This window comes from Enhydra lutris, unplaced genomic scaffold (genome assembly GCF_002288905.1).
Source record: "Enhydra lutris kenyoni isolate GAN:26980312 unplaced genomic scaffold, ASM228890v2 scaffoldscaffold65, whole genome shotgun sequence".
Taxonomy (NCBI): domain Eukaryota; kingdom Metazoa; phylum Chordata; class Mammalia; order Carnivora; family Mustelidae; genus Enhydra; species Enhydra lutris.
The window spans coordinates 2,319,198-2,391,286 of NW_019154149.1; the positions used below are offsets into that span (position 1 = coordinate 2,319,198).

The following is a 72,089-nucleotide window of genomic DNA, read 5'->3' on the forward strand; positions in this document are numbered from 1 at the left end:
TATGTACATAATTCAAAAAGTGCTTAAAAGATATTGGAAATACCAGACGGGATTGCTAAAAGTTTCATAAGAAGGAACAATAAGTCTCAGTGTTTCCAAATCATCAATACTTACTCCCAACAATATAATATTTTAAAAACCATGTCATAAGTCATAAGGAAAAAAACAAATATAGTTGACTAGATAAAAGGCAGTTTTGTGTAATATAGTATGAACTTTATGCAGTTGAAGATAATTTCTTTATACATAAAGAAATTAAGGACAAAATGCCAAAAGACATGATTAACACTTTAAAGAAATTCTAATGGCTTACTGACATGCATAAATATGTGAGTATTACTGTTAATTAAATAAATGTTTAAACAAAATGAGAAGATAATTCTCAATAATTACAGATGACTAAGTGAAAGTGCTTCAGAATAAAGGTACTGTCACTGACTATAAACTGCCTATACATGAATTCATGCATCTATGTAGTCATTCATTTATTCATTCAAGCATTTACTGAGTTCCTGTTATATGTCCACTGCTTGAATAAAGAACAAAGCCATGTACTTTGTGTTCATTAAAAACTTCCATAATAATAATAAAGATGTGAAAGATCTAAAGGAACTGTGGTTAAAAATTTCCCAGCTAGAGGAAGTCTTGGGCGTTTCATTTCCATTCCCCAAAAGTACAAATGTAGGGGGACTTTTGTACCTAATAAGGCTCCAGGGATCTACATCCTTTCGTAATGCTTATAGATATTCCAGGTATTTGCAGAGAAGGTTCTTCCTAGAAGGTTCAGATGGAGATATGGCAAAGTCTTTAGGCTCAGACATGTGTCCCACTAAATAATCAGTCAGTAAGGTGCTGAATGCTAACAAAGTGAGGCCCCCATCGGAAGTATAGTGGATGAAAATGAAAGTATGTACATAGTTATGCTAGGCAACTAGAAATCAAAAGAAGAAGGGCCAAGGTCGGCGGGGGGGCAGAGAAAGAGGATATGAATAATACAATCAATAAGCACAATGGAGTTTTTTGGTTATTTTTTTAATTGTGTTATGTCAGTCACCATACAGTATGTCATTAGTTTTTGATGTAGTGTTCCATGATTTATGTTGGCATATAACACCCAGTGCTCCATACAATCCATGCCCTCCTTAATACACACCACCTGGCTCACCCACAATGTTTATAGCAGCAATGTGCACAAGAGCCAAACTATGGAAAGAGCACAGATGTCCACCGGCAGATGAATGGATAAGAAGAGATGGTATATATCTACAATGGAATTTATGCAGCCATCAAAAAACCTGAAATCTTGCCTTTTGCAATGACATGGATGGAACTAGAGGGTATTATGCTGAGTGAAATAAGTCAATCAGAGAAAGACAATTATCATACAATCTCACTGATACGAGGAATTTGAGAAACAAGACAGAGGATCATAGGGGAAGGGAGGGAAAAATGAAACAAGATGAAACCAGAGAGGGGGACAAAGCATAAGAGACTCTTAATCTCAGGAAACAAACTGAGGGTTGCTGGAGGGGAGGTGGGGGGGATGGGGTAATTGGGTGATGAGCATTAAGGAAGGTACATGATGTAATGAACAGTGTGTGTCATACACAACTGATGAATTATTGAACACTACATCTGAAACTAATGATGTACTATATGTTGGTTAATTGAATTTAAACAAAAAAGAATCAATAAGCACAAACTAGTATAGAGAAAATTTACCTTCAACAAATAGAAATACACATTATTTTCAAATGATTAAGGAATAGTCTCAAGATTGACAATACAAGTTCACAAAAAAAGCCTTAACAAGGGGCACCTGGGTGGCTCAGTGGATTAAAGCCTCTGCCTTCGGCTTGGGTCATGATCCCAGGATCCTCGGATCGAACCCGGCATCGGGCTCTCTGCTCAGTGGGGACCCTGATTCCTCCTCTCTCTCTCTCTCTTCCTGCCTCTCAACCTACTTGAGATCTCTGTCTGTCAAATAAATAAATAAAATCTTTTAAAAAAAAGTCTTAACAAACTTTAATGAATCATTATCCTACAGACTATGTCCTTTAATTATAATAAAATTAAAAATAAATTTTTAAAGGATGGCTTAAAATCCAATATGCTTAGAAACTAAAATCATACTAAATGATTAGATTAAAGAGGTAATAGTTTTAAATACCTGTGATATATTCCTAACACTACTTAACACTAAAAGATTTGTGACATATAAGTATCATAGAGTGTTAGGAGAAATTTACTGCTTAAATACTTTGATCAGAAATCAAAAATTACTGAGGACAGACAAACTATGAGTACAGCTCAACAAGCTGGAAGAAAGGGCAACAGAGTAAATGCAAAAGAAACCAGAAAGGAGGAAATAGAAATATAGACCAAAAGAACAATTATAACATCAAGAAATGATTACTTAAAAAGATTAGTAAGATAAACCATAAGTGAGACATGAAGAAAAAAATAAGACTCAAAATATGAACAAGGAAAAATACTGTAGCATCTTAAAAAGGAATGAAATAGTATGAGTAAGTACTTGCCAATATACTGGAAGCTTAAAAAGAAATGAACATATTGTTGGGGTAAACAGTACAAATGGCTAAATTTTGCAGAGGAAACCCATAAGGCCAACTGTTTCAGAGACTCTTATTTGTTCTGGTGTAATTTTTTATACATTTAGCCTCTCTCCACCACCTCACTCATTTCTGCCCAGGAAGAGGCAGGGATTTCGTTGGTAAATTTCTAAGAAGCAGTGGGGCATGCTTCACTCACCCCCTTCTCATCCACTTTCTTTTCACAGGATCAGCCCTACCAGCTGAAAGGTGAATTCTGATCTGCCATGTGGTAAGGGATTTGGTGAATTCAAGGGTGAACTATTAGTAAGTCCACTTGGCTAGAGATCTAAAGTCACAACTTGCAGTCACCTTTTCTGGATCTCTCTCTGACACAAATGTATGCATCAATAGGTTCTAAACTCTGAAAGGGAATGAATCGGTATTATTAAGTAGTCCCTGTCACAAATTCAAATGCAGACAACTATTAAATAAAAATGGTAATCAGGGGTGCCTGGGTGGCTCAGTGGGTTAAAGCCTCTGCCTTCGGCTCAGGTCATGATCTCAGGGTCCTGGGATCGAGCCCCACATTGGGCTCTCTGCTCTGCAGGGAGCCTGCTTCCTCCTCTCTCTCTGGTTGCCTCTCTGCCTACTTGTGATCTCTCTCTCTCTTTGTCAAATAAATAAATTAAATATTTAAAAAAAAATTTTTTTTAAATGGTAATCAGACTCTCCTCATCCATTGCCCCACATACAGTGAAGCCCTAGATCTAGATGGCTTTATAAATTTTACAAAATGTTCAAGGAACAGACAATTCTCTCTCATACATGTGTATCAGAAAACTGAAAATGAGAGAAAGCTTACCAAGCCATTTTATAAGACTAGCATAATTTCAATTTCAAAACTGAGGAAAAAAAGATGCCCGTCAATGGACGAATGGATAAGGAAGATATACTCCATATACACTATGGAGTATTATGCCTCCACCAGAAAGGATGAATACCCAACTTTTGTAGCAACATGGACGGGACTGGAAGAGATTATGCTGAGTGAAATAAGTCAAGCAGAGAGAGTCAATTATCATATGGTTTCACTTATTTGTGGAGCATAACAAATAGCATGGAGGACAAGGGGAGATGGAGAGGAGAAAGGAGTTGAGGGAAATTGGAAGGGGAGGTGAACCATGAGAGACTATGGACTCTGAAAAACAATCTGAGGGTTTTGAAGGGGTGGGGGGTAGGAGGTTGGGCGAACCAGGTGGTGGGTATTAGAGAGGGCACGGATTTGCACTGGGTGAGGTGCAAAAACAATGAATACTGTTATGCTGAAAAGAAATTTAAAAAAAAAAAACTGAGAAAAGAAAAGATCATGAAATGAAATTTAAAGGATAATTTGGATCACAGGGGAAGGGAGGGAAAACTGAATGGGAAGAAACCCAAGAGGCAGATGAACCATAAGAGTCTGGACTCCAGGAAACAAACTGAGGGTTACAGAAGGGTGGAGGGTAGAAGGATGGGGTTATCAGGTGGTGGGTATCAAGGAGAACACGTGTTGGTATGAGCACTGGGGGTTATATGCAACTAATGAATTGCTGAACATTACAATAAAAATTTATGATATGTTGGCTAACTGAATATAATGACAAAATAAATAGAATAATTTAAAAAGGACAATTTCCCTTATAAGCAGATATTAAATTATAAAATAAGGTGACAATAATAATGCAGCATAATCGAATAGTTGCCTTAGGAATGTGAGACTGATTTAAGATAGGAAAATGTCTGCATGATTCTCTACCCTAATAAAATAAGGAAAATATTTCATTTAATAATTATCTCAATAGGTATAGCAAAACCACTTTATAAAGACTTATTTTTTAAGTATTCATTAGTTTCAGGTGTATAGTGTAATACAATGTACAACTTGTGTATTTCAAGTGTACAACATTTCCATACATCACCTTAGGCTCATTAGGACAAGTATGTTCCTTACTCCCCATCACCTATTTCATCCATCTCCCCACCCACCTCCCCTATAGTAACCATCGGTTTGTTCTCTATAATTAAAAGTCTGTTTCTTGTGTTGTCCCTCTTTCTTTTTTCCCTTTTCCTCCTTTGTTTTGTTTCTTTAATTACACATGAGTAAAATCATATAAATACCATATGATATGGTCTTTCTCTGACTTATTTTGCTTAGCATTATACTCTCTAGCTCCATCCATGTCACTGCAAATGGCAAAATCTCATTCTTTTTATGACTAAATAATATTCCATTATATACATATACCACATCTTTTTTATCCACTCATCAATAGATAGGCACTTGAGTTGCTTCCATTATTTGGCTATTGTAAATAATGTTGCTATAAACACAGGGATGCACGTATCCCTTTGAATTACTGTTTTTGTATATTCTTTGGATATGCACAGTAGTGTGATTGCTGGATCATATGATAGTTCTATTTTTAACTTTTTGAGGAATCTCCTGTAGTTTTCCATAGTGACTGCACCAGTTTGCATTCCCACCAACAGTGCATGAGGGTTTCTTTTTCTCAACATCCTCACCCAAACATGTTGTTTCTTGTTGATTTTAGCCATTCCTACATTTATGAGTGGTTATTTCATTGTACTCTTGATTTGTATTTCCCTTATGGTTAGTGATGATAAACGTCTTTTCAGACATATGATTATTTTAAATTATTATTATATATATTATAGTTATTATAATATATATTTATCTTATTTATTTTATTTTTATATATTTTATATTTATTTTATATATATAATTATTATATGTATTACATATGTTACATATAAAATAATTATAATTATTTTAAATTCAATTTATCTGGGCTACCTGGGTGGCTCAGTCAGTTAAGTGTCTGCCTTCAGCTCAGGTCATGATCCCAGGGTCCTGGCATCAAGTCCTGCATCAGGCTCCCTGCTCAGTGGAAAGCATGCTTCTCCCTCTCCCTCTGCTGTTCCCCCTACTTGTGTTCGCTTTCTCTCTGTCAAGTAAATAAAAATCTTTAAAAATAAATAAATAAATTCAGTTTAGTTAACATATACCATATTAGTAATTTCAGGGGTAGAATTTAGTAATTCATCAGTTGCATATAACACCCAGTGCTCATTCCATCAAGGGCCCTCCTTAAATCCCATCACCCAATTACCCATCCCCTCACCCACCTCCCCTACAGCAACCCTCAGTTTGTTTCCTAGAGTTAATAATCTCTTGTTTGTTTGTTTTTTTAAAAAGCTTTTACCAAAAAATGAGAACAGTTAGAAACTTCTTTAACATGATTAAGTCTTCATAGCAAAAACAAATAAAACCTCTCCTACTTACTGTTAACACCTTAGGCACATGACCTTCAGGATATAAATATCTGATGTTGCCTCTACATTCAGCCTAGCACTGGAGGCCATGATCAATGAATACTCCCTAAAAATAAAAGGTATATGATAAAGATATCACCACATATCAGATGGTGAAGGAAAAGTATGTTGAGAATAACAAAATCAGATAAATATTAAGGATTTATATTTAAAGTATATCAAAGATAAAGCTCACTAACAAGGAATATCCAAAAATTACAAAGTAATGATGGAATCAACATGAAAAAGAAAAGAAATCCAATAATGAAAAATATTAATAACCAAAAAAATTTTTAAAGATAGAAAATCTGAAGAGCTTCATCACTAGTAATCACAGAAGTAAAAAAGAGATTGTGTTATCAAATTTCTTTAAAAATTAAAAGTTGGGGGCTCCTAGGTGACTCAGTGGGTTAAAGCCTCTGCCTTCAGCTCAGGTCATGATCTCAGAGTCCTGGGATCGAGCCCCACATCGGGCTCTCTGCTCAGTGGGGAGCCTGCTTCCCTCTCTCTCTCTCTGCCTGCCTCTCCGTCCACTTGTGATCTCTCTCTGTCAAATAAATAAAATCTTTAAAAAAATTAAAAGTTGGATAATACTAAGTATTAGTTATCATTTGCTATGTAAAAATATTACCCCAGGGGCGCCTGGTTGGCTCAGTGTGTTAAGCCGCTGCCTTCAGCTCAGGTCATGATCTCAGGGTCCTGGGATTGAGTCCCACATCGGGCTTTCTGCTCAGCAGGGAGCCTGCTTCCCTCTCTCTCTCTCTCTCTCTCTGCCTGCCTCTCTGTCTACTTGTGATCTCTCTCTGTCAAATAAATAAATAAAATCTTTTAAAAAAATATTACCCCAAAATTTACTGGCTTAAAACGCCAAAATCTATTATCTCAGAGTTTCTGTGGGTCAAGAACCTGGGAGTAGCTTATCTGGGTCCTCTGGCCCTGGGTCTCTTGCAAGGCTACATCATCTCAAGTCTCATTTGGAAAGCACCAACTTCCCAGTCCGCTAGTGTGCTTGTTAATAGGATTCAGTTCCTTGTGGTTTGTTGTGCAGAGGGCTCAGCTCCTCGTGGGATGTTCCTTAAGAGACTTTTCACTGATTATCTCACAATATGTTTTCATCAGAATGAGAAAATAAGAAGGCAAGAGAGACTGTCAGCAAAAGAGTTATTGTAAGAGGAAACCTCATTATGTTAACTAATGATCAATAACACCCCACTACTTTTACCAGTTTCTATGGATTCCATTCATTAGAAGCAAGTCACTGTATATATCCTATACTCAAGGGTAGTGGATTTCACAAAAGTGTGAACTGGGAGCCATATCAGAAGTTGCCTTCCATACCAAGTATTAGTTTATGTGTAGGGAAACAGGTAACAATATAATTCTATTGGTAGATTTTGGAAAGTAATCTGGTAATAATTAGCAAAATTATTCCTTATATACACTGAATGTCTGTGTCCCTCTAAAATTCTTATGTTGAAGCTCTAATCCCCAATGTGACAGTATTTGGAGGTGTGGCTTTTGGGAGGTTATTAGGGTTAGAATGGGTCATGAGAATGGGGCCTAATAATGCAATTAGTGCCCTATTTATTTTTATTAACATATAATGTATTACTTGTTTCAGGGGTACAGATCTGTGATTCATCAGTCTTATACAACTCACAGCACTAATGCCCTATTTAAAAAAAAGAGGAGATAGCTCTCTCTTTCTCACCCATCAAGGAAGGCCATGTAAGGACATAAGAAGAGGGTCTTTATCAAGAACCCAACCATGCTGGCATCTTAATCTTGGACTTCCAGCCTCCAAAACTATGAGAAATAAATGTTTGTTGTTTAAGCCAGCCAGTCTATGGTATTCTGTTATAGTAGCTCAAATGGACTAAGAATTACGTGTATGTAGGAACTAGAAATTCTATCCTTGAGTGTATATCCCAGAGAAATATATGCAGAAGTCCATAAGGGAACATGATTGAGGATGTTCATCACAGCATTGTTTGTAGGAATGGAATGGAGAGCCAACACAGGTGTTCCACAAAAGGGGAAATAATGGAAAAGCAAAACTTGGTGCATGATGCTAATGGACTATGATGAAGCATTAGAGACAGTGAACTAGATGCATATAGCCATATAAGTTAAACTTAAAAGCATAGGGTTGAGTGCATAAGTTAAGAAACAAGATCTACAGCACGATAAAATGCATTCAAACACTGCATATTTAAGAAAGCCACATATTTCAGAAGAGTACAAACATATGCAAGGACATAATTGGAACACATCAGAGTAGATGCCTAATGGTGGGAAAGAAATGAGTGTTGGGATCTAGGAAGAAGAAAAACAGATAAAATATAAAGATAAAATATTAATAAAATATAAGAGAGAGAACCTTGCAAAACTCAATGACAATAACATGGTCAGAGTCCAAAAATATAATAAAAGATAAAAGCAACCTTCATGGGTGGTCAGTTAATTCTAATCCCTGCCTGTAAGTCACAGAGCTGGCAGAAACAATCTAATCAAATCAGTAGCCTTTAACACCAAATGCTATAGGTAGAGAGCTTATTCATGGGAGCTTTTTGTTAGTTTATAAGATGAGCCATAGTTCCACTGATATTTAAATTCAGTCATATTGCTCTTGGAGGGATTTTAGGTAAAATGTCCCAAACACTAGCTAACAACTAAGGGTGGGATACAGCAAAATAAATCACTGAATAGGGGTGGCCTTAGGGAACAGATGGCAGGAAAGGTGCTTTCTCTACCATGAGTACCACCACAGTTGGACATGGGGATATGAGGAACCGTGGTAGTTCAGTTTGGGAAAACTTTTGGGGGGAATGTTAAAGAAAAGCCTCCTTTCTCTAACCAAACCATTTTCACCTTCTAATCATTTCCCCTCCCATCTAGAAGGGTCAGGGATGGTACTTTGAAATGTCAGAGCCACATTTTGGCCTCCCTAGCAACCTTCCCAAAGCCACATTTTGGCCTCCCCAGCAACCTTCCCCAAAACAGAGTAGTGTCATAAGGAGGGCTTTGTGATGCCTGAGCCCCACCTTAACCACCATTGGCTGGCAAGAGCCTAGCTGACCAATCACAGCTGAAGGGTATGGTCTTTTGTTGTCCTGGGAAGAGTTATATGCAGTAAAACAGTTAGGAGGCCTAGGGTAGACCACTGGGAAGCTTCAATATGTCTAAGGTACCCAGGAAACTACCACAGCCCAACAAGGATATGGAGCAACCAACCTCAAGTTCTGAACAGAGGAAAAAGACAAAGAGTCCCTATCAACCCAGGTCAAAAGGTGGTGGCAAGGTAAGATGACCCTACCCAAGATACTCTTTTCTTCACTGATTCCCCTCCCCAAGAATCTTACCATTTGCTCACCTGGCACAAACTCCTTCCTCAGCCCTGACATCTGCTCATGATGCCCCCTTTTCTATCAATATCCTGTCTTCTTCCCCTAAGCCAATGCCCTTTTGGCCTCTGTTGTTGTTCCAGGTGCTGAAGACAACCCTGAAGGTAAAAAGACCCGTTCAAAGGAGTTTGAATAAAAAAGTCTCAGTGAAAACTACCAACCCTATAAGAAAGCCTAAAAAAGCTGGAACACCAGTCTTCGGTCACTATCACAGCCTGAATGAGAGACTGAACCAAAATGAGCCAGAGCAAGCCCAAGAGAAGGTGGAGGAGTCTGCCACATCAAATGATGACCCGGGCAGCCAGTAACTCCAGAGTGAGGCCAGAGACTTCAGTAAAACCTGCTAAGTCTCCAGCGGTCTGGTGGCTGAGAAATGGCCCATTGTGTAGACATTGAATTTTACAGCATCAAGGTATTCTGATGATACCTGAAATAAAGCCAACCTGTTGTGGAAGTTCATGTGTGTTTCTATGAGTTCTCTCATGGTGGGATCAGGGAGGGAAAGGAAGAGGCAGTAGTCCAAAAAGGAAGAAACACAGGGTACTGTAGGGTTGGGGGCCAGACTGGCAGAATTACAGTTAACCAGATTGTGGGGATAAAGACTGGGTCAGGACTGAGCACTGAAGACAAATTTCCTCCTGAACACTTGACCTAGCGGGCAAGAAGAAAAGGGGCTTGGTGTTTCTGTCTTTGGGAGGTGGGGGGGGGGCAGGGAGGGAGAATGACGTCAAAGTATAGATTGCCAGAGCCTATATGGGGTGAGGTGTGTGGGTGGCAGTACCATCCCCAAAGCTGAACAAGGAAATAACTTCCAGGCCACTGACCTCACAGTGGTGTTTGTTACATCTTACCCTATAATGGTCAACAACTAAAAGTCCTCAGAAGGGCCAAAAGCCTTTAGTAGCTTTAATAAAAGCTACTAAAAGCAACCTAAAGATGAAAATAATGGTGATTGGAAGCCACAAACCCAACACTGATTAGCCCACTTTAAAGACTTTATTTATTTATTTGTTAGAGAGAGAGAGAGCATGAGCACAGGCAGACAGAGTGGTAGGCAGAGGCAGAGGGAGAAGCAGGCTCCCCACCAAGCAAGGTGCCCGATGTGGGACTCGATCCCAGGACGCCGGGATCATGACCTGAGCCGAAGGCAGCCGCTTAACCAACTGAGCCACCCAGGTGTCCCTGATTAGCCCACTTTCTTAAGAAACAGAGTGGAGCCGTGACCTTCCAAGGGCAGGGCAGTGGGAAGAGAGTCTGCCTTCAGTGCAGGCAATAGAGGAAAGCATTGTCTACAGAGAATTCTAAACGTATTTGGAGGGGAGACTATCTTTTATTCTTGTTCTCTCAAAGTTGGTTTTTTTCTGAAGAGACTATCACTGTAAATTAGTTTATTAAAGTGTAATGGACATATAATAATTGCACATGCTTAAAGTGACAGTTTGAGGAGGTTGGTCCTATGTATACACTGTTAAACCATCATCACAATTTTGAAAGGGAACATATCCATCACCCCCAAGTTTACTCCTTGCCCTTGGCCATAGTACTCCCATCCTCAGATAACTACTGATTTCCTTGCTAACTCTACGGATTGTACTGATCCCAGTAGTATACAATGCTACTAAATATAAACTATACTCATTTTTATCCAGCTTCTTTCACTCAATATACTTATTGAGAGAACCAGCAATGTTCTTGTGTACATCAATATTGTCTTTTTAGGTTATGATCGTCTAGTTGAGAATTTAAGTAACATTTAAAGGTCCTCCAAAGTTGCTTTAGTTTCATTTTATGTTTTAATTTTGAGATTATAAATTTATATGCAGTTGTAATAAATAGAAAGATGCCTTATAACTGCATGTAAATTTATAATCTCAAAATAAAAACATAAAATGAAACTAAAGCACCTTTAGAGCACCTTTAAATGCTACTAAATTCTCAACTAAACAATCATAACCATGAGAGACTGTGGACTCTGAGAAGCAAACCGAGGGTTTTGGAGGGGAGAAGGGTGGTGGATGGGTGAGCCTGGTGGTGGGTATTAAGGAGGGCACATACTACATGGAGCACTGGGTGTGGTGCATAAACAATAAATCTTGGAACACTGAAATTAAAAAAAAGAAGATGCCTTATACCCTTAACCTTGCCCCCCCCATTGGTAACATCTTGCATGTCTATAGCACAATATCAAAATCAGGAAGGTAAGATTGTTATGATTTATTTACATTATTCATATTTCACTAGTTACACATGAACTAGTTTGTATGTATATGTTTATTTCTGTGCAATTTTATCAACTTTGTAGTTTCCTGTGTCTACCACTGTAGTCAAGATACAGAAAAGTCCCATCATAAGGATTCCTCTTGCTACTTATTTACAACCACAGCCACATCCTCCCTCACCCCCTGGAAGCCAGTAATTTGCTCATCTCCATAATTTTGTCATTACAAGAATGTTACATAAATAGAATCATTCAGTATGTAACTTTTTTGTGATCGGCTTTTACATTCAGCATAAATCCCTTGAGATCCATTCAAATTGTTGTACCAATTTTTTTTCTTTATTGCTGAGTAATATTGCATAGTGTTAATGTACCACAGTTTGTTAAACCACTTATTTACTGAAGGACATTTTGGTTTTGATTTCCGAAATTACAAATAAAGCTGACATAATCATTCCTGGATAGGGTTTTCTGTGAACTTAAAGTTTTCATTTCTCAGGGATAAACGTCCAAGAGCAACTGCTGGGTCACATGGCAATGGCACGCTTAGTTTTATAAGAAACTACTATGTTCCCCCCACCCAGAGTGTCTGTATCATTTTATATTTACCAGCAATCTCTGAAGATGGTTTCTCTGCATTCTTACCAGCATTTGGTGTTATCATTAAACAAAAAATTTTTAAGTCATTCTAGTGCCTGTATAGTGATACCTCATTGAAGTTTTTGTTTGCATTTCACTGATGGTTAATGTTGAGCATCTTTTTATGTGTTCATTTGCCATCTGTATATCTTCTTCATTGAAATTTCTATTCATGTCTGTAGCCCATTTTCTTTCTTTCTTGACATCTGCATAATCAAGCTTTCAGGAATTTGAACACAAGGCACAGTTTCCAGGTGTACATAAATATATCTCCATTTTACAATTTTTTTGTTTCTTCTTCTTCAATCTTTTTGGAAACTGATAAGAAAATTCTTAAATCTTACTTAAGCAAAAAGAACTTCCTTAATGGGACTTTATTACTTCAAGAACTGATCATCTGAATTTCTAGGACTTTTTACAGTAAACATTTTGTTTATATTTCCTTTCTACGACTATTGCCTCCCAGATCTTGGCAAGTTGTCTATAGTTAAATAATGCTTTTAATTTCCATCTTTGGTCTTGCAAATATCCTTTAGGGTACTGCAACACAGTCCAGTACTTGCAGAATACAATACAACGTGTGAATCTTAACACTACTTTTAGCTTATATTGTTAGAGGTGGGTGACATTGAACTCTTGACCCTCCCAGTAATAAAGCCACTTAATATTTTCAAACTTCAAGTCATATAAGACTAGAGAAAATTCTACATCCACACTGTATTGAGGTTTCTGGGGATTTTTCATCCATGTTCATTCAGTTCATCAATAATCTCTGGCTTCTCCATTCCTTGGCCAATCAGAAAGAAGATAACCAGCATACAACAGGATTAATGATAAAGGAATCTCTGATCAATCACTACAAACTGAAATAACTAGAAAAGCTCTTGCAGTTTAGTTCTGTCTCTCCTCACCCAGGTTCTGACCTAATAGTTGTATTTGGGCAGAGGGAAAAGTCCACTGAAAATTAATCATTCCATTGGCTACATCCATTTTACACAAGTTTTTGAAATTATATGTGCCAACATACCTTTGAGCCACATAATTCATGGTTACAACATCTAAATCAGCATAAAGGGAAAAATAGCAGTAAGTCTTCTCAAGACAGCTGAACCTAGTACTGAAACTGGGTTTGACAAAAGCCCAGACCAATATATGGATGTCTGGAGGGAACATCTGATGGAAAACGCAGCTATGATGGATTTTTTTTTTTTTTTTAGCCGCACTGTGGACTTCTTTTAAAATCATCTGACTTCGTTCCCTTGGAAAGTGAGAACAAAGGTCAAGAGAAATCAGTTGTCCAAAGGCACTTAACACCCTTGTCTGCTGACCCTCATTGGTGAGAGTTGAATGTCTGCTTTCTCCTGGTCAAGTCTTAGAGCCTCAAACAGCTTCTTTTTCAGTAATATTGTTTGCGTTTTCCTGACTGGCAAAGCCCTAGTATCTCTAGCCCAGATAGACTATCCTTAGGGCTACATGGCTTCGACCACTGGCACTAAAATCAAATGTACACTTAGTTTTTCCAGTTTCTGAAGAATTTTCTCTAATGTTTGAGTTCTTATTGTTGTTGACCTGCTCTTATTTAAGTCATTACATCTCCTTCTCTAGTTCTTGTACTTTTTTTTTTTTTAAGGAGTTCCTCAGTTTACTTTCTCACTATGTCTTTTTCAACAATGATAGGACAACCCCAGAAATAAAGGAATCATACAGGTCCATCCTACTTGTTGATCAGAGCCACACTTAAAGCTACTTTTTCTGAGTTTTTTTTTTTTTCTATTCTGTTGAATGTTAAGAGTTCTTTATATATTTTAGGCACAAGTCCTTCATCAGATATATGATTTACATCTTCTCTCAGTCTGTAGCTTGCCTTTTGTCATCCTTATAAGATCACCCAGCAGAAGTTGTTAATTTTGATGAGGACAATTTTATGGATCAAGTTTTGGTGTCAGGTCTAAGAAATTTTCACCTGGCCTTCACTGCTAAACATCTTCTCTAAAATGTTATAGTTTTACATTTCAACCTGTGATCCATTTAAAATTCATTTTTGTATAAGGTATGTAATTTAGGCCAAGATTTAGTTGTTTTACTATGGAGATCTAATTACTCCAGGACCATTTGTTAAAAAGGCCAATTGTTTTTCTTCCTCCACTCAAGTGCATTTTCATAGTCTGTTTCTGGGTTCTTTATGCTATTGCATTGATCTTTGTCCATCTCTCAACAAACTGCCTTCATTATGGTGGCTACAATGTAAGCCTTAATACCAAGTAGGATGATTCTATCCACTTTATTCTTGTAATCTGTGGTTTTGTTATCAGGCAATACTGCCTTCATAAAATGAGATATAAAATGCCCCATCCTCTTGGATTTTATGGTATAGATTATAAATTGACCCTTTAAATGTTGGTAGAATTTTCCAGTGAAATCACATGGGCCTGGATACTTTTCTTCAGGACTTTCTTGAACTAAAATTCAATCCCTTTATTAGTTATAAGATTGATTATATTGCCCATATAACTTTGTTGGGGGGTTGCAGTAATTGGTGGTTTCTAAGGAACAGATTCATTTCTTCTAAATTTTCAAATTTAGGAGCATTCAGTTCTTACCAGTATTCCCTTATTATCCATTTAATAATTACAGGATTTGTAGTGATATTGGTCCTTGTCTCATCTAATTTTATCTTTGCCAGTCCTGCATATAGTCTCTCTTGGTATACGTTCTGTAGACACATGAAACAAGTGTATATTGTGTTATTGAGTAGAATGTTCTATGTTCACATAAATAAGATTCTATTGGTCATTGTATAGTTCAGTTATTCTATTCTTGCTGATTTTGTCTAGTAGTTCTATCAGTTACTGAGTATTGCGTGTGTGAAGTCCAATGCTAACTATGGCTTAGTCTAGGTCTCCTTTCAACTGCCAGTTTTTGCTTTATTTGGAAACTCTCTTGTTTGACACACAGAGTAGATATATCTTTGATACTTTTATAATCATGTAATGGCTATCCTTGCCTTTAGAAATTTTATTTTTGCTATGACATCTACTTTATCTGATAAGAATATAGTCATTCCTGCTTTTTATTTTTGTGGTAAAATATACCTGACATGAAATTTTCCTTCTTAACCATTTCTGAGCACACATTTCAGTAATATTAACCACATTTATGTCAGTAATCTGAAAACTTTCTATGCTGCAAAACAAACTCTATACCCACTGAAGAACAATTCCTCATTTCCTCTCTACCACAGCTCCTGACAAATGCCATTCTACTTTGTCTCTATGCATTTAGCAAATCTAGGTACCTCATATAAATGGAATCACACAGTATTTTTGTACTGACTTATTTCACATAGCATAATGACCTCAAGATTCACAATACTGTAGCATCTGTCAGAATTCCTTTCCATTTAAAAGGTTGAATGACGAGATCAGGCGCATTCAGGGTGGTATGGGGAAATTGGAAGGGGAGGTAAACAATGAGAGACTATGGACTCTGAAAAACAATCTGAAGGGTTTGAAGAGGTGGGGGGGTGGGAGGTTGGGGGAACCAGGTGGTGGGTATTAGAGAGGGCACGGATTGCATGGAGCACTGGGTGTGGTACAAAAACAATGAATACTGTTATGCTGAAAATAAATTTTAAAAAATGATTAAAAATTTTAAAAAAATTAAAAAAAAGGTTGAATGACACCCATTGTACACATACACATTTTATTTATCCATTCATCCATCAGTGGACACTTAGATTACTCCTACCATTTGCCTATTGTGAATAATGCTGCTATAAACATGGGTATACAAATATGTCTTCAACCCTGCTTATAATTCTTTTGTGTATATATCCAGAGTTGCTGGATCACACAATAATTCTATTTTTAATTTTTAGAAATTTTAATGCCATTATAGTTAACTTACAGTGTTACATAATTTCAGGTGTATAGTATAGTGATTCAACAATTCTATACATTACTCAGTGCTCATGAAGATAATTGTACTCTTAATCCCCTTGTTCTATTTCACCCATCCCCCACCAATCTCCCCTCTGGTAAACACAGTGTGTTCTCTATATTTAAGAGTGTTAAAAAAAAAAAGAGTACTGTCTTCTTCTTTGTTTTGTTTCTTACATTCCACATAGGTGAAATGCTATGGCATTTGTCTTTTTCTGACTTAGCATTATACCTCTTATACCCTCTAGATCCATTTATGTTGTTGCAAATGACAGGATCTTATCCTTTTTATGGCTGAGTAATATTCCATTGTATATATACATCACATCTCTATCCATTCATATATCAGTAGACACTTGGTTTGTTTCCATATCTTGGTTACTGTAAATAATGCTGCAATGGACATAGAGGTGCATATATCTTTTCAAATTAGTGTTTTCACTGTTTTGGAGAAATACCCAGATGTGGAACTGCTGGATCATATAGCAGTTATATTTTTAATTTTTTGAGGAACCTCCGCACTCTTTCCCATAGTGACTGTATCAATTTACATTGCCACGAACAGTGGACAAAGATTCCCTTTAGTCCACATTATTGAGTACTTGAGGTTGCTGAAGAGTTTTTCCTCCATGATTGTGCTCTGTCTCAGCTTTCAGTTGTCCCTGTACATCGGTTCCATACAGAGAGTCTCTCTCTCCATGATTTTGCCAGTTACCTAGTGGTAAATGTTGTTGTTATTCATTGATAAGTTAGCAGTATGGAGAGAGGGTTTCTATTCTAATCCAACCTCAGTCTTAGGTAGACCCCTTGAGGCTGACCTTCAGGGGTGGGTTCTTTGGTGTTTATAGCCATATTCCCCATGATAGTAGACTATCTTGTTATGTGTCTTCAGTGGGAGATAGATTCCACCTCATCTCCCAGCAGTAGGTGCTTCCCACATAATTGTATCACCTAGAAATACACATTTTTATTTTGGGCAGGAAATAATGGCCACTAATCTTTTGAGTAGGCAAGGTTACAGGCTTGAATGCACATGTAATTGTGTGCTATTAGTGGAAATAGCAGTATACCCTGCAAAGTCTTTATATGTCACACACAAATTCAAATTGCTATTTTGGATCCTGTAGATACACTAGTAACTGAGTTATTAGTGCTAAAGTTATTCCTCCCTAGAACTTTCCAGGAGGATGGTGCTTGGCTCCAGTTGCTACAGCCAGAGTCTTCTCTGACAGAATGTATTTGATAAATAAAGTTCTATTCAATTACAGATGAGTGTTTGCACACACATGCCTGGAAAATATCACCAAGGGCAAAAGACCAGTGCATGCTGGGAACAGGCATATTTAATGGACTGAGTAGAGCAACCTTGCTAAAAAGCAACAGAAACATGGAAACCACCTTCTCTCATTTCTCCCATAAGTTTCTCCACTACAGGACCATTAACAGGGTAAGATAGAAGAATCACCTCATCTGCCTATATAAAAATGGCCTCAATCATTTAACAATCATGTATTCAGCACTTACCATGTGGCATGCACTCTTCTGGGTGCTGGAAACTAGAAAAATGACTACCAAATAATTGCCCAATTGAAAGGAAAAAGTCCTTCACAGCCCCCTGAATTTCACCAAAACCCTTAGAATTCTTTAAAACTGCCATCATATCCAGGGGAACCTGTCTGACTGGGCAACTCTTGGTCTTGGGGTTATGGGTTCAAGCCCCATGATGTGTATAGATATTAGTTAAAAACAAAATCTAAAAAAAAACAAAAAACACCTTCATCATATCCAGTTTCAGAAGTGTAATACCGCCCCTCTATGTCTCTGTCCTAACCCTATTCCTTTCATTTCCATAACCTAGCCAAGCCAGGCTGGCATTCTGAAATATTTTTTCAGAATTAAGGGAGGACACAGAAATACATAAGAATAAATCAGAAAGAAAAACCTTGCCAAGATTGCCAAGTCCAAGTTTCTATTCCAAATACAGACACATTCCTAAGGACTGCAACAATTTCCCAGCACCTGACCTTTGCTCCCTACCCTCACCTACCTGCCATCTCACTCACCACTCTCCAAGCACCAACCAGCTATTCATGCTGTTATTCAGTCAAATACAAGGAAACCATGTCTCAACTGCTATTTTGGCTATGACTTGGTTTTAGTCTCCAGATGAAGAACCTAATTTTTCCAGAGGCAAATTATAAGACTGTGATGATTGATAACAAAAAATTCACCATTATTAAAAATAATTTTATTTCCTTTCAAATTTTGACAGCTTATCTGATGTTTTCTCTGATTTATAATTAGATTTTACCAAGTTGTCTATTTTTATTCTTTTTGATGTGCCAATGCCTGGATTAATTTTAATCTCTATTTTTGATGCAATAATTCATGTTGCTAAATTTAATAATTCATTTCTCATGGTTCCTTTTGTTTTTTAACTTTTTGAATTGCATTTTCAGCTCATTTGTTTTCATTATTGATAATAATACTAATACTTATTAAGTGCTTTCTTTGTGCCATTTTTACGAATATTTTGCATACATTTGTTTAATTCTCCTAATAACATTATTGAGTAAGATACTTTACAGAGGTGTTAGGTTGTTTTTTTTTTTATAGTTACCAAAACTATGTAAGTAGTAGATGACAGAACCAGGATTGGAATTCAGGCGATCTGTCTGCAGATCCTGTCTTCCAAACCATCATAATTTTAAAAGTAATCTATAGCATTTCCTGTGTTTGCATTTGTCTCATGGAGAATTCTGATGAAGCCTTGTTGCTTAGTTATGTCATTCTGGTACAAATCAAGATAAATAGCAATACTCTCAAGTCCTCAAACTTAACATCAATCATTTGGAAACTATTTAAAGGACTTGCTTTTAAAGTATCATAAGTAACTATTTTGTGGAAATCTTAAATTGAAAGCAAAATAGTGAATTGTTGAACTAGTTTTAAAATTTTCATTTCTCTTCTTTTCATTTTCATTTCTCACTTCAGACTAGGAACTCTGAAACCTTTCCTGAATACCCCCAATACCAACGCTGTCTTTAGGTGGCTTTACCAGCTTCTAGAAAAATTTTTGTTCCATGGGCTCTCATAAATATTTTAAGTGAATATATAATTGAATTTCCAAAAGCAGCCTGTCAGTGATCGGAAATGGGAAGATATTTTCAGTCTTAAAATAATTACAAATGGCAAAATGTCCAAATTAATTTCCTATCAAATCTCCATCTTGGATAATTATGAAACTCATGATCCAAATTTACACTGATACTACACCCTTCAAAAATTAACCACTTTCCAAAGAAGCTAAATGAAGATTTTTGTGACCAATGGCATCTAAAACATTTTTCTCCTGTAAGTGGAAAAGAAACTACAGTGGAATATACAAATTTGTAATCAGTTTATGTGCAATTCAGTTGAATACTCATAACAACTCAGCAAACATTAACACTTATCTTTACATGTGTATGCCAAGATATGGTGAGGTTCAACACTGTATAATTTGTTCCTTTCACTTCATCCTTATTCTTTTAGGGAGCTTGTATTTATACATTATATGGAGAATCTGACTCTTCAGCACCCTTTTAGGATACTACAGCTGAGACCAACTTGTTCTACCATTACTACCCAAAACTTATACCTTCTCCACATGTCATCAAAATAAATAATATTAAAACTACACATGGTATTGCCTAAAAACCAGTATTTATAAAAGAAGATGTTTTATCTAATTATCTGAATGGGGAGAACTAGAGACTAACACTCCAATCACTTAAGTACATTGTGAGAGTTCCTTCCTACTACTTCCTTAGTTCTGTATCAGGAAATCCCTCTGCTATCATCTAGAAAAACATCTGCTACCCTTCTTGTCTTTACTGTTATTGTTTCACTATTTGCTTTATTCCAAGCCAATACTGAGCAGAAATTGAAAGTAAGTGTACTCAAAATTAGTCCTTCAACTCATCCTCTTTTTTTAATATCAGAGAGTGGACAGAACTAAAACATCAATCAATGCTAAGTCAATAACACTGGAAGAAAATGTTCTGTTTCTTGCTTCCCTAATCGTCCTTCTTCTAATTACTTCCTGAACAAAATCAGACTTTGAGGACAGTGATGTGACCTTCATTTTGACTATCTTGAGTCAAATCATTTGGTATGTCAGGTCCTACTACTTAAAAACGTAATTTTGAAAGTGGCAGTCTAAGTGACTGTCCCTAACCAAGGGCAGGGAGACTATGTCTCAGCTCAGAACAGTGGACTTACTTCTCAGAGCCCCACATGATAAGTGATGTATTTGGCCATGGACAGCTGCTGCAAATCACTGTTCCCCTAACCTGTATGTGTGGTGTGTTTCTTCCTGGCATATAGACAGTCATGCCTTATATTGAAATGTTTTGAATTGACAGAAGTTTCTTATTCATCTTATAGTGTTGTATTTGAATTTTTATACTGTGTTTTCTGAAGGAATATTATTAAGAACTTATTCTCAGTAATTCTGTAGTACTTTACACCATAAATACTCTGTCAGCCAAACAAGGTTTCCTGTTTTCAGTACAACATCCATTATTCACACTCAAAAACGGCACTGAAGATAAGGCTCAGCATTCTGTGTGAATCCTGCCTTCTAGTGAACGCTGGCCTTAAAACATTTCTTCTATACTCTGTGTACATAGGCCTGTCCTTCAGCATTTTGCCAAGATAGTAAAATATGCATACAATACTTCAGAAAAATACCTTTAACCATCATAGTGATAATTTATTTAGAACAGTATTTATTCAGTCTTACTTATCTACCAAAAAGTTTCATGCTAATATCAAAGGCAAAATAGTAACTTCACATTGGAAGAACTTAACCAAACATCAACTTAATTGATTAAAATGAGTATCACCAACGAGGGGAGAAAGTGACATCACACACCTAATGAGAGGATGCATCGAGAAGAACACTGCATCTTTTTGGTGTTATTTCTACAAAAAAAAATGCATAACTTGAATCTATCATAAGGAAATATCAGATAAACCCATATCAAGAGACATTCTATAAAATAACTGGCCTTTACTCTTCAAAACTTTCAATGTCACTTAATACAAAAAAGTATAAGGAAGTGTTGCAGATTGAAGGGGATTAAAGAAAGATGAGAACTACATGCCATGAGTTATCTCAGGTGGATTCTAAATGAAGAAATACAACTATAAAGGGTTCCTACTTGGACAAAGTCAAATTTGAATACAGACTTTGAATAAAAGAAGGGTCAGAAAACTTTTTTCCATAAAGGATCAAATATTTTTAAACTTGTGGGGTCATATAGTCTCTAGTGCAGCTATTCAGCTGTGTTGTTGTAGCTCGAAAACAGTCAGACAATATGTGGTTGTGTTCCAGTAAAACTTTATTCACAACAACAAGCAGCAGTGGTCCATATTTGACCTGAGGGCTATAGTTTTCAGATCCCTAAATTAAAGAAGAGTATTGCATCAGTGTTAAATCTCCTGGTTTAGGTAATTTTACTGCGGTTTATTTTTCTAGGATATACCTCTTAAGGTATTTAAGGTAAAGACTCATAATATGTGTGACTTAACTCTTAAATGATTGAGGGAGCAGTGGAAGTAATATTTTATATATACATACATACATATATACATATACATGTACATAGATTATATACAGAGAATAAAGAGGGAGAGAAAATGTGTTAAAATATTGATGAATCTGGCAAATCAAGGAATTCCTAGTACTATACTTGCAACTTCCCATAAATTTGAAATTGCATCAAAGCTATCAAAAATCTAAATTCAAAAAATAAACACGTATACCAGATAAACATTTATTTTTGTCATTGGTTTTCAAAACCAATACAGTCAATACATTACTTTCAGCTGCTCTTCTTTCAGTCACAATAGCTATACTTAAATATTTTCTAGACTCATTTTTAAAATGTCTTGATTCAACAAGCACCCTATCTTTAGTTTTGTTTTGGGTATTTTGTTTTGTTTGGTTTGGTTTTTTTGTTTGTTTTTGTTTCTGCTTTGAGAAATGTTCTTAAACTTAACATTGAGATGGTATAGCAGAAAGGAATTTGTGAAGTCAGAGGATCTGAATTTGAGCTCCATCTATGCTTCTTATTCGCTGCATTTATGGACAAGTCACTTAACTTCTCAGTTTACTCATTTATAACTATGTCAGTGTTCTGAGCACTGAGAGATAATGAATATGATGCTGTAAAATCCATGAAATGCTGTGCACAAGAGAGATTTGCCCTCATTTATAGTAACTAGATTTTCTAAGCTAAAGAGCAAATGGAAAATATACCATTGCATTTATAAATGCTCTTAAAAGATCAGATGGATTTACTTTTATGAAACTGCGGATTTTGAGACAAGATGTCAAACTGGTTGGGTTTGGACAGGGAGCCCATGCTATAAAAGGAAAAAAGGGAAGAGTCAAGATATTGACAGAACCCATTCTTATACACCATATCTGAAATAAATTTGTGATAAATACTTACAGAGACGTAAAAATTGTTTAGGCCCCAGCATGGGGGGAAATGACTAATTAAAACCGGAGCAGGTGAAGGACCCAAGGCAGGGCGATAAGCTAGGGTAGATTATTCTATTAGTACCCATTAATTTCTTCTACATTGTGTGATCAAAGTGGGCTAAGTGAAGCATGGAACTGGAAAGTACCTCCCAATTGGACTTACAAACCTAGATGTCTACCCACTGTCCCTGCACAGGTCTTGGAGCGCTCAGAGCCTTCAGAAAACAGAATACATGTGGAAAAAGCAATGAAGTACATAAGCAAAACACAACTAAAAGAGTATACAGGGCTGGGCACATGGATCTGTATTGGTTATAATAATGTGAGACAATCAAAAGAGAGTCTTTAATACTAAATTAAAAAATTCCAACAACATTCTGCCTTTAAAAGATATATTTAAACCTCCAAAGGATAGGAGTGTGTGTGCCTGTGTGAGCCACAAGGGTGCAAAACCATGGGGAAGCTTTTTATACCAGTTATGTCTGCACATCAGTTTATTTGTGGAGGGGTAGAGGTAGGGAATGGGGGCTTTTGCAGATTAAAATGTGAACATAATGAAAACTAATATTTTTAAAAATACAAATCTAAACGACAAGATTTAACATCACAAAGAAACATGTTCTTTGAACATGGTGCAATTGAGGCAGTTTATAAATATAACCACAAATTATTAGAAACTTGTTTATTCAAGAGGTGAGCTCCATTTTCTCTCTATTTGAATCTGGGCTAGGTTGGATGGCTTAAACCATTAGGGTACCATGGATGTCCCTCTATATGCCTTCTGACACTAGATCATAAAAAATTCAAGCAGATTCCATCTACGTCTCTTAGAATACTTGCTACTATGCTCAGCCTCCATCCCACCTTGCTAGGTTTCTGGACATGAGAGGCATTATGAATTTTAATCAATTACTAATAGCTCAATTTTGCTTTTTAAAAAATAATACGTAGAACCCCTATATCTAAAACAGGTAAAAGCAAAACTGCCTGAGTTAAAGCACAGATAAGGGACCCTGAGGGCTGACTCTTACAGGTCCCTAGTTTGGCCCTCTTTAATCTGATGGCTCATTCTTCTTGGTGTATTTGGTACTTCTGAGAAAAAAGATGATCAATAAAAGCTTAACCCCTATCTTGGTTAATATAAATAATGCTACAATAAATATAGGAGTGCATCTTTTTTTTTCCAATTAGTGTTTCATTTATTTGGGTAAATACCCAGTAATGGAATTATTGGCTCATATGATATTTCTTTTTTTTTAATTTTTATTTTTAAAATTTCTTTCAGTGTTCCAGAATTCATTGTTTATGCACCACACCCAGTGCTCCATGCAATATGTGCCCTCCATAATACCCACCACCAGGCTCACCCAACCTCCCACCCCCCACCCCTTCAAAACGCTCAGATTGTTTTTCAGCCTCCATAGTCTCTCATGGTTCGTCTGCCCCTTCAATTTCCCCCAACTCCCTTCTCCTCTCCATCTCCCCATATTCTCCATGTTATTTCTTATGCTCCACAAATGAAACCATATGATAATTGACTCTCTCTGCTTGACTTATTTCACTCAGCATAATCTCTTCCAGTCCTGTCCATGTTGATACAAAAGTTGGGTATTCATCCTCTCTGAAGGAGGCATAATATTCCATAGTATATATGGACCACATCTTCCTTATCCATTCGTCCGTTGAAGGGCATCTTGGTTCTTTCCACAGTTTGGCGACTGTGGCCATTGCTTCTATGAAAAATGGGGTATAGATGGCCCTTCTTTTTACTACATCTGTATCTTTGGGGTAAATTACCCAGTAGTGCAATTGCAGGGTCATAGGGAAGCTCTATTTTTAATTTCTTCAGGAATCTCCACACTGTTTTCCAAAGTGGCTGTACCAGCTTGCATTCCCACCAACAGTGTAAGAGGGTTCCCCTTTCTCCACATTCTCTCCAATACTTGTTTACTGTCTTGTTGATTTTGGCCATTCTAACTGGTGTAAGGTGGTATCTCATTATGGTTTTGATTTGAATCTCATATGATATTTCTATTTTTAATTTTTTGATGAAACTTCATACTGTTTTCCACAGTGGCTGCACCAGTTTGCATTCCCACCAACCGTGCACCAGGGTTCCTTTTTCTCCATATCTTTGCCAAGACTTACTTGCCTCTTTGATTTTAGCCATTCTGACAGATATTAGGTGAAAGTTCATTGTGGTTTTGATTTGCATTTCCCAGATGATTAGTGACGTTGAGCATCTTTTCATGTGTCTATTGGCAATCTGTATGTCTTCTTTAGAAAAATGTCTATCCAGGTTCTCTGCCCATTTTTTAAATTGATTTTTTTTTTTTGGTATTGAGTTCTAGAAGTTCTTTATGTACTTTGGATATTAACCTTTTATCAGATACATCATTTGCAAATATCTTCTCCCATTCAGTAGCTGCCTTTTTGTTTTGTTGATTGTTTCCTTTGCTGTGAAGAAGCTTATTTTGATGTAGTCCCAATACTTTATTTTTGCTTTTGTTTCCCTTGCCTTAGGAGACATATCTAGAAAAATATTGCTATAGCCAATGTCAGAGAAATTACTGCCTGTATTCTCTTCTAGGATATTTTTATGGTTTCAAGGTCTCACATTTAGGTCCTTAATCCATTTTGAGTTTATTTTTGTGTAGGGTGTCAGAAAGTGGGCCAGGTTCTTTCTTTTGCATGTAGCTGTTCAGTTTTTCCAACACCATTTATTGAAGAGACTGTCCTCTATGCTCACTGCAGCATTATTTACAATAGCCAAGATATGGAAACAACCCAAGCGCCCATCAATAGAGGAATGGATAAGGAAGATGGATAATCAATCACTCAATATAAAGCAAAAATTATTTTCTACCTTTGTTGAGGTATAATCAGCAAACAGAAATTATAGATGTTAAAGGTGTACATGGTGATTTGATATACCTATACACTGTAAAAATGATTACCATGGTTAACTTGTCCATCACTATTTTTGGGGGAGAGGAATGAAGCTTCCCTGGGAACTTTGTACTTCCTGACCATTTGCACTCTCCTTCTCTGTGATAGTTCCTATGAGATTGGTGACATGGAATGGTGAAGCCTTCCATTTGTTAATCAATTTTTTTTCTCAGATTCATTACAGGTAGTTTTCAACAATGAAAGATTTTTCACTAAGCCATCCAACAGTATGACCCACCCTCCTAGGACACATTTCTGAAATAAATTAGAGATTTAATCCTTAATAGAGACAGATCTTTCTTACCTTGTGTGAGTCTAAATAGTTGATAAAATGTAAGAATTGAGCCTGTAGCCTTATACTTAGTATTAATACACAACATAATAGAAATTTGAATCTTTCTCCCACTGAACTAAGAAAACATGATGGCTTTGTTCTGCCATTGCTATTTATATTACAACTTTGTTTGGGTTATTCAGTGCATTTTATAATAATCCTCAAGAATAGGACTGTGGTTAGCCTATTCTTTATTCTCCATGGTTTCCAGCATTATATGAAATATATCCAGTATAGTCCCTCTTACCACAGAAGTATCCAAGTAAAATGTGCATTAAACATTGGAAACACATGCCAAATATCCCTGTAGAATTTTTACATGGAATCTAGAACACAACACTTGGAATCACTAAGAATGTAACCACTAATGTCTGCCTCATCCATATGGCTAAAGGATCCTTACTTCCATTTTCTCCTGGGCTTCAGATTTTCTACATCACTTCTAATCCCCCCCTCAGTATGCATGAACAATTATTATCATCTAGAGCATGACTCTGATATATTATTGGCTTTTTATGTTATAGAGACTCATCCTTCTCTTGGATCCTGTGGGGCATCCTCATGTCTGAGGTGGGTGGTGACCACTGAATTGTGAAGTTTAAAGAACCATGAGTGACAGTGAATTCTTTTTTTTTTTAATCTCAGTTTGTACTTTTTAAAAAAATTAACATATATTATTTGTTTCAGGGATACAGGTCTATGATTCATCAGTCTTAAAGAATTCACAACACTCACCATAGCACATACCCTCCCCAATGCTCAATGCCCATCACCTAGCTACCCCATCCCTGCCAGCCCCCTCCCCTCCAGCAGCCCTCAGTTTGTTTCCTAAGATTAAGAGTCTCTTACAGTTTGTCTCCCTCCCTGGTTTTGTCTTGTTTCATTTTTCCCTCCCCTCGCCTATGATCCTTTGTCGTGTTTCTCAAATTCCTCATATCAGTGAGATCATATGATACTTGTCTTTCTCTGATTTACTTATTTTGCTTAGCATAATACCCTCTAGCTCTATTCACATCATTGCAAATGGCAAGATTTCATGTTTTGATGGCTGCATAATATTCATATATATATCACATTTTATATATATATATATATATATACACACACACACACACACACACACACATACACACACACACACATATATGTGTATATATATACATACCCATATCACATTTTCTTTATCTATTCATCCTGTTGATGAATATCTAGGCTCTTTCCATAGTTTGGCTATTGTGGACATTGCTGCTATAAATATTGGGGTTCACATGCCCCTTCAGATCACTACATTTGTATCTTTAGGGTAAATACCCACTAGTGTAATTGCTGGGTTGTAGGGTAGCTCTATTTTCAACTCTTTAAGGAACCTCCATGCTGTTTTCCGGAGTGGCTGCACCAGCCTGCATTCCCACCAACACTGTAGGAGGGTTCCCCTTTCTCCGCATCCTCACCAACACCTGTCATTTCCTGACTGGTTAATTTTAGCCCTTCTGAGTGGTGTGAGGTGGTATCTCATTGTGGTTTTGATTTTTATTTCCCTGATACTGAGTGATGTTGAGCACTTTTTCATGTGTCTGTTGGTGACATGGAATTCTAATCACATATACAAAGATGAGGACCCAAACAGAATTCAAGATAGTGCAAAGGAAATAGTATCAGAAAGTGCTCTGATAATTATATTCAGCTCATTGGGAATATGGGTATTGTTACTCTGGTGTTCCTGCTATTTGGTGCTAATATAACAGACCAATAAGCACTCCCTGGCAGCCCATGTTGGAACATGTTTTATGTCAATCCTTGCTGACTTGTGTGTTCACTAAACTTCAGGAAACAAATACAAACACATAAAGTACTTTCAGATAGCCTCCCACTTTGCCATTTGGGATCTCTGTTTCAATCACTTCCCTCTATCTGTCTGCATCAACTGATATCTAGTGCAATGAATGAGACCAGATGCAATAACAAATCGAGAAAAAGAACCCAATAAAACTCTTGGCATTTGCTTTGGGCTGCCTGTACTATAGGCAATAGCAGATGACAGCCTCTGTGTCTAAAATTTTTTTAAACTCCTTAAACAGCTCCAAGAGAAGCTTTGGTGTGCAAGGAAACACCAGAAACTGATCAAGGCTTGTGTCCATTCTGATTTGGTATACAATGCACATTGGAAAACATGCAAAGATCCTTTTTGCTTTAATCCTAATATGGTGTCAAATGATGAAATTACCTACCTTCTGGTTGTGACCATAAAAATCAATAACCCAGGGAGAAAAGGTTTTATTTGACAACTGCCTTACTAAAAGATCTATGAAAAATATTAAGAGCAAGTACTTTTTTATACTCATAAAAAGGCAGTGAAGAAAACTGCAAAATCACTTTTTATTTCTTGCCAAGGGCAAGAAAGTATAAGCATAAAGAGCAAACCAACCACAAACAGCATGGATATCACTACATATCCTTCATGTTTATGCATCATGTAATGAAAAAGTCTTTCTAGAAATACAAACTGTAAATACATCGCAGAGAAAAATGAAAATGAGAAAAAAGCTAAGGCATTCGTTTTGTATAGGGATTTTACTTTTTTCCCCTCTTGCCTTTATCTTACCTTCCTTCCCATCAAAGGAGAAAAACCATAGGAGGAGTGACAGTACATCTTTTTGAAAGGTTCTGGTTAATCTAACAAGATGATATTTCTTAACGACAGTGGTGAAACAAAGATAATAAGCTGGGCAGCATGACTAGGGAAGTTCAGGGGTAGTTTAAACTTTCCATATGCAAAAGAAATTCGGTGATACAGAGCTGAAAACGTGCCAGCTATCAGGCCACTATGAATGGTATATCAAAAAAAGGCAATTTCAAGAACATAGTTTTCCATATGTGATTTATAAAACATAAAGGAAGGATTCTGTCTACTTTGATATGTAAGTACTATAAGCCTTTTAAAAATTAGTAAGTTAAATTATGGCTTAATGAGTTAAGCAGTATATTAAGAATAACATAATTCTGTTTCTTTAGAGATTAATGGCAACTCACTTCAAAACATTTCTGGGGGAGGAGGAAACATATCTTTACAAGATCTACATAAACCATGTTTTCTTGGCCCAAACTGCCACTGAGTAAGATAGATGATCAAAAATGTGTTCTTACAATTGACATGCTACTTTTCAAATTTACAGTAGATATTTAAACATCAAAGATGCTAAATTTTTATCCTGGTTTTGAAAAAATACCATACTTTCTACATTTGTAAAATATGGTGTGATTTCTAAATGTTAGAAATAAATGGTCCCTTATCCTGTTTTCTCAACTCTTATTTAAATTTTAAATAAATGTAAATAATAGTCTCAGAGATAATTAGCTCGCTGTCATCAATTTCCTTAACTTTTTTAAATCAACCTCCAGGGTAGAAGCGTGGTAAAGTAGGAAAACATTTAAGTGAAAATGACAAGATTCACTAGAGCTGCCTATATTGGATGCTGGTGACTCTCCTCTGTGTTTTACTTTGCTCCACATAACAATAACTCTGTGTTCCTGTTTAGCTCTAAAATGTCAGTCATTTTTCTAATGGGACTATCAAAATTCAAATGTATTCATTGCAAAAAACACATATAGCTTTCTATAGCTAAGTCTTATTAACCACTTGCTATGTGTAGTCATTGACTTATAATTCTCATTGCAAAACTGTGAGGTCTGTGCCTTTTCTCCATTCTAGATCATATAATTGAGGCAAATATTAAGAACTTTATGCTGTATGCAAATAAAATGGAGGAAAAATGAACCCTAAGCTGTGACTATGAAGAACTGAAAAAGTAATAATCTTTAGACAGAATTAATTATGGAATTTATAAAAAATACAGACCTGAAGATCAAAGCTATAAAAAAGTGAAGTAGTTCTAGAGATCTAAACCAAGTAATTCCAGTCCAATTTAAATAATTGCTTAGCTAACCAGGTGCGTGTACACACACACCAACACACTTGGATCCTTTATGTTACAAGGTTGGAAAGAAAAGAACTGCGAATGAAGGGGAAAAGAGAATGGGAGAATATTAAAGCAAGGAGGCACATTGGCATAAAAATGGTCAAATGACAAAAATACAATTTAGCGATGAGTTTGATACCACTTATTCAAGGAAAAATTATCCATGGACTGGGGGAACACAGTGCCTTCAAGCAGTGAAAGACTGCTCTAGAAGGATATGGTACAAGAACAAGTTTTTTAGAATGCTAGAAGAAGCACTGTGAAAACAGGGCATGATGGGTTACAGGTCAGGGATTTCCTTAAAAAGCTAATAGGTCCTGTTTTCTAGGTTAGGGCGACCTAGCTGAAGCAGAGTTGGAGGATTGTGATTGGTGCATGTTAGGATTCTTTGGCAGGTGTTTCTTGGAAGTGCAGGCTGACTTAGGTTTAGACTTCTGATGTGGGCCAGGTGACTAGGGCAACCCCTATTTTGTGGGTTATACAAATTACAAATATACAAAATACAAATATACAAATTAACTTTATCAATATGTATGGATTATATGGCCCAGTGCAATGGCTAGAGCTGGGTTAAAACTTGTCTTTAACAATACTGTAACCAAAACGATGTAGGAGTTAATCTAACAAGGCACTACTGATATTTTCGGCAAGACAGTTCTGTTTTTCAAGTTTGTTCTGAGCATTTGCAGGACATTTAGTCACTGTCTTCTAAACCATGGTAGTTGATTACAGCAGCTTGCAGTTTTTGTGATAACCACAATGCCTCCACACATTTCCAAATTGTCCTCCTTGAAGACCTCTGAACTATAGGATTTACATCTTTCACCATCTTCTATTCAGAAAACCATAATTAGTTATTTTAGATTACATCAGATCTTTACTGGGGACTTTAAACTTATGTTAATGTTACTTAAATGTGTACGAACAAAACCAGGTACAAACTTGTTCTAATAGCTCTTACAGTACTATAAAACAAAATAAAATTTGTAGTTAAATGACAATAAAGTCATAAGACCTTATGTATGTAAAATACCACTGTATGAAACATGTATGCAATGCTGACTGCTGTGGCCCACATCCCTGGGCTTTATAATACCTTTGATACCAAGGACTGTATGAGATCTCAATTTTTTTCCCACCACTCTTCTATTGTCAAGCCATTCTCAACTCTTACTTTGTACAACATGTCATGGCAAAATTTGGCCTTTTTTGGTGCAAATGCATCACCTAGATATAAAACCCACACCTAGTCTGTCCTCATTTGTTCAAGGCTAAATAGTAGTGCTTGGTGCCAACACAACTATAAAACTAAATGTAGACACTAATGTTATGTAGCAATATTCAATTAAAAGTTGGTTGGCCGGGGCACCTGGGTGGCTCAGTGGGTTAAGCCGCTGCCTTCGGCTCAGGTCATGATCTCAGGGTCCTGGGATCGAGTCCCGCAACGGGCTCTCTGCTCAGCAGGGAGCCTGCTTCCTGCTCTCTCTCTCTCTGCCTGCCTCTCTGTCTACTTGTGATCTCTCTCTGTCAAATAAATAAATAAAATCTTTTAAAAAATTAAAAAAATAAAAGTTGGTTAGTCAAGAAATCCGGAAGTGTGTAAATTACAAAATGTTCACAGATTCAGACTCATTAGTAGAGTTTTTCTATGTGTCAACTCCGTCATTTGTCTCATGTATGTGCAACCTGAAATATAAATTGGTTCTTTACAGAGATATATACATTTTTCAATTTAAAGAATAATGAATATTAAAAACCTAAATGAATGCTTTCTGATAGTATTGCATTGTCAGTCACCAAACATAATTCTTTATCTCTGCAGTTGACCCTTTATCACCATGGGTTTGAACTATGGAAGTCTACTTATCTGCTTTTCTATAAATACAATACAGTACTCTTAATGTATTTTCCTTGTGATTTTCTTAACAGTTTTCTCTAGCTTATGTATAAGAATACACCATATAATACATACAACGTACAAAATATGTATTAATTGACTGCTATTGGTAGGGCTTCCCATCAACAGTAAACTATTAACAGTTAAGCTTTGAGGGGGTCAAAAGTTATACGTGGATTTCTAACTATGTGGGCGTCAGCACTCCTAACCCCTGTGTTGTTCAAGGTTCATGTACACTTAAAATTTTGCTGACAGCAAGGCATACAAAACTGGGTTTATGTAAAGTGTCATCTCCTCCTTGCATACAGCCTGACCTTATCCCTGCCTTATTCCTATCTAAAGGATTCCAGTTGGCAGGAACATTCTTGACTGTGGAAAAGTTCAGGAACTAAACAGACTCAGCATATTTTATACAGCATCATCTGAGACTAAATTTTGTGATTTGCATAGATTAATGAATACTTCCCAAAGCGAATTACTCAGAATCCTAGCTTTTTAAAATATGAACGGGTATTTGCAATATTGGGATTTATGAGAAATACGTTTTGGTCAGGTGAATAACTGAATGCATACTTCTTTTAAGATTTTGGTCTTTGTCCATGGTTCCCAGCTCATAGCTCCCCAAGTCCTTGGAATTTCCTGAACAGTAAGGACAATGGTAGCATCTTGTTATAATAGTTGGTCTCTTGTCCTCAGTTCCCTAAACTGCATCAAAGCCATGAAGGTTCTGTTATTCACAACAAGCTCCTTTCCACCATGACTGGGTTTATGTTAAATGAGGGGACTTCTAAAAAACTTCTAAGATTGGGGCTGGTTGCCAGGAGAACCAACAATGAATAGAGAGTTGGAACTGTCCCACCCCAATTTCCAGGGAGGGAAGAGGGACTGATGGTTGAATCAATCACCAATGGCCAATTATTTAATCAATCGTGCCTATGTAATGAAGCCTCCATACAAACCCTAAAGGACAGAATTCAGAATGCTTCTGGGTTGGGTTGGTAAACATACAAAGGTGCTGGAAAGTGGTACCTCACACCCATGCCTTGCCCACGCATCTCTTCCACCTGGCTATTCCTGAGTTCTATCTTTTTTTTTAATCATTTTTTAAATTTATTTTCAGCATAACAGTATTCATTGTTTTTGTACCACACCCAGTGCTCCATGCAATCCGTGCCCTCTCTAATACCCACCACCTGGTTCCCCCCACCCCCCCCCCCCCCCCCCTTCCAAACCCTCCAAATTGTTTTTCAGAGCCCATAGTCCCTCATGGTTCACCTCCCCTTCCAATTTCCCCCAACTCCCTTCTCCTAACTCCCCATGTCCTCCATGCTATTTGTTATGCTCCACAAATAAGTGAAACCATATGATAATTGACTCTCTCTGCTTGACTTATTTCACTCAGCATAGTTCTATCCTTTTATAATCAACTAGTGTTCTAATAAATAAAAGCTGAGTTTTGCGAACTGCTCTAGCAAATTAACTCGAACTCAAGAAAGGAAGGGGTTATAGGAACTTCTGATTTATAGCTGGTTGGTCAAAAGCACAAATGATAACCTGGCTTTTTGATTAGTGTCTGAAGAGGTGGAGAAGTTTTGTAGAACTGAGCCCTTTACCTGTGGAATAGGATGCTATCTCAGGGCAGATAGTGTCAGAATTGTGTTAAACTGTAAGATAACCAGTTGTTTCAGATTGCTTGTTGAATGTGTGAGGAATCCTCTTCACCATGGTGGAACTGGTGACTAGAACCCTCTAATGTTCTCATTAAAAAAAAAAAAAAGTCTGTCAATTTACTAAACTGTGTTAAGCAATTAAGCCCTTCATTACAGGACTTTGGAGTTTTTAATGTGCTAAAATATGTTGTGTGTCAAGAGGAAAGTGGACTATTCTCAAATTTGACCATAATCCTTTAAGAATACTGCTATTATAATTATCATAAAAATGTGAAATATGATTTGAAAACAATGTTACTGTAGCATGCAAAAGCTCAAATAGTCTAACAAAGCAAGAAATGGTTTTGGAGATTTTTTTGGCTCCACCCAATTTGTTAGCTTATGATCTGGGGCAAGTAGCTTAACCTCAAGGCTCATTTTCTACTTCTGAAAACATGAATCATAACTGGAATTATCTAATAGAATTGTTAAGTGGATTAAGTATGTACATACAAAGAGCTAGCAATCAATGTTTACTACTTTTTTCAGCTACTATTATTTCTCATAGGTGATTTGATTGCCTGTTTTTCTCTTTACTGCAGTATTAATTCATCTACTTATCTGTGTAATTGCTGAAAGTTAACCAACAATTATGAAAGATGCCAAAGAAAATATTCATTTATTCACTCCTTCATTCAATATTTGTTGAAAAATCTATACATTACTTGCTGTGTTAAATTTGAAAATAGAAATGGGTGTGAACACAAAGTCCCTATTCTTAATATTCACAACTTCTAAGGGAGAATAACTGGAAACAAATCAGAATAGAGTGTCAAAATAAGAAAGTCCATTATTTACAATGTGCAGATCTCATAGGGAAGGAGTAGTACACTACCTTAGAGGAAGAAAAAGCAGATTTGGTTTCTTGGAAGACATGGATAACTGACCTCAAATGTGAAAGATGACCCATAATGTTGGGTGTAAGATAGGTGGAATAAAGAAGGCATTCTAGGATGCCTGGGTGGCTCATTGGGTTAAAGCCTCTGCCTTCAACTCAAGTCATGATCCCAGGGTCCTGGGATCGAGTCCCATATTGGCCTCTCTGCTCAGCAGGGAGCCTGCTTCCCTTCCTCTCTCTCTGCCTGCCTCTCTGCCTACTTGTGATCTGTCTGTCAAATAAATAAATAAATTCTTTTTAAAAAAAAAGAAGGCATTCTAGGTTCAGGAAACACCATATGGGATTGAAACAGCATTGTGTGTCCTAGAAATTCTTGTTATTTCTATAGCACAAGGTATAGAAAGGGCAAAGGTAGATAGGACTACAGAACGCACCATTCTTTTATAATAAACACATGCAATTTCTTTAAAATGTTGCCTTACTTTGCATTTCATTTTATAATTTCATTCTCAGCTGATGGCATCAATTTATCCACCAACTCTAAGTTATAATAAGGAAAGCTAACTTATTGAGTACTTACTATGTGCCAAGCAACATTCTAAGAACTTTACATTTGATAACTCATTTAATTTTCACACCTTTGAGGTAGACACTAGTAACACACTTTACAAATAAGAAATCCAAGCCAGGAAGCTGTTAAATGGCTTGTCCAAGGTCATGAAGCTACTCAATGACTGAGTCAAGATGGGCTCTAGAAATATATTTTTATTTTCACAGCATTCTCCCTCCTGCTATCTAGTATTATTATTCACTCTGTCTGTTCTCCCTAGCACAAGACAACATGCTTTTTACATGATGTCTGTCTCTCAATGTTTTGCCTGTTTCCTTTATAGCAACTATTTTTCTGTTTTATTGTTGGCTCTGTAGATCTCCTTCACTAATATATAAGGTCCTTGCCCGGAGTACACTACTGAACTCCAAGTTTTAGCAATGTTACGTAATATAAACTATTTCTTGTTTTGTTCTGTTTTAACTTTTGTTAACAAACAGTGTAATATTAGCTTCTGGAGTAGAATTCAATGATTTATCACTTACACATAATACCCAGTGCTCATCACAACAAGTGCCCTCTTTAATGCCCATCACCCATCTAATATAAGTACTTAATCAACACAGTAAAGGGATTTCTATTTTAAAAAGAAAACAAGGCGCCTGGTAGCTCAGTTATTAAGTGTCTGCCTTTGGCTCATGTCATGATCTCAGGGTCCCAGGATGGAGTCCTCTGTCAGCCTTCCTGCTCAGTGGGAAATCTGCTTCTCCCTCTGCCCCCCTGCTCATGATCAAGGGAAGGGAAGGGAAGGGAAGGGAAGAGAAGAGAAGAGAAGAGTTGTGCTTCTTGCCTAGAAGTTTATAAATGAAGAGTGCTAAAGCCATAAGTTGAATACATTTTACTTAAAGTAGGTATTCTATAATAGATATCTGCTCCACAGATTTTTAGGAAAATATTTTTGTTAAATAAAATACTGGTTGTTCCTAAGATGAACACTCTGCAAACTCTAATCCTGCCCCAAATTAAAACCACTATCATGGGTGACTACATTACTTGGTCTTGCTATCCTTTTGTTATTAAGCAAGTCAAGTTTCCATTCCCTTAGCTATACCATTATCTGTTCCACAATATATATTGTATATATTCCTTTTAAACTAGGGCAGTCTCAACCTAGCAGTTCTTTTGCCAAATCTTGCAGATATATTTTGTTTGGCCAACATAGTAGTCTTTTAAAGGATTGAATTTCAAGGTCTTAAAATTGAGCGAGCATTCGCCGGTCTAACAGAGTTTGGGTCCCCCCATACTGCCTCATACTAGACTTCTTGATACATTTATTTTATAAAAAAAAAATTAGCAGAAATGCTGGCAGTAAAGCAAGATTAACTGGTTCTGGGTCTCTCATACTGTGGATGGAAATGAAAGTTGTACAGCTGCTTGGGAAGCCAATCCAGCAGCATTTTTTAAATAAAAATATATGTAGACTCTATAAGGCTATAATCCTCAGTAATTTGGTGAATTGGTCATTTTAAATTTTGGCTTCCAGCAAATTGATTTGATTAATTGGCTTCTTTCCAGCATTCAGTAATGTTGGGTATTGTTTTCATTTGAATTTTTTAATTGCTGGTTGTGGTGAATGCTGTGGTACACTGCCTAGATACCCCTTTAGGACCAAGGCACTTATTTTCCCGGCTGCCAGTACTGTTGGCTGCTGAAATGCTCACAGCTGCAATCTTCTCTGAGAATTACCCTTGACCTAAAAGTTGCCTCCCTCAAGGTTATGTATCTTGCCCAAAGGTAGCAGCATCCAGCGACTGATTGGTACAAGATTACAAAGGCCAAGATTCCTAGCCTCAATTTTGGAAAATTCTGAAGGGCCATCCCAGCTCCAGAGCTTCTGGTGGGATCAGATGAGGAATCTGTTGCAACTTTATTGCAATTCACCTCCTTCCTTTGTTCAGTCCAGCCCCCACATTTCCCTTAACCCTTGCAGGTGTTGTTTCCCACTATAATCCCAGCCAACCTCCTGAATCCAGATTTCCTTCTTCGTAAAAATCTATTATTTAGAAACCCAACATAATACATTAGTGCTATTGAATAACATTTTTAAAGAAAAACAAGTCTAAATGTTTTGCAAAATGCAAAATTAATCCATCCTCTTATCTGCTTCTGTTTTTTTTTTTTTTTTTTAGGAATTTAGGAAATTTATTAAGTTTTAGTTTAAAACGCTTTATACCTGTGCCATGCCAAGACACAGAAGGTTCTTAAGTTCTCTGTTAGGGTTTGCTCCTTGGTTTAGGAATCAGGGGGCCTTGGTATTTTTTTGTTAAGCCATTTAAGAATTCGTGATCTTGATCCAGGGCTGGTAATATTGCGCCACTTTCTTCTCCCTCAGAAAAATGGTTCTCGATAATGTTCGAAGCCATCAGGGCAACCTGCGGGTTCTCGTGAAGTTGCAAAGCCTCAATTTTATCAATGCCACCCATTTCTTCAATCAGAAGACACAGGTTTTCCTTCTCTGAAAGCTGCTCTGCTGCCTGGAGGATAAAAGAGAGAACATCAAGGATGATTTTAACAATTTTGGTGTCTTGGATGGTAAGCAGATTCACCAGTGGTTCCAGGACGCCAGAGTGGACAAGCTGGATCAACTGGTCTATGGTGCCTCCAGTTGTGAAGTTAGCCATGGTCCAAACAGCCTCTTTCTGGACTTTAAATTCTCCATGTTTTAGTAGAGCCACCAAGGGAGGCAGCATGCTGCAAGCAATCAGCCGCTGGATGTGCTGGCAAGGCCCTGCAGCCACGTTGCTCAAGGCCCAAGCTGCCTCCTTCTGGATGGAGGACTTGGGGTGCATCAGGAGCTGGGGCAGCACATTCAGCATGCCTGCGTCGATGGCCACCTGGGTCTGGTGATCTGTTCCCGTGACGATGTTCCCCATGGTGCAGAGGGAGGGGGTCAAGACATTGAGCTCTGAGCTGCTCATGAGCTGGACCAGCCTGGGCAGGACCCCCGTGTTGACCACTTGGTTGATGCGCTCGTTGGAGCCATCAGTGAGGTAGGACAGGGCCCAGCAGGTGTCCAGGACTGGACTTCTCAGAGAACTTCGCTGTCTTGGTGCTGCAGGAGGTGGGACAGGACAGGCAACATCTGCTTCACGGCTTTCACGGAAGGGTAAGGGTTCTTGTTTCGGCACAAGTTGGACAAGGTCATCACACAAGGTGATGTTCCGCAGAAACGTGATTGGTATGGTTGATGAAACGAGGGCCAGCAGATATGGAATGGCATTGCTCGACATAACGAGGTCTCTGAATTCTGGGCCATCACCTGCGATATTACCAAGAGCCCACACCATCTATTCGCACACAGTCATGTGGGGGGAAGACAGGAGCTCAACCAAAGGTGGGATGGCCCCACCTTCCACAACAGCTTGAGTCTGCTCTGAAGTCCCAGAAGCGATGTTGGTCAGAGCCTAGGCTGCCTCAAACTGCAAGCAGGGGTGAGGCAACAACTCCAGGAACTCCACCATTTTTCAAAATATAAAATGCCACTCACCTTATGCCACAGAAGTTAAGAGTCTTAATACCTAGATAAATACACAAAAAAATGATTTATTGTAGTTTTGCTCATGATATCCCAAAGCTAGGAATGACTTTCCACTCTCCAAATAAAGGAGCTAACTAAATGATTTAGCATGCACTAACACCATAGAGTATTATGAAGTGTTTTAAAAAACAGTGAATTGGAGCAATATTGGTTGACTTAGTACGATGTTTTGAGGTTTTCTCTGAGTAAGAGAAACAAAGATGCAAAGGTATGTGTGTTAAAGGTGTGTACAAGTATATGTATATGAATACTTTTGTGAATGTAGAGAAAAGTAGAGCATTAATGTGGGTGTTGTGGTGGGAATATATAGATATGTTTTGTTGTCTCACAAACTGACAAAAGCACATTCCATTTGCTATTTGAGAATTAGCTGAAGAAAAGTTTTAATTAAACTGAAGTTTAAGTTCAGGAGAGGAAGATGGTAGCAGAATAGAAGGACCCTACGCTTGTCTAGTCCCAGAAACATAGCTATGTAATAATCAGATTATCCTAAATACCCCAGAAATTGACCTGAAAACTGTCAGAACAGACTCCACAACTAAAGGGAAAGAAGAGGCCACACTGAAGAAGGTAGGAAGTTTTGAGACAAGGTTTAGGAGAGAAATGGGTCATGGGTGCTATAGGGGGAGGGATTTATGGTTGTAGAGAAGGAGCAGTGAAAGAGGGAGAGAGAGATGGGGAGAGGGAGAGAGCGGGAAGGAGAGAGAGGAGCACACAGGGGGAACTCACAAGGAGAATGTTTCCCAAAAGTCACTGGCTTAAAACACGTGAAAGGCTGAATTTTGTGAGCTCATGCAACCAGTGGAGCTTAAAGCCTGGAGTTTTAAGATCGAGCTCACAGGACACTGTGTTGCTTCTATAGAGAAGGCAAGCAAACAACACAGGGGAAGACTGTGGAAATAACCATCTGAAGAGTGCCTGGGGCACACAAGGGGAAAATTATTTGCTCCTAGAAAACATCCCTGAGAGGCACTGTTCACCTCAAATGCCTCTCCAGGAACAAAGGAGCTGGCTGGCAAATATTTCCCTCCCTGCCCCTCAAAGACATGCAGAGCCACTGCAGGAAACAGTGCAGTGCCAACACTGCCTACCTAAAAAGCCCCAAATCCCTTCACTCTGGCAGGACTGGCCTTCTCAGTCATGCCTGCCTCAGTCCCAGCATGGCAGGTATCTCCCCAAGAAGACCAGCACAAACCCCTTCCCGCACTATGTCTTGTATCTGGGTTGATTTCCAGGTCTACAGGCAACCATTTTCTGGTTTCTTGTACTTCACATAAATGGAATCATCAAGAACGTATACTGGTGTGTTCGAATTCTCTTGCTCAAACTGACATTTCTGAAGTGTGTTACCACTATCTCAAGTATCACTAGTTCACTCTTTTTTATTGCCAAGTAGCAGTCCTTTGTGTAAATTTACCATAATTTGTTTATCCATTTTGCTGATGACCATTTGGGTGTTTGTTTGTTTTTTTACTATTATCAATAAGAGTATGAACATTTGAACATTTGTGTCCAAGTCTTTATGTGGACATATATTTTCATGTCCTCTTCATAAATACTGGGGAATTCCTGGGTCAAAAGTAAATGTATGTTAACTTTATAAAAACTTGTCAAACCATTTTCTAAAACAGACCACTTTATAACATCATCACTAACTTGTGAAAGTTCCAGTTGCTTAGCATTCTCTGAGACTGGTATTTTCAGTCTTTCCAATTTTAGACATTCGAGTACATGTGAAATTGCATTTCAGAGTGGTTTAAAGTTCTACTTCATTGGTGACTAATGTTCAACACCATTTCATGTGCTCATTGGTTATCCATCTATCTTTTGTCAAGCATCTGTTCAAGGGGCGCCTGGGTGGCTCAGTGGGTTAAAGCCTCTACCTTCGGCTCAGGTCATGATCCCAGGGTGCTGGGATTAAGCCCCACATCAGGCTCTCTGCTCAGCAGGGAGCCTGTTTCCCCTCCTCTCTCTGCCTGCCTCTTTGCCTACTTGTCATCTGTCAAATAAATAAATAAAATCTTTAAAAAAAAAAAGCATCTGTTCAAGTTTTACATTCTTTTTAAATGGGGTTGGTTTTAATACTGTTTTAATATTCTTTATATTTTTACTTATACATTCTTTATATAATTTCTAAACTATTAAATAAGAAAGATCACCATACATAATTCCAAGATAACCAGTGTTCTATATAAAGTATTTAATTATAATATAAACAGTCATATAACCTGACCCAGCACCAACAGCATTTTATCAACTCTTCACTTATTCTTATATTATTTCTTCCATTTTTCTAAATATGCACATACCTGCTATTCTGCCCCCCATTGTAAACACTTTCTATTTTTTTTCCTATAAGGAAAATTAAAATTTTTGCTTTCTTTCACCGTGATCATCCATTAAGAATTTTCCTGAGATATAAATAGATTATGTTTTTATTAAATCAGTTCAGCATCTATATTAGAACTACTGTTCATGAGTACTGTTCATGGCATATTCACTTTAGGTACAATGATCGTTTAAATTTTTTGTTTAGAGTTTATAATTGCCTTATTTTTGTGCCTTATCTACCCCACCCTCCTACTCCTAACTATGCTATAAAAGTCATTCTCAGTAAGGGTACATACATCAAGTAATCCATTAACTCAACTTTTTCTGGAGGGGAGCCATCCCTCCCAGAGGGTACCAGCCACCTGCTCTACTCTCAGCTACTGTTTCTCTAAGCCTGATGCACAATTCTTATCATAAAAATCTCCTTCACTGTGATCTCTTCTCTCTCATCCTAGCTCAGGTATAGTCTTCATTCTTGGTTTAAGCTCTTTCAGAGAGTCACACTTTCCAGATATTTCCTGACAGAGTCTATAAAAGGGAATTTTTTGAGAGGTGAGCCTATGGAAATGGACTAATTCTACCCTTACCTTGTATGAGAATTTGGCTAGTATACAATTCAAGGTTATAAATACTTTCCCTTAGAATATTAGGGCAGTTTTCATGCTTTAGTCATTGAAACTTCCTTTTTAAAGTTTTTTTAAAGATTTTATTTATTTATTTATTCATTCATTCATTTGTTAGAGAGAGAGAGAGAGAGAGAGCACACAAGCAGGGAGAGCAGCAGAGAGGCAGGCAGAGCAGAGAGAGAAGCAGGCTCCCCACTGAGCAAGAAGCCTGACGCAGGACTCGATCCCAGGACTCCGAGATTATGACCTGAGCCGAAGGCAGCTGCTTAACCGACTGAGCCACCCAGGCATCCCTTGTCATAGAAACTTCTAATGCCACTGTGATTACAGAGAGTTGATACACGTGTTTTAAAAAGCGATTTTTCATTATCTACTAAAGAGAACTTCTAAAGCCAAACAAATGTATACTGACCTAACAGTATCAGTTCTAGACATATGCCCTATGAAATAGGTACATATACTAAGTGAAAGATATCTGTACATAACTGTTCATAACAGTATTTTCCCTAATAGCCAAAATCTACAACTTACCCAAACGTCTTTTAACAGTCAAATGGATAAACTGTAATATATTTATCCAGTGGAACATTAGACAATAATAAGAATGAACAATCTACAACTATATGTAATGACATGGGTGAATCTCGATGTTCAGCAAAATATGACAGACATAAAAGCATACACACTATGTGATTCTATTTCATAAACTGCAAAACTGGAAAAATTAATACTCTTGTTAGAAATCAGATAACATTAGCCTTAGCAGGAGACAGTTACTAGAAGCATGTGCTGTATTTGTGATATGACTAATGTTCTGTTTCTTGATCTGGGTGGTGGTTATGAGAGTGTGTTCAATTTTTAAAGTCAAACTGTACATTTATGACATGTACACTTTCCTGTATGTAAACTGTACCTCATTAAAATATCCCAGAGAAGTTTTCAGCTTTGACTTAGTTTTTTGTTTGTTTTACTTTTTTTTTTAATTTTATTTTTTATAAACATATATTTTTATCCCAGGGGAACAGGTCTGTGTTGACTTAGTTTTTTATTTTAAATTTTATATATTGGAATAGTTTTAGATTCACAGGTGAGTTTCATAGATAGTACAGACTTCTTGTATCCTCTTCACTCAGTTTCCTTATAATTAACATCTTATGTAACCATATTACATTTTTCAAAACTAAGAGATTAACATTGGTACAACACTATGGACTAAACTACAGACTTTATTCATAGTTCACCAGTTTTTCCACTATGTTCTTTTACCATTCCAGAATCCAATTTAAGAGATCATGTTGCATTGGGTAAGTAATCTTTAATACATCTGATAAGTTGTTTTTTTTTTTTTTCCAAAGATGGAGAGAGGGCAGGAGTAGAGGGAGAGAGAGAGAGAGAAAATCTCAAGCAGACTCCATGCCCAGCACAGAGCCCAATGCAGCGATCTCATGACCCTGAGATCATGACCTGAGCCAAAATCAAGAATCAGATGCTTAACCAACTGAGCCATCCAGGCTTCCCTGATAAATCTTACAAAAAAAAAAAAAAAAAAAAAAAAAAAAAAGCTTATCTGTAGAGAGAGAGTATATGTGCGAGTGGAAGGAGGGGCAGAGGGAAAGGAGAGAGAGAGAATCCTCAAATAGACACCCTGCTAAGTTCAGAGCTGGACGCAGGGCTCAATCCCCTGACCCTGAGATCAAGACCTGAGCTGAAACCATCGGACACTTAACCAACTTAGCCACCCAGGTACCCCCTGATAAATCTCTTTTTTTTTTAAACAGTGTATTTACAGAAACAAAAAGTGTAGATCACATTGCCCAACATTACCAGAATTGCTAAATTCTATATGTTGTAATAACATCCAGGAATTATAACTGAGAAATATCTGATAACAAAATACATTAAATGTGGTCAATACTGTGATCCCAATGATATGGTTACATTATCATGTATGTAAACACAAAACTTTTCTAGAAATGTATTAAAATGACATTAGTGGCTATATTTGGGTTATAATGATTATGGGTTATTTTCATATTCTCTTTAAACTTTCCTGGGTGGCAACCCTTCTCAACCAGCTCACCGAGGAGCATTATGCCTTAATGTTCTTAAGTGGGAGTTAGCCACATTTTTCTATAAAGGAGTGCCATATAGTAATTATTTTAGATATTGCAGACCATATGGCTCTTTCACAGCAACTGCTCAACTATGCCATTGTAGTGTGAAAGCAGCCATAGACAATGGCAAACACCCAGGAAATTAATGGGTGTGGCTTGTTCCAATAAAACTATTTACAAACCAGGCAGCAGGTCAGGTTTGGCCTGTGGGCTGCAGTTTTCCCAGCCCTGTTCTACAAGCATCTGTCCTATTCACCCAGTGTGGTAGTAACTATGCACTTTCCTCAGAGAATTAAGAAAACAGTTAGTCCAATCATTTTCTGTTGGGCTTAATCCCTTCACTGAAGTTATTGAGAAAGATTTCCATATTTTCTAAATTCTCAGAAACAACCAGCTACTTCTTATATAATCAGCATTTTCTTTTAAAATCATGCATTTTTAAAGATTTTTTTTTATTTATTATTTATTTGACAGAGAGAGATCACAAGTAGACAGAGAGGCAGGCAGAGAGAGAGAGAGAGAGGGAAGCAGGCTCCCCGTCGAGCAGAGAGCCCGATGTGGGACTCGATCCCAGGACCCCGAGATCACGACCTGAGCCGAAGGCAGCGGCTTAACCCACTGAGCCACCCAGGCGCCCCAAATCATGCATTTTTAAATGAAATCAATAGAATATGGAGGAGGACAAGAAGAGAATGAGAGAAATACTGACACAAAGGTTGTGCAAAAATGATATGCAGAAGTAAGGAAGAACACTGGTTATAGAAAGGCATGGATGGATTACAGAGGTTTTAAAGTTTGACAAATGGGAGCGCCTGTGTGGCTCGGTTGGTTAAGTGTCTGCCTTGGGCTTAGGTCATGATCTCACGGTCCCAGAATTGAGCCACACATCAGACTCCTTTCTCATCGGGGAGTTTGCTTCTCCCTCTTCCTCTGTGCTAGCATGTGCTCTCTTTCCCCTTCTCCCACCGTAAGACAAATAAAATCTTAAAAAAAAAAAAAGTTCAATAAGCAGAGATTGATGACTCATTGGCTGTGAGGGGAGTGGAATTACTTCATTGATTCTGACTTGTGTACTAGATAGATGGTGCTACGATTTACTCTAAATGAGAAATATAGATACAAAAAATAGGTGAGGAATACCAGTTGGGAAACTTCTCTAAGTGCCTGTTTTAGAGACTCTGTAGTAATATTTTCCAGGTGTTCTCTAATAACAATCCATTACTTGGGTCTTGAATTAAGGGATGGTTGTGAGACAGTACCCCTTATACTGCATCTCAGATGACTTCAAAGACTTTCAAACAAGCATAGGATCCGGTTAATTAACTATTACATATGTATCTTCAGGAAATATAAAACAGAGAGTCATTTTGGTATTTACCAAGATGAGAACAAAGCCTCCCACCTGTTTTTAGATCTTTAATAATCCCCCTTATAAGATCTATATGATTCCAGCTGTCAAGTGAAAAGTTGGACAAGAGATGCATTACTTATTAACCAGAAAGTCTTAAATCTATATTTTACTAACAATATTTCATTTATACATCCTAAAGATTTTATGATAAAGTTGGGATATATATACAATAAGCATACATAAATTCATTATATAGCCTCCAAATATATGGGAAAATTTTAAAAATGGGAAAAGATACATTGGTAAGAGAACTGATGGAAACGAGTAAAACAATCATGACCATGACAAAATTCACCAAAATAAATCAGCTTTGTCTTTTACATTCTCTTTCAGTGGCATCCTGGATCCAATCAACGGTCATGGATCCATCACCATGCCCTTTACCATCTGCCCCTTCACTGTATTCCCAGAGCCCTTTCAACAGCTCAGCCTTGCATTGGTTTTCTCAATTATTTCTCCTGCTCTCCAAGCCTCTAGGCTCTCCCCACTCTTAATCCACTTTCCATACTGCTGCCAGAATTCATGTTAAAGCTTCACTGATGACGTAACTCACTAACTACAAAAGCTCATCTCACTGCTACTGCAGCCAAATTACATCACTTGCACTTCTCAGAACCCTCCTCTCACTCTTCAATTTCTGGCCACCTTCCATTTCTTAATGCTCATCATTACTGCCGATTGATTTCCTTCTACCTTGGTCATCATCTGTGTCTATCAAAATCCTGCCCATTCCTCAATTCTGGTCTCAGAACTATCTAACTTTCTTTTTGGGAAGCCATTGTAACTTTGTTTACCAATGGAACTGGAAAGTGGGCCCAGACAGCATAGAACCTACACACATTTCCCTGACCAGAAGTGGACTTCTTGTACCTTAGGAAAGCTTAGGTGGCACATAGAGACATTAGTCAAATCAGCACAGAACAATGATGTGATCCGTATCAAAGCAAATTTCTCCACATCCTTTCCTTGGACTATAGTTGTCTGTCTTATTAGATAGCAAATGCCAAGAAAACCCAGACTGTACTTTAAACTTCTTGGTATCCCTTCAGGAGCTTAAAGCAGTGGCTTCCTCATAGTCCATACTGCATTAAGACAATTTAGTTGTAAATTTGCATCTGGACAACTAAGCACACAGGATTCCCATCATGCTTATACTGGTATAACTGCTTCTTCTGTGTCATTGAGTTTCATAGACATTGTTTTCTGTCCTGTCCTATTTCTACCCAGCATTCCTGGGCTCTAATAGCATGATCACAGAAGGACTGAGGTCAGTATTGCACACGGCAAAGATTAAATAATAAAAGAATTTCTACCTAAATCTTCACAATTAGCTGGTAAAATGAGATACATATATGACAAATGAACACAGGCTGGAGCACCAACTGCTGACCAGAACAATAGTAGGTAAAAAGACATAGGAGGAATTTATTGTTGTTGTTGTTGTTTTTCCTTTGGACTTCAGCCAATGAAGCAGTGCCCCACGGAGGCTGGAAAGATAAAGATGTTAGTCTATGTCTTTATTTATTAACTTACTATGCTTTCTGTGTGAACAAAAAACTGGAAATAACAAATAGGAGAGAAATGCTTTAATTAAATAGAAACCCAGTGTAGAGAAACAGACTATGCCATTAGAGCCCAGTCCCTTTTCTCTTTTTTAACGCCTTTGTACTGCTCAAGGCATCTTTAATATTACATGGTTGTTGCTTTCCTCCCCAAATGGTTTCTTTAAATACCTACAAAGTCTGGATAGTCACCTGAAGACAAATAACAGATGGTTTTGGCCTGATATGAGCCAAAAAGGCAGAAACAATAATGGCCAAATATGTAGTTATTGAAAACGCCTGCCCATAGCATGGAATGAGCTCTCTTAAATGTTGTATGTTCACTGTTCCATCCAACACAGAATTCTTAGTTTTAACAAGAGCTGAACCTCATCTCATTATAGAAAACCATCCACTTTGTTGTACTACACACACACACACACACACACACACACATGCACACCACATCAAACTGAATAGGATTTTAGGAATTCTGAGAAGATTCAGGATTTTAGAGCAGAAGGAATTCCAAGTATAATCTTATAAATGCCTTTCTCATATTTCACTAGAGTAAGCAGAGGCTCATAGCAGTAAAGAGATTTTCCAGTTTGCACAAGAGCATCTGAGTCAAGAACAAGACACCAAGTTTGTGGTAGTGAGGCCAGCACTGTTTCCAATTAAGCTTTCTGCAGAGAATGGACTTTCTAGCTAGGGTTTAGGACCATAGTTTATATAACTGAAAAATAAAGGGTCTCTAATTTAAAAGGACTTCCAAGGGACTTTTCTATAAAAATGGATCATTTTCTTTTTATCTTGGCCTCTGATGTTCCTGTTATAAATCTAAGACTAGGTCTTTCTTGCACATGATCACCTTATAATCTACTGGAATAGAAACCAACACAGAGCAAACCTACACCACATAGTCTCTGAACACATCTGACTGTTCTTCTAATCCCACTGCAGATCAAAATGAAAGCTACCGCAACTAGAAATCAATTTCTGAAAAATTTGTAAGCATAGTTGTAATTATGCCTGTCAAGCCCATTAACATCTTAAAAAAAAGCCTTGCAAATACTCAGATTCCTGACAGTCTAAGTTCAGACCAAAAAAATTTTGAGTTGCAAGCTCTTTCTCCACCAAATTACAGATTTCATGCCTTCCTCCCTATCCCATCACAAATACCTTCCCCTACATATACATCACTCAAGGAAACTCCTGGATGTCAAAACAGGCCCAGGGGTTTCCTGGGTGATAACTGAATACTGCAGTGAAAATAAAGGAATGCTCTTGCTTAGAAACACTGACAGCCAGCTGACAATGTAAGAATGCAATCTTTTTTTTTTTTTTTTGGTCAGAGTTTTTAATATATTTGAGTATTTCCGTAATGCACAAGGAATACACAAGGCGGAGATCCCTTAAAGTCAAGTTTCTGTAACAGGAATATGCATGTCCTTCTTTCTCAAGTCTGAATAGGAAATTAGTTTATAACATGCATTCACTCTTTAGGCTTTCAACATACTTTCCCATATCTGCCCATAAATCCCTACACGAAGTTAAAGTAAGATGAGCCTGTCTTATTATTCTCTTGTTTAGATAAAGAACTTAGGTTCATGGGGATGAAGTGCTTGCTAAAGGCCATGGCAGAAATGGGACTAAACGGTTTTCTAAGACTGCTCTTTTGTTAAAATTTGAAAGGACATACTCAGAGAAGACCAATATATTTGATAACACATGGATCAAAAGGTAAATCAAGCATATCCGTTATCATGGAGTCTGTTAATTCCACACGTATTAGACATCTCCCAGTGATGTCTCATATACCTCTAAAACTCAGTGTTCTTGCCAGCATTACTATTATTACCATTTCCCACATAGCCAAACATTCACATGACCCTGCAGCCTATTGTCCTTTATCATGTTGAACGGTAGAACTACTCAGCTCGCCCACCCAACACCAATCGATCACGCTCAGCAAATCTTTCTCCTTCACCCACCACATACAACTGTTTAGACTCTTCACCAGCACTCACCTATGCTCTGGTCTTCCTCCTCACACTCAGTGACCTAGTTCAAGTCATGACCTTTCACAAGGAATAGTAAAACAGACCCCCTAATTGTTCTTCCCGGACTATAGTTTTACCCTCTCCTAACTTCCAGCTGCTGCCAGAATGAGCATTCTGAACCATGACATTCTTGCCCCAAAGCAACTACAGCATTCAACCACCTTTGAACACTTCCAGGACAAATCACAAATTCCTTAGTGTGAGCAAACTAAGACCTTTCCATCTTGATCCAACTGAGCTTTCCATCTTGCCCTCTGTAGATTTCTACATCTTTTCTGTACAGTGCAAGGATAGGAATAGATGAGTTCTAAGATTTCCTTCCAGCTGGCATTCTGTGATTTGCTAAAGAAAATGGTGTTGAGAGATAGGACAAAAACCCGTTTCTGAACTTTCAGAAATATCTATATGTCAGGTAGAGTAGTGAGCTTTAAATACAAATCAGGGAGTTGGTACAAGTCAGGCGAGAAGGCAGGCTATCCACCCAAGTGGAGCAAACCAATCTAAAGAGAATTTCATTTATCCTCTAAGCTGCAAGCTCCAAATCTACATTAATATGATTTTTTACCGAGGAGCACTGCATATTCAGGGCCATTAGGCTGGGTTCTCTAAGGGGCTGAATTGAGAGGTGAAGCTATTACTTGCATTAAAAATTAATTAGTTGTGGTAGGAAAAAAAAGAATGTGAAGTGGTACATATGCAGAGAGTAGCCTGAGAAGGCTATTAAGCCGATAGGGGCAGCCATGGAAGAGACAGAAGCCTCTCAATTCTCCCCTCTCATCCATCCTTCACACAGAAGCTTCAAGAACCTCTTTTCAAATGCCATTTCCCTCATGATAACCTGCAGTGGGTCTGAATTAGATGCATTTTAATAGTGACTTAATGAGATCTGTTTCATGGCTAATGTGATTGGCCAGGCAAAAACCAATTATTATTTTAGATTAATCAGCTTTTCAGTAGATTCTGTGACCACATGTAGACACAGGAGGCTAGTGTAACTGATCAAACTGGAACCCGATTTAAATTATAGACTGATTCTCTTCTTCCTTGGCTTCTCTAGGTCTTTCCTTTCAAAGGCAGCCTTGGGCCCTTAGCCCCTCAGGCATGCTGCCAGGCTGAAGTAAAGCATTGTTACCAAGCTCTGAGAACTCTGGGAATCTCTGCATTTTATGCTCTAAGAAATCCAGCAACATTTTCCCAAGCTTATGTATCATTCAGAGAGAAAACAAAGAGGAATGGACTACAATTCAAGTTTGTGAAAAAAGGTCATTCAAAATAGCCAAACCTTTCTTGGATGGGAAATCATAGGCTGTGTTTGCATGAAGCAAGAGGAGGAAATGTAGATATTTTGGAATAAATAGGTTACTGAGGAAATCATTAAAAAAAAACAACAACCTTCAATTTACTGGATTTGTTTGGAGAGTGGACGTTAGCTGCATTTACTCCTTTGTTCTACAGAAAGGCAGAGCTGTTAAGTTCCAGATTTGAGGTTTTCTCCCGTTATTAAAAGCAGCCATTTAGGCAACTTTGACAAGTGGTAAACATTAAATGCTATTAGTTTTATTTAAAATGCTTTTCCAAGGAGCATTTGTAACGAAAAATTCTAAAAACAACTTGATATTAAAGTGCAATACTTATGTCAGAACATGTTTTGCTTGACCAGGACAAAACAATTAAAGTAATGAGAGATATTCTATAAAACTGACCAGAAACTTGTTTTCTGAATTTTGGTGTTTCATCTCACCCTGAGTTAAAACCATTATTTCTGTCCTTGGGAAAGCCTGATCAAGAGCCGCATCTTGAATTATAAACATGAACAGTGAGCAATGGTAAATCATTTAAGATCTCTAGTAGATTAGGGACAGTAGTAGAAACTACACTTATGAAAGTGTATATGAAAGTCACTTTTTCATACTACATTTTCAGACATGGAGGTGGCTGACAGAAAAAGATGCTTTTACATGTCATGCCCGAACTTCAGGGATTTGGTCCTCATCTTTTAAGCCAAAAAAACACAATTTTCAGTTTTCTTAGTTTCAACAGATTGAAGAGGCCTTCATAAATTAGCCTTTCTTTTCCCCTGGATTTTGAATTACTTATGGTTAATTTTCCAAATTTCAACGTGATTAGTGTTGTACTGATCTGCATTTTAATTTTCTCTATTATGTAAATAGAAAAAAATTTAAGACCTTATTAGATTCTTTTCACAAAATGGTGAGGACTGGCTAATTGAGAAATTTCAGATCTAAAGTAATGGGAAAACACTTCCATAAGAGATCATTCCGAATTGAATTCAGCATACTAGATAAATACCTGAATTGGACTAAAGTTTATAACACATGTGATAATAATAGTTTACAAATTACCTTTTAAGATATACTGAGATATAAATCACACTGTAAAATTCACCCTTTCAAAGTACATAATTCAGTATTTAATATGTTGACAAAGTTGTGCAACCATTATCAAAATCTAAGTTTCAAACATTTCATCAACCTAAAAGGAAACCTTGTACACATTACTAATCTCTTGAATATTACTTTCCAAAGTATCTTATAAGGACTCAGTGTTTAACTATGTACTTTCTCAATGTAGGTCACTCAAATAAATAGTTGAGTCAATGATTTAGTAATTTATTAAAAATAATCTGACCAGCTTAGGGAAAATCCTAATACCAGTGAACATTATCTGTGAACTCTTATCAAATGTTTAATGAATAAGTAAAATGGGAGAGGGGACTTACATTACTATATTTGAAGATGCCTGAAAGAATTCTTGAGAATGTGGATGTGGAGGTCTTTTCTAGCATTTAACAATAAGAAGAAAGCATTAATGACAAAATACTAAAAAATGTTTAAATGTTCTTATCTCCAGCTGGGTATTACACGGTTCTTGTGTTTATCTGACCAAAGAACTGAGAAAAAAAAATCAATGTTATGTTCTGCATAGGCATGGTATCCAAAACAGAACAAAAGACAGCTACCATTTGGATTTAATTGTGTCCCCCAAATTCATATGCTGGTTCCCTAATCCCCAAAAAGACTACATTTGGAGATAGGGCCTTTGTAGAGATAATTAGGGTCAAATGAGGTCCTAAGAGTAGGATGGTAATCCTGTATAACTGGTGTCCTTATAAGAAGGGACACCAGGGACACCCATACACAGAGAAGTCCATGTGAGGATCCAAGAAGAAGGCTGGTGTCTGGAGTTCAAGGAGAGGCATCAGGAGAAACCAAACCTGCTAACATCCTAATCTTGGATCTCCAGCCTCCAGAACAGTGAGCAGTTTTTGTTGTTTAAACCATCAGTTTGTGGTATTCTTCATACGACAGCCCTAGAAAACTAATACAGATACAGCTATAAAAACCGAAGTATTAGAGTTTTTGATTATGTTGTCTTGAAATGGACACATTGTGGTTCTTAGTCTACAGAGGTTCTAAACCTAGAAGAGTGGCAGCTGTTTAAGTACATGCAAGCTATGTCAAATAGTATTTCATGGATTTTTTTACTAGGTCATGTGTCAGAGAATAGATACCAAGGATAAATGGGAACATAGTATGAAAAAAAAAAAAAAAAGAACTTGCTAGGTAGAGGAACTATTGAGAGTTATTTTCCTCAAGTCTTAATTATTATTTAACAGATGTTTGTTGAAAGCCTACTATCTGTCTGTACACTATGTTAGTTGTTAGAGATATGGAAATATGGAAATGAACACAGTCAATCCAGGAATATACATTGTGGAACATCTAGTATAGCGAGGGAAGTAGAAAGTAAGCAAGTAAGCACATAAACCACTATTAAAATTTGTGTTAAGGCCATATAAAGTAAGTGAGGGTGTTTGATGAATGCTTCTTTGGGAGAATTTCAGGTGAAAGATGAATATAATTTAGCCTTGTGAAAAATGGAAGGAAGTTTTCCAGATGCAGTAAAGTTGCCAGGATAATACAGTTTAAGAATGTTCTATATGTGCATTTGAACACAGTTATAGCACCAAGGAGTATGAAAATTGACTACATATATATTGTCAAGTGGTTGAATACATGTTGGGAATGGGATCTCTCAGCTAGTACAAAGTAGCATGAGTTGGTACCGCTGGGGTGTCATGACTAATTAGATGTAAAATCCAGGGGGATATCTCTTGGGTAGTCTCATACAGATTGCCATTGGAGGTATGAACATTTCAAAAAGATGTGTCAACGCCAGTTTAAGGAGGTACTGGCTAAATATAAGATCTATAAATAGATAATACTAATGATCAATTATAACTTATGGAATCCACGAGTCTGCACTAATATAAAAAATATAAATGAATATAAAGTGGAGACCAAAAAAAGAATCTCTTCCTTACAGTACAATGTCAATAACTAGAAAATGTAGAAAGAATAATGGGATTTCAGAATCAACATCTGGCAATAATCATAGTAATAATTCAGGCATAAAATAATAATAGATGTTAAAATTGTTGGGTAAAAGTTTAAGAATTTGATTTTATATAGTCTGAAATCATTTGCCCATAAAATACTTAAAAGTACCTTTATGATGGAAAAACCTGGCATCCAACATCTTAATCATGTGACACATCAAGAGATAAAAGTTAACACTGCAAGTAATAAGACAAAGAGATATTTGTCCCCTTATTTGCAATGAGAAGAAATAAGTTTATGACAGACCCTGGCTAAAATGCAGAACGTTGATCTAAGAAGGATCATGAAACATTGAGTAAACACAACTTGAAGGGCATATTACAAAATCAGTAGCCTATTCTCTTCATAAATACCAAGGTGATCATATTCAAGGAAAGATCAAGCAATAAACTCTTCTAGTTAAAAGAAATCAAAAAGACATAACTCAGAGCAACTCATGACCTTGAAAGACTTTTGCCATAAAGAACATCATTGGGACAGATGGTAAAATTTGAATGAAATCTCTGGGCACCTGATCTACAAGACTTCTTTTTACGAGCCTTAAAATGTTTCTGGATATTTCCTGACTTCCAGAAGAAAAAGTAAAGGAACCATAACAGTGTGTTTCTGGCTTAGTGACCAGAAGAGAGTTCTGAGACAAATACTAAAACTATGCTGAAGTAATTTTTTTTTAAAGAGCCAATATGGATAGAACCTGAATAGAGGAGGAAGTTGGAATTTGGCAATTTGTAAGCCAATGGCTTACAGAGCTTTGTAAGCCAAGATAAGGCATATGAAATTAATTCTAAGGTCACTAAGAAACCATTGAAAGGTTGTAAACTAAGGTGCAATAAATACTACTTTGAGTATTATACAAAGAATATAGTATGGGGAAGTTGAGAGAATGCAATCAATGAGACCATATAAGAGGCTTTGAAATTGTCCAGGTGAGAAGCGATTTGAACCCTAAGAAAAAGTCACTGCAGACTAAGATTTATAAGACAGAATATACAGAACCTAGCAACAGATGGAGAGGGAGGAAGATATCAAAACAATTCCAGGCTTGTGGTTCCAAGTAGGGGACAATGCCATTTTATGAGGGGGGAGGTGTGGTATCAGGGAAATTAACAACTATTGAGCAGGCTTATTCAATGTACTACGCAAGCAGCTTGCAGAGGCGTTTTTGGTTTTTAATTTAGCATAAGGATTTATCTCAATTGGGAAATAATAGCTGAGTACATCCTATAGAACACAAAAGTACCTAATCAAAATCCTTTGTAAGCATTAAAAATTAAAAATCCCTGACTGGTCATAATATGGTAACTGGTACCATATTTGATTTCTCTGAGAAATTCTAGAAGCAGACAAAACATACACAGCAACTGCTTTTAGGCATTAAGCCAAAGGCAGCAACGAATACAATATTTGAGAGAGGGAAACAGGAAGTGAGATCTATGTTCACCCAGACTCCACAGCAGATGAATATTTCCCAGGCAAAGCACTGAAGCAAAGCAAGAAAATCCCACTTGAAAAAAGTGGCTGCACAAAGGTGGGGCCTGGGAGTCTGGTGTGGGGAGCGGTTTGGGGGGATTCCTCACAGATTACTGGTGGAGGACTGGGTGGCATATTTGCAGGGCAAGAATTACTGAGGCTGAGAAGAGTGTAGTTGCTCTTGGGTTGAGAGTGGAACAGAGACATTAAAAATCACACAACACTGGGATACAGAGTACTGGCCTTTCAGAATGGAAGTATCTCTTAACACCACACACATTTCAGCTGAAATGTCAGAAAGCACAGGATTTAGGATTAAGGAACATACTCTAGTGTAAGGACTTCTCTATAGTTATCCTAAATGCTTAACAATAAACTCTAACAGGATGAGGAATGATTACAACAAATTTACTTTCAACCAGCAAGAAAAAAAAAAAACACTAAAGGAAGATAGCAATTTCGATTTAAACATATTACTTACATTTTCCAGCATATAAGAAAAATTACAGGGGAGGCACTTGGGTGGCTCAGTGGGTTAAGCATCTGCCTTGGGCTCAGCTCATGATCTCAGGGTCCTGGGATGGAGCCCTGCCCTGTATCAGGCTCCCTGCTCAGTGGGGAGTCTGCCTCTCCCTCTCCTTCTGCCCCTTCCCCCTGTTTGTCCTGCCAGCCATTGCACACTCAGGCTTTCTCTCAGTCTCACAGGCTGTCTTTGTCTCAAATAAATAAAATCTTAAAAAAAAAAAAAAGAAGAAGAAGAAGAATTACAAGATGTGAAAAAGTAGAAAAATGTGACCAATAGGGGCCGCCTGGGTGGCTCAGTTTGTTGGGCAACCGCCTTCGGCTCAGGTCATGATCCCGGAGTCCCAGGACCAAGTTCCACATCAGGCTCCCAGCTACATGGGGAGTCTGCTTCTCCCTCTGACCTTCTCCCCTCTCATGTTCTCTCTATTTTTCAAATAAATAAAGAAAATCTTTAAGAAAAAAAACCAGAAAGAAAAATGTGACTGATAATCAAGGAAAAAGCAATCAGTGTAATGACCAAGATGATACAATATTGGAATTTACAAAGATTTTAAAGTAACTCTTTTAAATATATCCAAGACCATAACAGAGAACATGGTATTAATGCATGAATAGTTAGGGGATGCTTGGAAACAACTGAAACTTTTAGATATAAATTCTAAAACTGAAAAGTTCAATATAAGAAACATTTAAAAAATCATTGAGTGAGTTTATTTAAGTATTTATTTTTTATTTGAGAGAGAGCATAAGAGAGATAGAGCACAAGGAGAGGGAGGGGCAAGAGGAGAGGGAGAAGCAGACTCCCCACCAAGCAGGGAGCCCCGCAGAGGATTCGATCCAGGACCCTGAGAACATGACCCCAGCCAGAGGCAAATGCTTACCCAATGGAGCCACCCAGGCACCCCCTCACTGAGTGAGTTTTGAAAGTGCATAAGTGATGGCCATCAGTAGCTTGAAGACAAGGCCATTGAATTTGTCAAATGTGAAGAAAAGCAGTAGCAAAGAAATTAATGAACTGTACACAAAATATTAAGCAGTATAACACATGTGTCATTGAAGACCAAAAACAAAAATATAAATGATGGCCCCTTCATCATTAGTAATAAGGATTATCAAAAGAAAAGGAAATGACATAGTTAAATACTAAAAAGCATTAATCCATCATTGTACACATGGCAAAAAAATACCATTCAAAAATGTTTGAGACTAAAGATATTCCAATAAGCAATAACTGAAAACTAGTTACCAACACAACTGCACTAAGAAGAAATTAAACAAGTCCTCCAAACTGATACTAGATGGAAAGACTTTTTAAAAAATGGGAAGATACAATACATGCACCCCCCCCCAAAATACTCAGAATATTGATAGAAACTGACAAGTTGGTTCTAAACATCGATACGAGAAAGAAGTGCATCTAAAGTAACAAAAGTATCTTGAAAAAGAATGAAGTTGGAAGACTTATACCACTTCAAGCCTTAATAGCAAGCGGCAGTAATGAAGACAACATGGTAATGATACAGAGAAATGGAGGAAATCACTGAACCAGATAGAGTTTACAGAACTAGAACCAGCCATGTGTATTCAAATATTTTTATAAAGTGGTCAAGGTAATTCAAAGAGGAAAGGACAGGCTTTTCCATAAATAGTGTTGTATCCACTGGGTATCTAAATAGAAACAAATGGATATATATAAATATATTTTTATATATATACACACACACCAATATGCAAACTAATTCAAAATGCACTGCAGGCCACAATCAATGTGTTTGTTAACAATGGAGAGGGAGTACACAGCCCATAAACTGGTCCTTTACACTTGGGATGTCCACCAATCAGACCAGTGTTGCACGATCTGGCCTATAAATTTTTTTTAGACCTAAAGAAGTACCTGAGGAAAAGCCCTCATAAAGGTAAAATGTGATATTCTGTAGATAATCTATACCACCTCAATAACAACGGTTTCTCTAGTAAGATCTTAAACAATGTTCCAGCCTTTTACTAAGACTACTGGATTCTCAAAGGAATAGGAATAAGAATGAATGTGTATGTAAATCTTCATGGATATTTTTCCACTTCCTGGGGAAAGTCTGAGTATCATAAGAAAAGAATCGCTATAGCTTCATATTCTAATAACAAATAATATCTTTAAAGGCAGAAATTAAATTGTTTCTTCCATAGTACCACGTCAGGAATCGGACATCAGTAGCCAAGACCAAATACTGCAGAAAGGGAAAGTTCCCATTTCACCCAAACTCTGGCCTCAACTCTGGCCTTGACCACAATGCCCCAGTGCACTTTTATAATGCAGACTCTAATAGAGGGAGCTGGTTGGTATCCTTTACCTATCTTCACTAACTAGTGCGCTTTCAGTGCCTTAGTTAGGGGTCCCTTTTTCTTATTCCAAGAATTCTGCAATGTGTTTCTTATGTAAAAGTCTCTTTTTGCTACCCACTGGGAGAGAAATGTTTTCTAAACACTGGTCACAGTGGTAAACACTACTTTGTGATGACATTTAGAGTGGAGAGCTTAATGCTGAGGTAGCCTTGGCCTTTGAGCTATTATTTATACTACAGGAAACAAAAATGGTCTTGTCACACAATGAACTTCAGATTAGAGATGGCCCTAAAGTGGTCTTGTACCAACCTTAAATTTTTACTTCTGAAGAGAATCTTGGTTTTAGACATTTTTTAAAAAGATAATTATGTGCAAAATAGCAAGTTTTAAAATAACTCATAAAATGGCCTTAGTATTCAATGTCCATGGGTATGTTTGGGAATTGTGTTACCTATAATTTACATCCCAGAATAAAGGTGAGTGAATTAAAAAAAAAAGATGAAATTCTTTTATTCTCACCTGGGAAAATGAGAATATCATTAAAATCCATAATAAGTGCATCGGGTAATCCTGTGGGAGTTTGAAATTGTTTCCTGACTCTCTGACAACATTTTCTCTAATGATTTAATTTGTATGTTTTAGTGGCCTACCCACTGAGCCAGCCTTGAGAAAATTTTGTTTTAAGGAAACAGCCTTCAAGTAGTTCTAGAACTCAACTAGTGATCCAAGGAGTTGTCTCTGCACCAAAAACTGATAACTTGTGTCTCATTCGTAAAAGTGGAACATGATCTAAATATTATATTAATTGCTGATTCTGTACTCTTGAATCTATGTGAAATATCTTTACGAACCAGCATTTTCTTATTTGCCTTCAAAGTTGCCTAAGATGCCAGAATTTTTATTTTGTATTTGATTTCTAGTGTGAAGGAACTCAAAGTAAAAGACATTTTGTGAGGTAAATCAAAAATAGTACTTTGAGGGCCATTTTCTCCCTAGGAGATTATATTTTATTATATTTCTGATGCCTGGTACAAAGAACCAAAAATTGAATAGGAAGATTTTTTTCCCATTTTATTCTTCATTCGGAGTTGAGATTTGCAGTCCATGCCCAGCATTGTCTCAAGTAGTTCAGACAAACAAGAATTTTGTATAGAAATACTGTGATGTTTCACATGCTTAGTGAATAGACAGATTAGCAGTATTTCTTCTATTTCTGTCTTGGTCACAAGAAAAGACAGTTATGGGCTACAGTATACCACACCACACCTCCGGTTAGAGATGGGCTCCATTGGCAACGTGGTCAACATTTTCTGTTCACTTGGTTTCTCTTGTAACCACACCCATTTCAGTGAAAAGCAATAAAGTCAACCAGTTATTTAGCAGATAATCAGCAATACACTAAAGCTTGACTGATTTGCCACATTTCAACTGATTTTATGGACATTATGTACACAAATGATAATTTCAGGTGATCAACAGTAGGAAGACACAGATTAGAATTTATATCACAAAATACGGAAATAACTGGTGAGTTTGCCGTTGGAAGAAGGATGAGACCTAACACTAATTAGACTCTAATTTAAGTCAGAGTTCAAGGGAACATTATGATTATGAAAAGGCTTCAAGTATACACCTCTCTTACTTGATATCAGTTATCCATTCTTAAAAATCATCTTGCCTGAAAACACTAATCAGGAGGTAATTTTCCATCATTTTAAATGGAAAACAATATAATGTATTTTATAAAAACCCCAAACTTCTAACCAGCTTCCTTTAAAGTAATTAAAAATGGAAAAACATAGAACTATTATCATGTAGTATGTAAAATGCTTAAAACAGGACTTCCTGGGGCACCTGGGCGACTCAGTTGCTGAAGCATCTGCCTTTGGCTCAGGTCATGATCTCAGTGTCCTGGGATCAAGCCCTGCGTTGGGCTCCCTGCTCAGTGAGGAGTCTGCTTCTCCCTCTCCCTCTGCCTCTCCCCGCTGCTAATGTTCTCTCTCAAATAAATAAGATCTTAAAAAAAAACAGGACTCTCTGATCAAACAATTAATGTTTTTAAATAGCTGCTGTGTATGTTGTGACATGGCCTGTTTTTGAATATATAATTTTTGTGACTCACATCCCCTTTGTTGACACCTGGTATAGTTTTAAAGATTTCTATATGTAACTCTGACATTCTGCAAACTGTCTAGAATGTAAGTCAAAAAGTTCTTAAAAATGTTTTTGGGGGCGCCTGGGTGGCTCAGTGGGTTAAAGCCTCTGCCTTCGGCTCAGGTCATGGTCCCAGAGTCCTGGGATAGAGGCCCGCATCCGGCTCTCTGCTCAGCGGGGAGCCTGCTTCCTCCTCTCTCTCTGACTGCCTCTCTGCCTACTTGTGATCTATCTCTCTGTCAAATAAATAAATAAAATCTTTAAAAAAATGTTTTTGGTGACCTAAATGTAAATTTTGTATAAACATTGTGCTCATAAAATAAAACACTGAATTGAGAAACCCATTCTATGAAGTTTGGGTATTAAAAGCCAAGAAATATTCTATGGAAAACATTTTTTTAAGATTTTATTTATTTGTCAGAGAGAGAGCACTCACAAGCAGGGTGAGTAGGAGGCAGAGGGAGAAGCAGACTCCCTGCTGAGCAAGGAGCCTGATGCAGGACACGATCCCAGGACCCTGGGATCATGACCTGAGCTGAAGGCAGAAGCTTCACTGACTGAGCCACCAAGGCATCCCAAGTGGAAAACATTCTGTAAGGATGCCTAGAGAATAAAAACTGGTCCTGTATGTCCTACACACAAAAGAAAAAGGAAGCTGGAGAAGAAAAAGGTCAGTCAAGATCACGATAGAAATGAACGAAGAAGCAAAAAAGCAGATTGGAGTATTATGCCTCCATCAGAAAGGATGAATACCCAACTTTTGTAGCAACATGGACGGGACTGGAAGAGATTATGCTGAGTGAAATAAGTCAAGCAGAGAGAGTCAATTATCATATGGTTTCACTTATTTGTGGAACATAACAAATAGCATGGAGGACATGGGGAGTTAGGAGAAGGGAGTTGGGGGAAATTGGAAGGGGAGGTGAACAATGAGAGACTATGGACTCTGAAAAACAATCTGAAGGGTTTGAAGAGGTGGGGGGTGGGAGGTTGGGGGAACCAGGTGGTGGGTATTAGAGAGGGCACGGATTGCATGGAGCACTGGGTGTGGTACAAAAACAATGAATACTGTTATGTTGAAAATAAATAAAAACAAATGATTAAAAAAATTTTTGAAGAACACAACGTCAGAAAACTTTTCTGATTTGCAACAGCATATACACATACAAAAACATCCTATTTTCCCTGTCCTGTTATACTTCCTCTATGCCTACTTTACATGTGCTAAATTTTGGATTGGGCCAACTATTAACCCTCTCTCTTTATAATGCATGATATTAAGTATAATGAGAAAGATAAGATATAGTACGTTAATAGTTCCTGAGGTACCCTGGCTTAGGCTCAGCTTCAAGTGATCCAAACAGATCAAAATGGCTTAAGCAAATTTATCTCTGTCTCATATAAATGAAGTCTGGAGATAACTAGCCAGTCATTCTCCCAATCTAAGCCCATGAATTCAAGCTCCTGATTCATTCAAGATGATGATGCTTCAGCTCTAGCCATTATGTCTGCACTGCAGCCAGCAGGGAGAGGGTGGGGCAAATAAGATTGTGCCTTCTCTATTGAAGGACATGTCCAGAAAGTTGCTCATAATATTTCCACTCACATTCTGTTGGCAAGAACTTATTAATGTGCCCACACTAAGTTAAAAGTCATCTAAGAAATATAATGGTCATTCTGGACAACTATGTGCCCAAATAAAAATCAGAAGGTTTCTACCACTGAAGAAGGGAGTGAGAAAAGACATTTAGGGACAACTAGTATTTTCTCTATAGTATCAGTACAAATACATGGTCTACCTTAGGGAAGCAAACTACAGCCCAAGGGCCAAATTCAACCTTCTATCTGTCTTTGCATGTGAAGTTTTATTGCCACAGCCATGCTTATTCTTTTTTGTGTTGTATATGACTCTGGGCTGCAATGGCAGAGTTGAATAACTGTGGCCGAGACCATTATGGCCTGCAAAGCAAAAAGTATTTACTCTCTGCCCCTTTACAGAAAAAAATTTGCTGACCCCCTAATAAAAATCAGGTTTTTCAGTCCCTCCTCTCAGCTCTCTTCACATTTTGTTTGTGGGCTCTTCCTCCATCTACTCCTTGAACAGTGATATCCCCAAGACAATGACCTTTGTTTGATACACTCTTGCACTCCATGATCTACCAGGACAATCTCATTTGTCAAATAAGGAAGATACCTTTGCTAGGAGCTGATGGTAGGGTTCTGATGGAAGACAAAGAAGTAGTAGAGACTTTCTATTTTAATTTTGTATTCCCCTGGGGCACCGGGGTGGCTCAGTCGTTAAATGTCTGCCTTCGGCTCAGGTCATGATCCCAGGGTCCTGGGATCCAGCCCCGCATTGGGCTGCCTGCTCAGCGGGAAAATTGCTTCTCCCTCTCCCACTCCCCCCGGTGCTTGTGTTCCTTCTCTCACTGTATCTCTGTCAAATAAATAAAATCTTAAAAAAAATTGTATTCTCCAACCAGGTAAGTGTTGCTTGCAGTGAAACATCTAAAAGAATGTAGAATGCTACAGAGCTATTCTTAATGCATCTCTTGGCCTAATCAAATCCTGTCCGTAGGGATTGAAAAAAATATATACATGAGTTTACCTAACTACCGCAGGTGATATTTGAATAATCAGGGAAAACAAGAGATTTTGGAAGATTTGAAACAGAAACATGGTATTTTAACTTTCCAGAGGACAAATGTGATTTCTACCAAATTTAGCCTACCAATCTTAACACCATTTATTATCAAGATTCTAGAATGATTTATTAAAGAAACGGTATATGAGCACTAAAGTATTAGAAGTGAATAAAGCATCTCATTTTGGGCATTAGATTTAATAAATATCTTACATTGACACTGCCTGTAAATTAACATTGTATAATACTCAGTACCATCATTAAATACTTATACAACCTAACACCATGATACCCCTAGATGAAAATATATGAATAAAAGGTCCTTGACATAGGTCTTGGTGATAATTTTGTGTAAAGCACAAGCAACAAAATAAAATAAGTGGAACCATATTAAATAAAATAACTTCTGCACAGCAAAAGAAACCATCAACAAACTGAAAAGACAATCTACAGAATGGGAAAAAGTATTTTCAAACCATATATCTGATAAGTAGTTAATATCCAAAAATATATAAATAATTCATACAGTTGAACAGCAAACAAATGACCCAATGAAAAAATGGGCAAAGGACCTGAATAGCTATTTCTCCAAAAACAACATGTAAGTGGCCAACAATACATGAAAAAGTGTTCGACATCATTAATCAGGGAAATGCAGATTAAAACCAAAGTGAGACATCACCTCCTACCTGTTGGAATGACTATCATCACAAAGACAAGAGATAACAAATGTTGGCATGGATGTGGAGAAAAGGGAACCCTCATGCTCTGTGTGTGGGTTGTAAGTTGGTGTAGCCACTGTGGAGAATAGAGGATTCTCAAAAAATTAAAAGTGGAACTACTACATGATCCAACAATTCCACTTCTGGGAATATATTCAAAGGAAATAAAAACACTAACTCCAAAAGTTATCTTCACCCTATGTTCATAGCAGCATTATCTACAATAACCAAAACATGGAAACAACCTAAGTGTCCATCAATCGATGAATGGATAAAAGAAGAGGTGGTATGTATGTATGTATGTATATATATATATATATATATATATATATATGTGTGTGTGTGTGTGTGTGTGTGTGTGTGTGTGTATGGTAGAAAATATTATTTATATGTATGTATATATACACACACACACACACACACACACATATAAATAATATTTTCCACCATTAAAAACAAGGAAATGCTACCATTTGTTACAACACACATGGACTTTGAAAGTATTGTGTTCAGGTAAATAAATAAATTAAAGACAAATACTGTATAAGTGGATATGTTGAATCAAAACAAAGTCATAGAAATGAATTTATGTAATCAAATACAAAATAAAACAAACTCATAGAAAACTATCAGGGTTGTGGTTACCAGATGCAAAAGGTCTTAATTTATTCAGAAGTGTTACATTAATAATATTTTCATTTTCAGTCAGCTTTTGAAACATGCATAATTCATTAGGCTTTTGAAATATGCATATAATATTTATATAATATCAATATATTGATTTTAGAAAGTTCAGTGTATTGACAACTTTAAATCCTTTGATTAAAAGTTACTTACCCATACTGCAGTCTCAATCAATACTTGTTTTCCTCAATGAAAATTGATAAAATTCTGGAAGAAAATTATGGTCATGTAAATTCATGAGTAAAATATGGTTAAAGGGAAAATATGTAAAAAGAGAGTTCTTATTTTGATATTAAATCATAATACCAAGATAAAAATTATATCATAGGTTAACAGGTTAATCATAGTTGTGCTTGATTTTTTTTGTAGTTTCAAGTTTTTATTGAAATTCCAGTTGGTTAACATATAGTGTAATATTAGTTTCAGGACCAGAATTTAGTGATTCATCACTTACATACAACACCCAGTGCTCATCACAAGTGTACTTGATTTTGATAAATTACTAAAATACAAATCCTAGCAACTGTATTTAGTTTTGTAATATTGGCAACTCTCAGTAGCCAGTAGCTAGCATACATCTTTGGTGTTTGTGTTGGAGGCAATCACATCGACTACATCAAACATGCCCCAAATCATGCGACTACAAAGTTACTGCAATTATTACTATTGCAACAAAAGTTTTGGTAAAAACAAAGCTTTTTCCTGGACCCGGATTTCTTGAAACTTCGATTTTATTGAGCTGGTTACAATTCTAGTTAAACGCACTGCACTCTGTGAGTACATGACTCATGAACAAACAGAATTGAAGGAATAGCTTGAGACATTATGTCCCATTCATTTTGCGTAATCGTAGAACTGCAGCTTGTCTTTACTGGTCTTTAGGCACTAATATCTCCTTTTTTAATCAACAAAATGGTGATTGCCAGTGAAATGAATGCACCTAAGAAGTCTACACTGAAGATCAGCATGCAATTAGTGTGTTGATTCCTACTGAAGTACAGATATAAAAAGAGTAACAACCATTTATCTATCACTTTCTGTGGGTTAGGCACTGCCTCAGACTACCTGCATCATCCCGTTGATTCTTCAAGTCTATAATGTAGGTCCTACTGGAACCATAATTTTTCACATTTTACAGAGGAGGAAATAGAGGCTCACAGTTCTCACAGGCAGTAAGTGATAGAACTGGAGCTCAAACCTAAGTTTATTTGATCACCAGGCTCATTCTCTTAATTACAATACTACCAAAAAAAAAAAAAGTCAGTGATACAGGAAAAAAAAAAAAAGTGCTCAATCCAAAGATAACACTGCAAATAGAAATCTATCTTATTTAATAATGAATTCTGCTGAATGACAAACAGGTCATATTTTTAAACTTCCTACAAAGTCCATTTTCCTATATACTTGTATCTTCTGCCAGTTTGCATTTCCTCCAAAACATAAGGCTCATTAATGTCTCCATGTCTTTCCACATCGTGTCCCTTTTGTCTAGAATGGTCTTTCCAAAGTTTCTCCACGTGGTAAATTTCCCCTCATCTTTCAGGATGCCATCAACTGTGCCCCAATCTCCAGGCACTAGCAGAATTGAAAAAAAATAAAAATAAAAAATAAAAATAAATAAGGCAACCTCTTTCTGTCCATTCATAGATGTTTGGTAACTTCAAAAACCTTTGCTTACGTAATACGTCTTTACCTTGTACACTCTATTCCATCTTTGCTTGCTTACTCAAGAACCTTAATTGCCACAATTATTTTCCCCTCTCTGTACACATCAATTTTTCCTCTGTACTGGAACATTCCCCTCACAGCATGCAAAAATTATTCTAAAATAACTTAAAAACTCTTTTGACTCACCAGCTACCGCTTTACTTCTCTGCTCCCTTTTGTAATAATACTTGTGAAGAGTAGCCTATACCTGCTATTTCTTTATGCTTACTTGTTAAGATTCCTGTGTCGCTTGCTTAGTCCACTCCAGGCCCACCAATTACCTTGTCCCTCTAGCATTCCAAGAATGTTCTCAACACAGAGCCTTTCTAATGAGAGTGTTCTCCCCCAGATAGAAGCTTTCTCACTTCCTTTTGACTCTATTCAAATTTCACCTTCATAGAGAGGCATGGAATCAGTGTGATTAGAAAACCAAAACAGCATCCCTCCTTCCCAAGCCCCAAGCATTCTCTAATCTCCTTAACCTGCTTAAATTTTCTAGTAATTACTGTAAGGGCCTACTTATCCAGAGCGACTCCATCTCGGTTAAATAGCCATTTTGTTGTTTGTGCAATAAACTTAAACTGACCCTGCCCCCCCCAGAGGAACTTACTCAGAAGCAAGCCTGGGAAACCAGTAAAATATGGTCTACCAGTCCCTGATAACAGAGCCCAAATACAAGGATGGGTCAGGTCAGGTGGAGATAACAGAGCCCAGAATGCAAGGATGAGTCAGGCCAGGTGGAGACATCCAATCAGTAAAGCACACATATTGTCTCCCTAACCACCGAAGAATGTAAACCCCGCCTTTTGGGCACCAATTCTGACCAGAGTGATAGGCTAGTTCAAAGAGCTACTATAGGGTAAATTGTAATTCAACTGGCCACCTGCATGTGCCCTAACATGACTATGCAACTTTCTCTGTGTGTTACAATCTCATTGGCCACGCTCAACCACATGGCCTTTGCTCTATAAAAGCTAGTCTGTGAGGCTAGGGGTCGTCGCTCTCTCTGTAAGAGACGGCCCCGGCCGGTCAGTTTGATTCTTGATACTGGCGTGAAATAAAGCCTTGTTTGACCTTTGCTTTGTATCAGTCTTGCTTCTTTGATCATGGAACCTAACAATTACCACCATTTTATTCACTATAAGTTTACTTGCTTATGTGGTTTTGTCCCACCAGTAGAACTTAAGTTATGTGAAGGCAGGGATGTCTTTCATCTAAGAATATATCTCCAGGGTCTTTGTCCATTCTTGACACATAGCAGACCCTTAATAAAATACCTGTTGAATTAATTGATTTATTGACTAATTTATTGAATAGCTTTTTAATGCTTATGAAACAAAAAGAACATTTTATTCCTTGAAGTGATTAAGTTTTTCACCTTGTCTTCCTTCATACTTCTCTCATACTTGGCAATAAAAATTTTTACTGAATTAACAGAAAAATAAAGAAACAAGAGTCTTGAAACAATAAGGGACATTTTGCTCAACTACTATCTACTTCAATATAAATCTTTCTTCCCAGCCAATCCAAATATAAAAGGAAATTAATATTAAGGATTTCCTATGACCTAGGCATTGAGTTGATATCATGCAGGCAAGCTAAGACATAAATGAACTGTGCTGTTACAATCCTGCTCTTATTTTATAAATGAAAAAGCTGAGGTTCAAAGTGGGTATAGTAACCTACACAAGGTTACAAAGATGAGAAATGCAGAGCTAGGATTTGAACACACACTTCTCTTGGACTCTAGGGAGTGAATGCATAAGCACCGAGTCCAGTAGTTGATTAGCTGTTCAAACTTCACCACGGTCTTCTAAATATTAAAGTATCAGGGTAATTTATAGAATCAAGGATAAGTGGATCCTCTTTATGTTGTTATAACATTATGACCAAAACTTACGTAAGACCAATTTTAAAAACAAAATCTTCAGTGAATCAAAGTTGTCTAGTTACTTATTCAATTTTAAGTTACATGAAAATTGCATTTCATGGCAATTTATGTTATTCTAGACACTTATTTCTCATAAAAATCTTGTGATAACACATAGGAAAGACCCCCTTTTCAACTGGGAGAACTTGAACTCAGTATGCCACTGCAAACCCAGTGCTCTTTTCCTTTAAATTGATACATCATAACCCCAGAATAAAGTTGGAGAAGCAATCAATGTAGTGCTGGAACTGCTGGGCTAGGTACAGGGCGGCAGGGTACAAAAAGCACATATTATACAACAAAAATAAAATAAATAAAAGCCTGATTTATTTTGGATATATTTAAGTTTCTTTGAGCCAACAACCCCAGCGCCATGACTCATTAGAACTATTTGGTAAAAAGAAAACAAATGGAAAAAGAGATACAGAACAGATAATAAAACAGAATAGAAGGGTTAATCATCTGTTATATGCAATAGCAGAGATGGAAAGCAAAGCTGGCATCTGTCAGACTCACTAAATACATTCTAATAGTAACTAGAAATGAAGAAATTAAATGCTCTGATTTGTTAATCTAGATAAAGGTTAAGAATTTCCTCATGATTTATGCCTAATCATTGAGAAATTTACATCTGAATCATGTATAACTACAGTTTCTGATTCCTTCTCAGAAAAGCACTTGGAAGTTAACCTTGCCTAAATTGCAGGCAATAAAGGACTTATTGAAATCCTGGCATTTTCTATGAAGTACTATTGTGTCACATTTTAAGCTATACATGTACCCATTCTTCACAGATGACTATTAATTAATGATAGTTGGAAGCACACTGTGCCAGCATCAGTACTTCCATTGTTTTGAAATGCTATAAAGTTCTTGAGAACTGTAGGCATCATTTCCAAACCTAATTTTAGTGAGATCATATACTTTAATAAAAAGATCTAGCAGATCATTCAAGTAGATGATGTACAGATGAGAGTATAGTTGACATTTAATGGTACTATAGATCTATAATTTTGGATACCGCAGCTTTAAATCCCAGACCAAATTAGAGAAAGGGAACAAAGGTAATTCATAAACTTGGAAACAACTGAGGTAGTTGGCCAAATGCTTAATTATTAACGCTTTAAGAGATGAAAGAGTGATTTGGGCTCCTTCAATACTTAACATTAACTTAAAAGCACACATGATCACAACTTGAACTGTCATTCATTCATTCATCTATTCATTCAAGCACTTAATGAATATTACCTAAACACAAGACACTTTTATATGTGGCCAAGTAATATGCTGCAAATAAAATATACTTTAAGATGCACTATTAATATAATCAAAATACAAGTATATCTCCTGAATGATTTAAATATTAACACTGAACGTAAGCTGGCCTACTTCATTCTATTCCATGAGAGAAGAGAGAAGAGAAAACTGTGGGAAGAGAAGCTGCCAGTTATTGTGGGAAGGATATGGCAAGTGAAATTGGTCCAACCCTAGGTTCTAATCCTAGCTTGGTTGCCTTCAGCTGAAAAAAGACATCATATTTGACCCATCAAATTTAGCTTTGTAATGAAGAATGAAAGTGGGAAAAGTAGAATGAAAGCACTCTGTAAGTCACTGTATAAATCTCTATTAGTAATGCTTTTGATAGCAATGCATTAAAAATCCCAATAAATGATATGTTACTATTTTGATATCAAGCAAAAATTTTCAAAAAGGAAAATGAAGTAGGTCTTCTATCTTGATCCCTCTTTAATGAGTCATTTCACCATGTAGTGGACCTAATATCCTGGGTGCTATGGAGCCAGTGTTACAGCTTATGGTTTTCTACTAGTTCCAGACCCTCTATATTTTTATATCTAAAATAAATGATAACTACCTTGCCCATTTTGTGGAGTTTAGTGAATATTATGTACAAGTAATATGTAAAATGTGATAGAAAATATAAAACTAATTTTTAATTATAATTATTAATGATAGAATAACAGAATTCAATAAGTTTAAGTCCATGGGTCTCAATTTTGATTTTGAGAGTCAGCAAAATGTCATTTTATTACAAATTCAAGCCAGAGTACCTGGGTTCAAATCTCACTTCCACTATTTATCTTTTCTGCTTCAATTTGCTCATCTGTATGTAACAGGGATAAAAATAGCCCCTACTGATTAAGGTTATTATAAGGATTGAGTTAGTGTTCGCAAAGTGCTTAGAATACTGCCAGATAATTGTAAGTACTACAGAACTTTTTGTACTAAAATTTTATTAATATTCAAAATCATTGATTTGACCTACATCTATGATATACATATTCTTATCTAATATGATCAAAGAAAACGAACTCTATGTGCCAAGAGTAATGATTACTTTGGAGTTACTGAGTTCAGTGATGTATATAAAAAGCCACTGGTACTAACTAGCTATAAAAATCATTATTTCCATATAATTATTTCCATATAATGATTTTTATAGGTAGTTAGTTGGAACCCTGAAAAAAAATAAAATAAATTTTAAAAAACAAAAAATCATTATTTCCATAGCACCAACTACAGGCATGGAGAAACTGGCAGCATCACTGAAGTCTTAATGCTTAGACAGAGTACAATAAGGCTCACTTGTGAAATATATACCACTGATTACACCTTGTATGTTCTTGTGCAAGGTATTCTCTGGTGCCAACATTTGCAGTTTAATGAGTGGCCATCTGCTTCTATCCTAAAGCACTTGGTCAGGTTTGAGAAAGTGAATTAGTTGCCGTCTGTAGATTTTGAAACTGTTTGCAGAGTATGTGCCCCTTCGTGTAGACAGATTTTCTAAAACCCTGACGTAAAATTCTACCATACCTATAAGCCTAAAATGTCTTTCTTAATTGTAATGTCCTGAATTAAATCTAGGATTTGGCCAATACCGGGATTTAAAAATAAAATGTTGTGATATCTCTAAAATATAGTTAATACACAGAATGACTATACTCATTTTTTTAGTTTCCAAAGTTTGAGAATTCACATATATGAAGATGGAGAATAGTACTACTTCCAGTTAACTAAGGAAAACTCCAAAATCCAGAATTAAGAAAAGATCTCAACCCTCTACAATAGAACACGTGTTCTCTTTGAAGAAATAGAAAAATCTAAAGTTGGTCTGGAATGGACAAAAATTGGCTCCTGTGATGAAGATACAATGACACTGAGGAAGCCATTTCCTTTGCATGTGCTGTTCCATCTAATCCTCTATTTAATTGAATTTCAGCAATCATAAAAGTTTTACAAACCAAAATTTGTAAATTCAGCATTTGTTTACATTGAAAAACATTATTTGCAGACAAACTAGGACTTCACTTTGAGACAAGCTGCAAATTATTTTACCAACTATAGCCTGTTTTGGTTTTTTGGTGAGCTGATTCTTTACCTGGAGAATGGGAATAAAGTGTAACTTGATTATGTAAAATCCTGATATACCTGATCAATAACAAGGAGACATGAGAGTCCAGAATGGGTACCACCTGTGAAGGGTCTTAGATGGGACCCATGCAAATTTGTCTCTCCTTTTTCAAAGTTCTACAAAAATTTTAGATATCCTGGGATGCCTGGGTGGCTCAGTGGGTTAAGCCTCTGCCTTCAGCTCGGATCATGATCCCAGGGTCCTGGGATCAAGCCCCACATCAGGCTTTCTGCTCAGCAGGGAGCCTGCTCCCCCCCCCCACTCTGCCTGCCTCTCTGCCTACTTGTGCTTTCTGTCAAATAAATAAATAAAATATTTTTTAAAAATTTTAGATATCCTAAGACCATAGGTAAGGCTAGAGTCATAAATGCGTTCACCGTCAACTTGCTTCTCTTGCTTCTGGTCCATAAAATATTTAATGGAAAACGTTTTTACAACAGTGGTGATATTTGCAATGACTTCATGCCTTGTGTTGACTAAAATAATGTGACTTTCATATAAAGTTGACAAGCAAACCCCAGATTCTCATATGAAACATTTATAGACACACACATAAATTTGTATTAAAAATCCAAATCAAGAACATTGACATCCTGACAGAGCCCAGAAAAAAATCCTACTGATAAAAACCATGGGAGACTAATACATAATTTCAGAACAGAAAAGTTAGAAAGCGATTCCCAGTTATGTTCCATTGAGCACACATTCCATCGACTAGGAAACCTTGCACACAAAGTAGACAACTCCTGGTTTCCAATATCAGAACTGCTTTCTGAGGAGGTAGAAGGCTTTTCTGCTAGCCTCCATCAGGACCATTACTATTTCCCATGTTTTGTGCTTTTGGAATGCAGTGAAGTAGAGAGCAGAACATATAGGACAGCCTTCTAGCATTCTCAAGTTTAAAGTTTGTCCTGCAAATGTGTTAACACTGGGCAAACCCTGGAAGAGGAGTAACAGTCTTTCATGGTTTCTTCAAGATAAACATTATAGACTGTTTCAAAGTACCCAGATATTAATATCCTTTTGTATAATCAGATAGCTGGGCCCTAGAAGTTAATATCCCTTTGTAGAATCAGATAATCAGGCCTAGAGGGAAATAAGATACCTCCCGTTCAGTCTAGCAGTACTACACTGTTGAAGTACACCAAAATAATGGTAAGTGACTAAGTACATTGAGCAAAATCCCAATGCAATATCAAAGAGAAAGAACACTAAGAGCACCCAAGTAGAACCTGAGGGTAATCAAAGAGAAATACTCTACATTGTTTAATGGAAAACCACAGATGTGAATGAAACTCATTATTTCAAAGTAAATAAAACTCATTACTTCAAAGTTAATGAAACAGAAACAACAATATGGAGACTTTAAAAGATTTCATGGCCAAGGGATAAAGAAAACAGGTATGCTTGAGAAATACATAGTGTAATTAATAAAGAAATTTTAGAAATCAACTGCTTTGTAC

The 72,089-nt window shown here is 37.0% G+C and overlaps 1 protein-coding gene and 2 pseudogenes across 1 annotated transcript; 1 reads left to right on the forward strand and 2 right to left on the reverse strand.

Moving 5' to 3' along the window:
- Window positions 1-9,105: 9,105 nt before the first annotated feature.
- On the forward strand, window positions 9,106-9,639 carry LOC111158942 (spermatid nuclear transition protein 3-like). The gene is made up of 2 exons (XM_022521280.1): window positions 9,106-9,228; window positions 9,415-9,639. The coding sequence occupies exons 1-2, from the start codon at window positions 9,106-9,108 to the stop codon at window positions 9,637-9,639; spliced, it is 348 nt and encodes a 115-aa protein (XP_022376988.1).
- A 3,081-nt stretch (window positions 9,640-12,720) lies between these two features.
- On the reverse strand, window positions 12,721-13,433 carry LOC111158953 (annotated as a pseudogene).
- A 23,755-nt stretch (window positions 13,434-37,188) lies between these two features.
- On the reverse strand, window positions 37,189-38,436 carry LOC111158954 (annotated as a pseudogene).
- Between the last annotated feature and the right edge of the window lie 33,653 nt (window positions 38,437-72,089).

Bases quoted from the DNA above. Each gene is read 5' to 3' on its own strand.
- LOC111158942 (XM_022521280.1), top strand. From the start codon at position 9,106: ATGTCTAAGGTACCCAGGAAACTACCACAGCCCAACAAGGATATGGAG. The intron at 9,229-9,414 runs GTAAGATGACCC...TTGTTGTTCCAG, and splicing joins GGTCAAAAGGTGGTGGCAAG to GTGCTGAAGACAACCCTGAA.